Source organism: Pleurodeles waltl, chromosome 12, assembly GCF_031143425.1.
Source record: "Pleurodeles waltl isolate 20211129_DDA chromosome 12, aPleWal1.hap1.20221129, whole genome shotgun sequence".
Classification (NCBI taxonomy): domain Eukaryota; kingdom Metazoa; phylum Chordata; class Amphibia; order Caudata; family Salamandridae; genus Pleurodeles; species Pleurodeles waltl.
The window spans coordinates 374,334,053-374,406,141 of NC_090451.1; positions in this window are offsets into that span (position 1 = coordinate 374,334,053).

Genomic DNA, 72,089 nt, shown 5'->3' on the forward strand with positions numbered 1-72,089 from the left:
AACGTGGACACATCAAATGTTTCCACAGAAAACAGAGGTGTTTTTCACAAATTGCCTACCTGTGGAGTTTGGCCTCTAGCTCAGCCGGCACCAAAGTAAACCTAGCAAACCAGCGCATTTTTGAAAACTAGACACCTAGGGGAATCCAAAATGGGGTGACTTATGGGGCTCTGTCCAGGTTCTGTTACCCAGAATCCTTTGCAAACCTCAAAATTTGGCCAAAAAAATACCTTTTCCTCTCATTGCGGTGACAGAAAGTTCTGGAATCTGAGAGGAGCCACAAATTTCCTCCCACCCAGCATTCCCCCAAGTCTCCTGATAAAAATGGTACCTCACTTGTGGGGGTAGGCCTGGCGCCCGCGAAATGAAATGCCCCAAAACACAACGTGGACACATCAAATTTTTCCACAGAAAACAGAGGTGTTTTTCACAAATTGCCTGCCTGGGGATTTTGGCCTCTAGCTCAGCCGGCACCTAAGTAAAGCTAGCAAACCAGCACATTTCTGAAAACTAAACACCTAGGGGAATCCAAGATGGGGTGACTTGTAGGGCTCTGACCAGGTTCTGTTACCCAGAATCCTTTGCAAACCTCCAAATTTGGCTAAAAAAACACTTTTTCCTCTCATTTCGGTGACAGAAAGTTCTCGAATCTGAGAGAAGCCACAAATTTTCTTCCACCCAGCATTCCCCCAAGTCTCCCGATAAAAATGTTACCTCACTTTTGTGGGTAGGCCTAGCGCCCGCGAAAGGAAATGGCCCAAAACACACCGTGGACACATAAAAATTTTCCACAGAAAAGAGGTGTTTTTCACAAAGTGCCTACCTGTGGATTTGGGCCTCTAGCTCAGCCGTCACCTGGTGAAACCTAGCAAACCAGCGCATTTGTGAAAACTAGACACTTAGGGGAATCCAAAATGGGGTGACTTATGGGGCTCTGTCCAGGTTCTGTTACCCAGAATCCTTTGCAAACCTCAAAATTTGGCCAAAAAAATACCTTTTCCTCTCATTTCGGTGACAGAAAGTTCTGGAATCTGAGAGGAGCCACAAATTTCCTCCCACCCAGCATTCCCCCAAGTCTCCCAATAAAAATGGTATGTCACTTGTGTGGGTAAGCCTAGCGCCCACGAAAGGTAATGGCCCAAAACACAACATGGACAAATCACATTTTTCCACAGAAAACAGAGGTGTTTTTTACAAAGTGCCAGCCTATGGATTGTGGCCTGTAGGTCAGCCGGCACCTAGGGAAACCTAGCAAACCAGCACATTTTTGAAAACCAGACACTTAGGGAAATCCAACCTGGGGTGACTTGTGGGGCTCTGACCAGGTTCTGTTACTCAGAATCCTTTGCAAACTTCATAATTTGGCTAAAAAAACAGTTTGTCCTTTCATTGCGGTGACAGAAAGTTCTGGAACCTGAGAGGAGAAACAAATTTCCTTCCACCCAGCGTTCCCCCTCGTCTCCCCATAAAAATGGTACCTACCTTGTAGGGGTAGGCCTAGCGCCTGTGAAAGGAAATGCCCCAAAACACAACGTGGACACATCACATTTTTCCACAGAAAACAGAGGTGTTTTTTTACAAACTGCCTACCTGTGGATTTTGGCCTCTAGCTCAGCCAGCACCTGGGGGAACCTAGCAAACTAGAACATTTTTGAGAACTAGACACCTAGGGAAATCCAGGATAGGGTGACTTGTGGGGCTCTGACCAGGTTCTGTTACCCAGAATCCTTTGCAAACCTCAAAATGTGGCCAAAAAAACACTTTTTCCTCTCATGTCGGTGACAGAAAGTTCTGGAATCTGAGAGGAGCCACAAATTTCATTCCACCCAGCGTTCCCCCGTGTCTTCTGATACAAAGGGTGCCTCACTTGTGGGGGTAGGCCTGGCGCCCGCGAAAGGAAATGCCCCAAAACACAACGTGGACACATCAAATTTTTCCACAGAAAACAGAGGTGTTTTTCACAAATTGCCTACTTGCGGATTTTGGCCTCTAGCTCAGCCGGCACCTAAGTAAAGCTAGCAAACCAGCACATTTCTGAAAACTAAACACCTAGGGGAATCCAATATGGGGTGACTTGTGGGGCTCTGACCAGGTTCTGTTACCCAGAATCCTTTGCAATGCTCCAAATTTGGCTAAAAAAACACTTTTTCCTCTCATTTCGGTGTCAGAAAGTTCTCGAATCTGAGAGAAGCCACAAATTTTCTTCCACCCAGCATTCCCCCAAGTCTCCCGATAAAAATGTTACCTCACTTTTGTGGGTAGGCCTAGCGCCCGCGAAAGGAAATGGCCCAAAACACAACGTGGACACATAAAATTTTTCCACAGAAAAGAGGTGTTTTTCAGAAAGTGCCTACCTGTGGATTTGGGCCTCTAGCTCAGCCGTCACCTGGTGAAACCTAGCAAACCAGCGCATTTTTGAAAACTAGACACCTAGGGGAATCCAAAATGGGGTGACTTATGGGGCTCTGTCCAGGTTCTGTTACCCAGAATCCTTTGCAAACCTCAAAATTTGGCCAAAAAAATACCTTTTCCTCTCATTTCGGTGACAGAAAGTTCTGGAATCTGAGAGGAGCCACAAATTTCCTCCCACCCAGCATTCCCCCAAGTCTCCCAATAAAAATGGTATGTCACTTGTGTGGGTAAGCCTAGCGCCCACGAAAGGTAATGGCCCAAAACACAACATGGACAAATCACATTTTTTCACAGAAAACAGAGGTGTTTTTTACAAAGTGCCAGCCTATGGATTGTGGCCTGTAGGTCAGCCGGCACCTAGGGAAACCTAGCAAACCAGCACATTTTTGAAAACCAGACACTTAGGGAAATCCAACCTGGGGTGACTTGTGGGGCTCTGACCAGGTTCTGTTACTCAGAATCCTTTGCAAACTTCATAATTTGGCTAAAAAAACAGTTTGTCCTCTCATTGCGGTGACAGAAAGTTCTGGAACCTGAGAGGAGAAACAAATTTCCTTCCACCCAGCGTTCCCCCTCGTCTCCCGATAAAAATGGTACCTACCTTGTAGGGGTAGGCCTAGCGCCTGTGAAAGGAAATGCCCCAAAACACAACGTGGACACATCACATTTTTCCACAGAAAACAGAGGTGTTTTTTTACAAACTGCCTACCTGTGGATTTTGGCCTCTAGCTCAGCCGGCACCTAGGGGAACCTAGCAAACTAGAACATTTTTGAGAACTAGACACCTAGGGGAATCCAGGATAGGGTGACTTGTGGGGCTCTGACCAGGTTCTGTTACCCAGAATCCTTTGCAAACCTCAAAATGTGGCCAAAAAAACACTTTTTCCTCTCATTGCGGTGACAGAAAGTTCTGGAACCTGAGACGAGCACAAATTTCCTTCCACCCAGCGTTCCCCCAAGTCTCCCGATAAAAATGGTACCTCACTTGTGTGGGTAGGCCTAGCGCCCACGAAAGGAAATGGGCCAAAACACAACGTGGACACATCACATTTTTCCACAGAAAACAGAGCTGTTTTTCACAAATTGCCTACCTGTGGATTTTGGCCTCTAGCTCAGCTGGCACCTAAGGAAACCTAGCAAACCAGCACATTTTTGAAAACTAGACACCTAGGGGAATCCAAGATGGGGTGACTTGTGGGGCTCTGACCAGGTTCTGTTACCTAGAATCCTTTGCAAACCTCAAAATTTGGCTAAAAAAACACTTTTTCCTCTCATTTCGGTGACAGAAAGTTCTCGAATCTGAGAGAAGCCACACATTTTCTTCCACCAAGCATTCCCCCAAGTCTCCCGATAAAAATGGTACCTCACTTGTGGGGGTAGGACTCGCGCCTGCGAAAGGAAATGCCCCAAAACACAACGTGGACACATCACATTTTTCCACAGAAAACAGGGGTGTTTTTATACAAACTGCCTACCTGTGGATTTTGGCCTGTAGGTCAGCCGGCACCTAGGGAAACCTAGCAAACCAGCATATTTTTGAAAACTAGACACTTAGGGAAATCCAACCTGGGGTGACTTGTGGGGCTCTGACCAGGTTCTGTTACTCAGAATCCTTTGCAAACCTCAAAATTTGGTTAAAAAAACTGTTTTTCCTCTCATTTCGGTGACAGAAAGTTCTGGAACCTGAGAGGAGCCACAAATTTCCTTCCACCCAGCGTTCCCCCTCGTCTCCCGATAAAAATGGTACCTCACTTGTGCGGGTAGGCCTAGCGCCTGCGAAAGGAAATGCCCCAAAACACAAAGTGGACACATCACATTTTTCCACAGAAAACAGAGGTGTTTTTTTGCAAACTGCCTAACTGTGGATTTTGGCCTCTAGCTCAGCCGGCACCTGGGGGAACCTAGCAAACCAGCACATTTTTGAAAACTAGACACCTAGGGGAATCCAAGATGGGGTGACTTGTGGGGCTCTGACCAGGTTCTGTTACCCAGAATCCTTTGCAAACCTCAAAGTTTGGCTAAAAAAACACTTTTTCCTCTCATTTCGGTGACAGAAAGTTCTCGAATCTGAGAGGAGCCACAAATTTCCTTCCACCCAGCATTCCCCCAAGTCTCCCGATAAAAATGGTACCTCACTTGTGGGGGTAGGCCTAGCGCCTGCGAAAGGAAATGCCCCAAAACACAACGTGGACACATCACATTTTTCCACAGAAAACAGAGGTGTTTTTTTGCAAACTGCCTACCTGTGGATTTTGGCCTCTAGCTCAGCCGGCACCTGGGGGAACCTAGCAATCTAGAACATTTTTGAGAACTAGACACCTAGGGCAATCCAGGATAGGGTGACTTGTGGGGCTCTGACCAGGTTCTGTTACCCAGAATCCTTTGCAAACCTCAAAATTTGGCCAAAAAAACACTTTTTCCTCTCATTGCGGTGACAGAAAGTTCTGGAACCTGAGAGGAGCCACAAATTTCCTTCCACCCAGCATTCCCCCAAGTCTCCCGATAAAAATGGTACCTCACTTGTGTGGGTAGGCCTAGCGTCCACGAAAGGAAATGGCCCAAAACACAACGTGGACACATCACATTTTTCCACAGAAAACAGAGGTGTTTTTTAACAAACTGCCTACCCGTGGATTTTGGCCTCTAGCTCAGCCGGCACCTGGGGGAACCTAGCAAACTAGAACATTTTTGAGAACTAGACACCTAGGGGAATCCAGGATAGGGTGACTTGTGGGGCTCTGACCAGGTTCTGTTACCCAGAATCCTTTGCAAACCTCAAAATGTGGCCAAAAAAACACTTTTTCCTCTCATGTCGTTGACAGAAAGTTCTGGAATCTGAGAGGAGCCACAAATTTCCTTCAACCCAGCGTTCCCCCGTGTCTTCTGATACAAAGGGTGCCTCACTTTTGGGGGTAGACCTAGCGCCCGCGAAAGGAAATGCCCCAAAACACAACGTGGACACATCAAATGTTTCCACAGAAAACAGAGGTGTTTTTCACAAATTGCCTACCTGTGGAGTTTGGCCTCTAGCTCAGCCGGCACCAAAGTAAACCTAGCAAACCAGCGCATTTTTGAAAACTAGACACCTAGGGGAATCCAAAATGGGGTGACTTATGGGGCTCTGTCCAGGTTCTGTTACCCAGAATCCTTTGCAAACCTCAAAATTTGGCCAAAAAAATACCTTTTCCTCTCATTTCGGTGACAGAAAGTTCTGGAATCTGAGAGGAGCCACAAATTTCCTCCCACCCAGCATTCCCCCAAGTCTCCCGATAAAAATGGTACCTCACTTGTGTGGGTAGGCCTAGCGCCCATGAAAGGAAATGGCCCAAAACACAACGTGGACACATCACATTTTTTCACAGAAAAAAGAGGTGTTTTTTACAAAGTGCCTGCCTGTGGATTGTGGCCTCTATGTCAGCCGGCATCTAGGGAAACCTAGCAAACCAGCACATTTTTGAACACTAGACACTTAGGGAAATCCAACCTTGGGTGACTTGTGGGGCTCTGTCCAGGTTCTGTTACCCAGAATCCTTTGCAAACCTCAAAATTTGGCTAAAAAAATACCTTTTCCTCTCATTTCGGTGACAGAAAGTTCTCGAATCTGAGAGAAGCCACAAATTTTCTTCCACCCAGCATTCCCCCAAGTCTCCTGATAAAAATGGTACCTCACTTGTGGGGGTAGGCCTGGCGCCCGCGAAATGAAATGCCCCAAAACACAACGTGGACACATCAAATTTTTCCACAGAAAACAGAGGTGTTTTTCACAAATTGCCTACCTGCGGATTTTGGCCTCTAGCTCAGCCGGCACCTAAGTAAAGCTAGCAAACCAGCACATTTCTGAAAACTAAACACCTAGGGGAATCCAAGATGGGGTGACTTGTGGGGCTCTGACCAGGTTCTGTTACCCAGAATCCTTTGCAAACCTCCAAATTTGGCTAAAAAAACACGTTTTCCTCTCATTTCGGTGACAGAAAGTTCTCGAATCTGAGAGAAGCCACAAATTTTCTTCCACCCAGCATTCCCCCAAGTCTCCCGATAAAAATGTTACCTCACTTTTGTGGGTAGGCCTAGCGCCCGCGAAAGGAAATGGCCCAAAACACACCGTGGACACATAAAATTTTTCCACAGAAAAGAGGTGTTTTTCACAAAGTGCCTACCTGTGGATTTGGGCCTCTAGCTCAGCCGTCACCTGGTGAAACCTAGCAAACCAGCGCATTTTTGAAAACTAGACACTTAGGGGAATCCAAAATGGGGTGACTTATGGGGCTCTGTCCAGGTTCTGTTACCCAGAATCCTTTGCAAACCTCAAAATTTGGCCAAAAAAATACCTTTTCCTCTCATTTCGGTGACAGAAAGTTCTGGAATCTGAGAGGAGCCACAAATTTCCTCCCACCCAGCATTCCCCCAAGTCTCCCAATAAAAATGGTATGTCACTTGTGTGGGTAAGCCTAGCGCCCACGAAAGGTAATGGCCCAAAACACAACATGGACAAATCACATTTTTCCACAGAAAACAGAGGTGTTTTTTACAAAGTGCCAGCCTATGGATTGTGGCCTGTAGGTCAGCCGGCACCTAGGGAAACCTAGCAAACCAGCACATTTTTGAAAACCAGACACTTAGGGAAATCCAACCTGGGGTGACTTGTGGGGCTCTGACCAGGTTCTGTTACTCAGAATCCTTTGCAAACTTCATAATTTGGCTAAAAAAACAGTTTGTCCTCTCATTGCGGTGACAGAAAGTTCTGGAACCTGAGAGGAGAAACAAATTTCCTTCCACCCAGCGTTCCCCCTCGTCTCCCGATAAAAATGGTACCTACCTTGTAGGGGTAGGCCTAGCGCCTGTGAAAGGAAATGCCCCAAAACACAACGTGGACACATCACATTTTTCCACAGAAAACAAAGGTGTTTTTTTACAAACTGCCTACCTGTGGATTTTGGCCTCTAGCTCAGCCGGCACCTGGGGGAACCTAGCAAACTAGAACATTTTTGAGAACTAGACACCTAGGGAAATCCAGGATAGGGTGACTTGTGGGGCTCTGACCAGGTTCTGTTACCCAGAATCCTTTGCAAACCTCAAAATGTGGCCAAAAAAACACTTTTTCCTCTCATGTCGGTGACAGAAAGTTCTGGAATCTGAGAGGAGCCACAAATTTCATTCCACCCAGCGTTCCCCCGTGTCTTCTGATACAAAGGGTGCCTCACTTGTGGGGGTAGGCCTGGCGCCCGCGAAAGGAAATGCCCCAAAACACAACGTGGACACATCAAATTTTTCCACAGAAAACAGAGGTGTTTTTCACAAATTGCCTACCTGCGGATTTTGGCCTCTAGCTCAGCCGGCACCTAAGTAAAGCTAGCAAACCAGCACATTTCTGAAAACTAAACACCTAGGGGAATCCAAGATGGGGTGACTTGTGGGGCTCTGACCAGGTTCTGTTACCCAGAATCCTTTGCAAACCTCCAAATTTGGCTAAAAAAACACTTTTTCCTCTCATTTCGGTGACAGAAAGTTCTCGAATCTGAGAGAAGCCACAAATTTTCTTCCACCAAGCATTCCCCCAAGTCTCCCGATAAAAATGTTACCTCACTTTTGTGGGTAGGCCTAGCGCCCGCGAAAGGAAATGGCCCAAAACACAACGTGGACACATAAAATTTTTCCACAGAAAAGAGGTGTTTTTCAGAAAGTGCCTACCTGTGGATTTGGGCCTCTAGCTCAGCCGTCACCTGGTGAAACCTAGCAAACCAGCGCATTTTTGAAAACTAGACACCTAGGGGAATCCAAAATGGGGTGACTTATGGGGCTCTGTCCAGGTTCTGTTACCCAGAATCCTTTGCAAACCTCAAAATTTGGCCAAAAAAATACCTTTTCCTCTCATTTCGGTGACAGAAAGTTCTGGAATCTGAGAGGAGCCACAAATTTCCTCCCACCCAGCATTCCCCCAAGTCTCCCAATAAAAATGGTATGTCACTTGTGTGGGTAAGCCTAGCGCCCACGAAAGGTATTGGCCCAAAACACAACATGGACAAATCACATTTTTCCACAGAAAACAGAGGTGTTTTTTACAAAGTGCCAGCCTATGGATTGTGGCCTGTAGGTCAGCCGGCACTAGGGAAACCTAGCAAAACAGCACATTTTTGAAAACCAGACACTTAGGGAAATCCAACCTGGGGTGACTTGTGGGGCTCTGACCAGGTTCTGTTACTCAGAATCCTTTGCAAACTTCATAATTTGGCTAAAAAAACAGTTTGTCCTCTCATTGAGGTGACAGAAAGTTCTGGAACCTGAGAGGAGAAACAAATTTCCTTCCACCCAGCGTTCCCACTCGTCTCCCGATAAAAATGGTACCTACCTTGTAGGGGTAGGCCTAGTGCCTGTGAAAGGAAATGCCCCAAAACACAATGTGGACACATCACATTTTTCCACAGAAAACAGAGGTGTTTTTTTACAAACTGCCTACCTGTGGATTTTGGCCTCTAGCTCAGCCGGCACCTGGGGGAACCTAGCAAACTAGAACATTTTTGAGAACTAGACACCTAGGGGAATCCAGGATAGGGTGACTTGTGGGGCTCTGACCAGGTTCTGTTACCCAGAATCCTTTGCAAACCTCAAAATGTGGCCAAAAAAACACTTTTTCCTCTCATGTCGGTGACAGAAAGTTCTGGAAACTGAGAGGAGCCACAAATTTCCTTCCACCCAACGTTCCCCCATGTCTTCTGATACAAATGGTACCTCACTTGTGGGGGTAGGCCTGGCGCCCGCGAAAGGAAATGCCCTAAAACACAACGTGGACACATCAAATTTTTCCACAGAAAACAGAGGTGTTTTTCACAAATTGCCTACCTGCGGATTTTGGCCTCTAGCTCAGCCAGCACCTAAGTAAACCTAGCAAACCAGCACATTTCTGAAAACTAGACTCCTAGGGGAATCCAAGATGTGGTGACTTGTGGGGCTCTGACCAGGTTCTGTTACCCAGAATCCTTTGTAAACCTCAAAATGTGTCCAGAAAAACACTTTTCCTCTCATTGTGGTGACAGAAAGTTCTGGAACCCGAGAGGAGCCAGCCACAAATTTCCTTCCACACAGCATTCCCTCAAGTCTCCCAATAAAAATGGTACCTCACTTATGTGGGTAGGCCTAGCGCCCGCGAAAGGAAATGGCCCAAAACACAACGTGGACACATCACATTTTTCCACAGAAAAGAGGTGTTTTTCACAAAGTGCCTACCTGTGGATTTGGGCCTCTAGCTCAGCCGTCACCTGGTGAAACCTAGCAAACCAGCACATTTCTGAAAACTAGACACCTAGGGGAATCCAAGATGGGGTGACTTGTGGGGCTCTGACCAGGTTCTGTTACCCAAAATCCTTTGCAAACCTCAAAATTTGGCTAAAAAAACACTTTTTCCTCTCATTTCGGTGACAGAAAGTTCTCGAATCTGAGAGAAGCCACAAATTTTCTTCCACACAGCATTCCCCCACGTCTCTCGATAAAAATGGTACCTCACTTGTGGGGGTAGGACTAGCGCCTGCGAAAGGAAATGCCCCAAAACACAACGTGGACACATCACATTTTTCCACAGAAAACAGCTGTTTTTTTACAAACTGCCTACCTGTGCATTTTGGCCTCTAGCTCAGCCAGCACCTGGGGGAGCCTAGCAAACTAGAACATTTTTGAGAACTAGACACCTAGGGGAATCCAGGATAGGGTGACTTGTGGGGCTCTGACCAGGTTCTGTTACCCAGAATCCTTTGCAAACTTCATAATTTGGCTAAAAAAACAGTTTGTCCTCTCATTGCGGTGACAGAAAGTTCTGGAACCTGAGAGGAGAAACAAATTTCCTTCCACCCAGCGTTCCCCCTCGTCTCCCGATAAAAATGGTACCTACCTTGTAGGGGTAGGCCTAGCGCCTGTGAAAGGAAATGCCCCAAAACACAACGTGGACACATCACATTTTTCCACAGAAAACAAAGGTGTTTTTTTACAAACTGCCTACCTGTGGATTTTGGCCTCTAGCTCAGCCGGCACCTGGGGGAACCTAGCAAACTAGAACATTTTTGAGAACTAGACACCTAGGGAAATCCAGGATAGGGTGACTTGTGGGGCTCTGACCAGGTTCTGTTACCCAGAATCCTTTGCAAACCTCAAAATGTGGCCAAAAAAACACTTTTTCCTCTCATGTCGGTGACAGAAAGTTCTGGAATCTGAGAGGAGCCACAAATTTCATTCCACCCAGCGTTCCCCCGTGTCTTCTGATACAAAGGGTGCCTCACTTGTGGGGGTAGGCCTGGCGCCCGCGAAAGGAAATGCCCCAAAACACAACGTGGACACATCAAATTTTTCCACAGAAAACAGAGGTGTTTTTCACAAATTGCCTACCTGCGGATTTTGGCCTCTAGCTCAGCCGGCACCTAAGTAAAGCTAGCAAACCAGCACATTTCTGAAAACTAAACACCTAGGGGAATCCAAGATGGGGTGACTTGTGGGGCTTTGACCAGGTTCTGTTACCCAGAATCCTTTGCAAACCTCCAAATTTGGCTAAAAAAACACTTTTTCCTCTCATTTCGGTGACAGAAAGTTCTCGAATCTGAGAGAAGCCACAAATTTTCTTCCACCAAGCATTCCCCCAAGTCTCCCGATAAAAATGTTACCTCACTTTTGTGGGTAGGCCTAGCGCCCGCGAAAGGAAATGGCCCAAAACACAACGTGGACACATAAAATTTTTCCACAGAAAAGAGGTGTTTTTCAGAAAGTGCCTACCTGTGGATTTGGGCCTCTAGCTCAGCCGTCACCTGGTGAAACCTAGCAAACCAGCGCATTTTTGAAAACTAGACACCTAGGGGAATCCAAAATGGGGTGACTTATGGGGCTCTGTCCAGGTTCTGTTACCCAGAATCCTTTGCAAACCTCAAAATTTGGCCAAAAAAATACCTTTTCCTCTCATTTCGGTGACAGAAAGTTCTGGAATCTGAGAGGAGCCACAAATTTCCTCCCACCCAGCATTCCCCCAAGTCTCCCAATAAAAATGGTATGTCACTTGTGTGGGTAAGCCTAGCGCCCACGAAAGGTATTGGCCCAAAACACAACATGGACAAATCACATTTTTCCACAGAAAACAGAGGTGTTTTTTACAAAGTGCCAGCCTATGGATTGTGGCCTGTAGGTCAGCCGGCACTAGGGAAACCTAGCAAAACAGCACATTTTTGAAAACCAGACACTTAGGGAAATCCAACCTGGGGTGACTTGTGGGGCTCTGACCAGGTTCTGTTACTCAGAATCCTTTGCAAACTTCATAATTTGGCTAAAAAAACAGTTTGTCCTCTCATTGAGGTGACAGAAAGTTCTGGAACCTGAGAGGAGAAACAAATTTCCTTCCACCCAGCGTTCCCACTCGTCTCCCGATAAAAATGGTACCTACCTTGTAGGGGTAGGCCTAGCGCCTGTGAAAGGAAATGCCCCAAAACACAATGTGGACACATCACATTTTTCCACAGAAAACAGAGGTGTTTTTTTACAAACTGCCTACCTGTGGATTTTGGCCTCTAGCTCAGCCGGCACCTGGGGGAACCTAGCAAACTAGAACATTTTTGAGAACTAGACACCTAGGGGAATCCAGGATAGGGTGACTTGTGGGGCTCTGACCAGGTTCTGTTACCCAGAATCCTTTGCAAACCTCAAAATGTGGCCAAAAAAACACTTTTTCCTCTCATGTCGGTGACAGAAAGTTCTGGAAACTGAGAGGAGCCACAAATTTCCTTCCACCCAACGTTCCCCCATGTCTTCTGATACAAATGGTACCTCACTTGTGGGGGTAGGCCTGGCGCCCGCGAAAGGAAATGCCCTAAAACACAACGTGGACACATCAAATTTTTCCACAGAAAACAGAGGTGTTTTTCACAAATTGCCTACCTGCGGATTTTGGCCTCTAGCTCAGCCAGCACCTAAGTAAACCTAGCAAACCAGCACATTTCTGAAAACTAGACTCCTAGGGGAATCCAAGATGTGGTGACTTGTGGGGCTCTGACCAGGTTCTGTTACCCAGAATCCTTTGTAAACCTCAAAATGTGTCCAGAAAAACACTTTTCCTCTCATTGTGGTGACAGAAAGTTCTGGAACCCGAGAGGAGCCAGCCACAAATTTCCTTCCACACAGCATTCCCTCAAGTCTCCCAATAAAAATGGTACCTCACTTATGTGGGTAGGCCTAGCGCCCGCGAAAGGAAATGGCCCAAAACACAACGTGGACACATCACATTTTTCCACAGAAAAGAGGTGTTTTTCACAAAGTGCCTACCTGTGGATTTGGGCCTCTAGCTCAGCCGTCACCTGGTGAAACCTAGCAAACCAGCACATTTCTGAAAACTAGACACCTAGGGGAATCCAAGATGGGGTGACTTGTGGGGCTCTGACCAGGTTCTGTTACCCAAAATCCTTTGCAAACCTCAAAATTTGGCTAAAAAAACACTTTTTCCTCTCATTTCGGTGACAGAAAGTTCTCGAATCTGAGAGAAGCCACAAATTTTCTTCCACACAGCATTCCCCCACGTCTCTCGATAAAAATGGTACCTCACTTGTGGGGGTAGGACTAGCGCCTGCGAAAGGAAATGCCCCAAAACACAACGTGGACACATCACATTTTTCCACAGAAAACAGCGTTTTTTTTACAAACTGCCTACCTGTGCATTTTGGCCTCTAGCTCAGCCAGCACCTGGGGGAGCCTAGCAAACTAGAACATTTTTGAGAACTAGACACCTAGGGGAATCCAGGATAGGGTGACTTGTGGGGCTCTGACCAGGTTCTGTTACCCAGAATCCTTTGCAAACCTCAAAATGTGGCCAAAAAAACACTTTTTCCTCTCATTGCGGTGACAGAAAGTTCTGGAACCTGAGACGAGCCACAAATTTCCTTCCACCCAGGGTTCCCCCAAGTCTCCCGATAAAAATGGTACCTCACTTGTGTGGGTAGGCCTAGCGCCCACAAAAGGAAATGGGCCAAAACACAACGTGGACACATCACATTTTTCCACAGAAAACAGAGCTGTTTTTCACAAATTGCCTACCTGTGGATTGTGGTCTCTAGCTCAGCTGGCACCTAAGGAAACCTAGCAAACCAGCACATTTTTGAAAACTAGACACCTAGGGGAATCCAAGATGGGGTGACTTGTGGGGCTCTGACCAGGTTCTGTTAAATAGAATCCTTTGCAAACCTCAAAATTTGGCTAAAAAAACACTTTTTCCTCTCATTTCGGTGACAGAAAGTTCTCGAATCTGAGAGAAGCCACAAATTTTCTTCCACCCAGCATTCCCCCAAGTCTCCCGATAAAAATGTTACCTCACTTTTGTGGGTAGGCCTAGCGCCCGCGAAAGGAAATGGCCCAAAACACAAAGTGGACACATCAAATTTTTCCACAGAAAAGAGGTGTTTTTCACAAAGTGCCTACCTGTGGATTTGGGCCTCTAGCTCAGCCGTCACCTGGTGAAACCTAGCAAACCAGCGCATTTTTTAAAACTAGACACCTAGGGGAATCCAAAATGGGGTGACTTATGGGGCTCTGTCCAGGTTCTGTTATCCAGAATCCTTTGCAAACCTCAAAATTTGGCCAACAAAAATACCTTTTCCTCTCATTTCGGTGACAGAAAGTTCTGGAATCTGAGAGGAGCCACAAATTTCCTCCCACCCAGCATTCCCCCAAGTCTCCCGATAAAAATGGTATGTCACTTGTGTGGGTAAGCTTAGCGCCCACGAAAGGTAATGGCCCAAAACACAACATGGACAAATCACATTTTTCCACAGAAAACAGAGGTGTTTTTTACAAAGTGCCAGCCTATGGATTGTGGCCTGTAGGTCAGCCGGCACCTAGGGAAACCTAGCAAACCAGCACATTTTTGAAAACCAGACACTTAGGGAAATCCAACCTGGGGTGACTTGTGGGGCTCTGACCAGGTTCTGTTACTCAGAATCCTTTGCAAACCTCATAATTTGGCTAAAAAAACAGTTTTTCCTCTCATTGTGGTGACAGAAAGTTCTGGAACCTGAGAGGAGAAACAAATTTCCTTCCACCCAGTGTTCCCCCTCGTCTCCCGATTAAAATGGTACCTACCTTGTAGGGGTAGGCCTAGCGCCTGTGAAAGGAAATGCCCCAAAACACAACGTGGACACATCACATTTTTCCACAGAAAACAGAGGTGTTTTTTTACAAACTGCCTACCTGTGGATTTTGGCCTCTAGCTCAGCCGGCACCTGGGGGAACCTAGCAAACGAGAACATTTTTGAGAACTAGACACCTAGGGGAATCCAGGATAGGGTGACTTGTGGGGCTCTGACCAGGTTCTGTTACCCAGAATCCTTTGCAAACCTCAAAATGTGGCCAAAAAAACACTTTTTCCTCTCATGTTTGTGATAGAAAGTTCTGGAATCTGAGAGGAGCCACAAATTTCATTCCACCCAGCGTTCCCCCGTGTCTTCTGATACAAAGGGTGCCTCACTTGTGGGGGTAGGCCTGGCGCCCGCGAAAGGAAATGCCCCAAAACACAACGTGGACACATCAAATGTTTCCACAGAAAACAGAGGTGTTTTTCACAAATTGCCTACCTGCGGAGTTTGGCCTCTAGCTCAGCCGGCAGCTAAGTAAACCTAGCAAACCAGCACATTTCTGAAAACTAGACACCTAGGGGAATCCAAAATGGGGTGACTTGTGGGGATCTGTCCAGGTTCTGTTACCCAGAATTATTTGCAAACCTCAAAATTTGGCCAAAAAAATACCTTTTCCTCTCATTTCGGTGACAGAAAGTTCTGGAATCTGAGAGGAGCCACACATTTCCTCCCACCCAGCATTCCCCCAAGTCTCCCGATAAAAATGGTACCTCACTTGTGTGGGTAGGCCTAGCGCCCACAAAAGGAAATGGCCCAAAACACAACGTGGACACATCAAATTTTTTCACAGAAAACAGAGGTGTTTTTTACAAAGTGCCTGCCTGTGGATTGTGGCCTCTAGGTCAGCCGGCATCTAGGGAAACCTAGCAAACCAGCACATTTTTAAAAACTAGACACTTAGGGAAATCCAACCTGGGGTGACTTGTGGGGCTCTGACCAGGTTCTGTTACCCAGAATCCTTTGCAAACCTCAAAATGTGGCCAAAAAAATACCTTTTCCTCTCATTTCGGTGACAGAAAGTTCTGGAATCTGAGAGGAGCCACACATTTCCTCCCACCCAGCATTCCCCCAAGTCTCCCGATAAAAATGGTACCTCACTTGTGTGGGTAGGCCTAGCGCCCACAAAAGGAAATGGCCCAAAACACAACGTGGACACATCACATTTTTTCACAGAAAACAGAGGTGTTTTTTACAATCTGCGTACCTGTGGATTTTGGCCTCTAGCTCAGCCGGCACCTGGGGGAACCTAACAAACTAGAACATTTTTGAGAACTAGACACCTAGGGGAATCCAGGATAGGGTGACTTGTGGGGCTCTGACCAGGTTCTGTTACCCAGAATCCTTTGCAAACCTCAAAATGTGGCCAAAAACACACTTTTTCCTCTCATGTTGATGACAGAAAGTTCTGGAATCTGAGAGGAGCCACAAGTTTCCTTCCTCCCAGCGTTCCCCCATGTATTCTGATACAAATGGTACCTCACTGGTGGGGGTATGCCTGGCGCCAGCGAAAGGAAATGCCCCAAAACACAACGTGGACACATTAAATTTTTCCACAGAAAACAGAGGTGTTTTTCACAAATTGCCTACCTGCGGATTTTGGCCTCTAGCTCAGCCCCCACCTAAGTAAAGCTAGCAAACCAGCACATTTCTGAAAACTAAACACCTAGGGGAATCCAAGATGGGGTGACTTGTGGGGCTCTGACCAGGTTCTGTTACCCAGAATCCTTTGCAAACCTCAAAATGTGTCCAGAAAAACACTTTTCCTCTCATTGTGGTGACAGAAAGTTCTGGAAGCTGAGAGGAGCCACAAATTTCCTTCCACCCAGCATTCCCCCAAGTCTCCCAATAAAAATGTTACCTCACTTGTGTGGGTAGGCCGAGCGCCCGCGAAAGGAAATGGCCCAAAACACAACGTGGACACATCACATTTTTCCACAGAAAAGAGGTGTTTTTCACAAAGTGCCTACCTGTGGATTTGGGCCTCTAGCTCAGCCGTCACCTGATGAAACCTAGCAAACCAGCGCATTTTTTAAAACTAGACACCTAGGGGAATCCAAAATGGGGTGACTTATGGGGCTCTGTCCAGGTTCTGTTACCCAGAATCCTTTGCAAACCTCAAAATTTGGCCAACAAAAATACCTTTTCCTCTCATTTCGGTGACAGAAAGTTCTGGAATCTGAGAGGAGCCACAAATTTCCTCCCACCCAGCATTCCCCCAAGTCTCCCGATAAAAATGGTATGTCACTTGTGTGGGTAAGTCTAGCGCCCACGAAAAGTAATGGCCCAAAACACAACATGGACAAATCACATTTTTCCACAGAAAACAGAGGTGTTTTTTACAAAGTGCCAGCCTATGGATTGTGGCCTGTAGGTCAGCCGGCACCTAGGGAAACCTAGCAAACCAGCACATTTTTGAAAACCAGACACTTAGGGAAATCCAACCTGGGGTGACTTGTGGGGCTCTGAACAGGTTCTGTTACTCAGAATCCTTTGCAAACCTCATAATTTGGCTAAAAAAACAGTTTGTCCTCTCATTGTGGTGACAGAAAGTTCTGGAACCTGAGAGGAGAAACAAATTTCCTTCCACCCAGCGTTCCCCCTCGTCTCCCGATTAAAATGGTACCTACCTTGTAGGGGCAGGCCTAGCGCCTGTGAAAGGAAATGCCCCAAAACACAACGTGGACACATCACATTTTTCCACAGAAAACAGAGGTGTTTTTTTACAAACTGCCTACCTGTGGATTTTGGCCTCTAGCTCAGCCGGGACCTGGGGGAACCTAGCAAACTAGAACATTTTTGAGAACTAGACACCTAGGGGAATCCAGGATAGGGTGACTTGTGGGGCTCTGACCAGGTTCTGTTACCCAGAATCCTTTGCAAACCTCAAAATGTGGCCAAAAAAACACTTTTTCCTCTCATGTCGGTGATAGAAAGTTCTGGAATCTGAGAGGAGCCACAAATTTCATTCCACCCAGCGTTCCCCCGTGTCTTCTGATACAAAGGGTGCCTCACTTGTGGGGGTAGGCCTGGCGCCCGCGAAAGGAAATGCCCCAAAACACAACGTGGACACATCAAATGTTTCCACAGAAAACAGAGGTGTTTTTCACAAATTGCCTACCTGCGGAGTTTGGCCTCTAGCTCAGCCGGCAGCTAAGTAAACCTAGCAAACCAGCACATTTCTGAAAACTAGACACCTAGGGGAATCCAAAATGGGGTGACTTGTGGGGATCTTTCCAGGTTCTGTTACCCAGAATTATTTGCAAACCTCAAAATTTGGCCAAAAAAATACCTTTTCCTCTCATTTCGGTGACAGAAAGTTCTGGAATCTGAGAGGAGCCACACATTTCCTCCCACCCAGCATTCCCCCAAGTCTCCCGATAAAAATGGTACCTCACTTGTGTGGGTAGGCCTAGCGCCCACAAAAGGAAATGGCCCAAAACACAACGTGGACACATCACATTTTTTCACAGAAAACAGAGGTGTTTTTTACAAAGTGCCTGCCTGTGGATTGTGGCCTCTAGGTCAGCCGGCATCTAGGGAAACCTAGCAAACCAGCACATTTTTAAAAACTAGACACTTAGGGAAATCCAACCTGGGGTGACTTGTGGGGCTCTGACCAGGTTCTGTTACCCAGAATCCTTTGCAAACCTCAAAATGTGGCCAAAAAAATACCTTTTCCTCTCATTTCGGTGACAGAAAGTTCTGGAATCTGAGAGGAGCCACACATTTCCTCCCACCCAGCATTCCCCCAAGTCTCCCGATAAAAATGGTACCTCACTTGTGTTGGTAGGCCTAGCGCCCACGAAAGGAAATGGCCCAAAACACAACGTGGACACATCACATTTTTTCACAGAAAACAGAGGTGTTTTTTACAATCTGCCTACCTGTGGATTTGGGCCTCTAGCTCAGCCGTCACCTGGTGAAACCTAGCAAACCAGCGCATTTCTGAAAACTAGACACCTAGGGGAATCCAAAATGGGGTGACTTATGAGGCTCAGTCCAGGTTCTGTTACCCAGAATCCTTTGCAAACCTCAAAATTTGGCCTAAAAAATACCTTTTCCTCTCATTTCGGTGATAGAAAGTTCTGGAATCTGAGAGGAGCCACAAATTTCCTCCCACCCAGCATTCCCTCAAGTCTCCCAATAAAAATGGTATGTCACTTGTGTGGGTAGGCCTAGCGCCCACGAAAGAAAATGGCCCAAAACACAACGTGGACACATCACATTTTTTCACAGAAAACAGAGGTGTTTTTTACAAAGTGTCTGCCTGTGGATTGTGTCCTCTAGGTCAGCAGGGACCTAAGGAAACCTAGCAAACCAGCCCATTTGTGAAAACTAGACACATAGGGAAATCCAACCTGGGGTGACTTGTGGGGCTCTGACCAGGTTCTGTTACCCAGAATCCTTTGCAAACCTCAAAATTTGGCTAAAAAAACACTTTTTCCTCACATTTCGGTGACAGAAAGTTCTCGAATCTGAGAGAAACCACACATTTTCTTCCACCCACATTCCCTCAAGTCTCCCGATAAAAATGGTACCTCACTTGTGGGGGTAGGCCTAGCGCCTGCGAGAGGAAATGCCCCAAAACACAACGTGGACACATCACATTTTTCCACAGAAAACAGAGGTGTTTTTTTACAAACTGCCTACCTGTGGATTTTGGCCTCTAGCTCGGCCGGCACCTGGGGGAACCTAGCAAACTAGAACATTTTTGAGAACTAGACTCCTAGGGGAATCCAGGATAGGGTGACTTGTGGGGTTCTGACCAGGTTCTGTTACCCAGAATCCTTTGCAAACCTCAAAATGTGGCCAAAAAGACACTTTTTCCTCTCATGTTGATGACAGAAAGTTCTGGAATCTGAGAGGAGCCACAAGTTTCCTTCCACCCAGCGTTCCCCCATGTATTCTGATACAAATGGTACCTCACTTGTGGGGGTAGGCCTGGCGCCAGCGAAAGGAAATGCCCCAAAACACAACGTGGACACATCACATTTTTCCACAGAAAACAGAGGTGTTTTTTTACAAACTGCCTACCTGTGGATTTTGGCCTCTAGCTCAGCCGGCACCTGGGGGAACCTAACAAACTAGAACATTTTTGAGAACTAGACACCTAGGGGAATCCAGGATAGGGTGACTTGTGGGGCTCTGACCAGGTTCTGTTACCCAGAATCCTTTGCAAACCTCAAAATGTGGCCAAAAACACACTTTTTCCTCTCATGTTGATGACAGAAAGTTCTGGAATCTGAGAGGAGCCACAAGTTTCCTTCCACCCAGCGTTCCCCCATGTATTCTGATACAAATGGTACCTCACTGGTGGGGGTAGGCCTGGCGCCAGCGAAAGGAAATGCCCCAAAACACAACATGGACACATCAAATTTTTCCACAGAAAACAGAGGTGTTTTTCACAAATTGCCTACCTGCGGATTTTGGCCTCTAGCTCAGCCCCCACCTAAGTAAAGCTAGCAAACCAGCACATTTCTGAAAACTAAACACCTAGGGGAATCCAAGATGGGGTGACTTGTGGGGCTCTGACCAGGTTCTGTTACCCAGAATCCTTTGCAAACCTCAAAATGTGTCCAGAAAAACACTTTTCCTTTCATTGTGGTGACAGAAAGTTCTGGAACCTGAGAGGAGCCACAAATTTCCTTCCACCCAGCATTCCCCCAAGTCTCCCAATAAAAATGTTACCTCACTTGTGTGGGTAGGCCTAGCGCCCGCGAAAGGAAATGGCCCAAAACACAACGTGGACACATCACATTTTTCCACAGAAAAGAGGTGTTTTTCACAAAGTGCCTACCTGTGGATTTGGGCCTCTAGCTCAGCCGTCACCTGGTGAAACCTAGCAAACCAGCGCATTTTTGAAAACTAGACACCTAGGGGAATCCAAAATGGGGTGACTTATAAGGCTCAGTCCAGGTTCTGTTACCCAGAATCCTTTGCAAACCTCAAAATTTGGCCTAAAAAATACCTTTTCCTCTCATTTCGGTGATAGAAAGTTCTGGAATCTGAGAGGAGCCACAAATTTCCTCCCACCCAGCATTCCCTCAAGTCTCCCAATAAAAATGGTATGTCACTTGTGTGGGTAGGCCTAGCGCCCACGAAAGAAAATGGCCCAAAACACAACGTGGACACATCACATTTTTTCACAGAAAACAGAGGTGTTTTTTACAAAGTGTCTGCCTGTGGATTGTGTCCTCTAGGTCAGCAGGGACCTAAGGAAACCTAGCAAACCAGCCCATTTGTGAAAACTAGACACATAGGGAAATCCAACCTGGGGTGACTTGTGGGGCTCTGACCAGGTTCTGTTACCCAGAATCCTTTGCAAACCTCAAAATTTGGCTAAAAAAAACACTTTTTCCTCTCATTTCGGTGACAGAAAGTTCTCGAATCTGAGAGAAACCACACATTTTCTTCCACCCACATTCCCTCAAGTCTCCCGATAAAAATGGTACCTCACTTGTGGGGGTAGGCCTAGCGCCTGCGAGAGGAAATGCCCCAAAACACAACGTGGACACATCACATTTTTCCACAGAAAACAGAGGTGTTTTTTTACAAACTGCCTAATTGTGGATTTTGGCCTCTAGCTCGGCCGGCACCTGGGGGAACCTAGCAAACTAGAACATTTTTGAGAACTAGACTCCTAGGGGAATCCAGGATAGGGTGACTTGTGGGGTTCTGACCAGGTTCTGTTACCCAGAATCCTTTGCAAACCTCAAAATGTGGCCAAAAAGACACTTTTTCCTCTCATGTTGATGACAGAAAGTTCTGGAATCTGAGAGGAGCCACAAGTTTCCTTCCACCCAGCGTTCCCCCATGTATTCTGATACAAATGGTACCTCACTTGTGGGGGTAGGCCTGGCGCCAGCGAAAGGAAATGCCCCAAAACACAACGTGGACACATCACATTTTTCCACAGAAAACAGAGGTGTTTTTTTACAAACTGCCTACCTGTGGATTTTGGCCTCTAGCTCAGCCGGCACCTGGGGGAACCTAACAAACTAGAACATTTTTGAGAACTAGACACCTAGGGGAATCCAGGATAGGGTGACTTGTGGGGCTCTGACCAGGTTCTGTTACCCAGAATCCTTTGCAAACCTCAAAATGTGGCCAAAAACACACTTTTTCCTCTCATGTTGATGACAGAAAGTTCTGGAATCTGAGAGGAGCCACAAGTTTCCTTCCACCCAGCGTTCCCCCATGTATTCTGATACAAATGGTACCTCACTGGTGGGGGTAGGCCTGGCGCCAGCGAAAGGAAATGCCCCAAAACACAACATGGACACATCAAATTTTTCCACAGAAAACAGAGGTGTTTTTCACAAATTGCCTACCTGCGGATTTTGGCCTCTAGCTCAGCCCCCACCTAAGTAAAGCTAGCAAACCAGCACATTTCTGAAAACTAAACACCTAGGGGAATCCAAGATGGGGTGACTTGTGGGGCTCTGACCAGGTTCTGTTACCCAGAATCCTTTGCAAACCTCAAAATGTGTCCAGAAAAACACTTTTCCTCTCATTGTGGTGACAGAAAGTTCTGGAACCTGAGAGGAGCCACAAATTTCCTTCCACCCAGCATTCCCCCAAGTCTCCCAATAAAAATGTTACCTCACTTGTGTGGGTAGGCCTAGCGCCCGCGAAAGGAAATGGCCCAAAACACAACGTGGACACATCACATTTTTCCACAGAAAAGAGGTGTTTTTCACAAAGTGCCTACCTGTGGATTTGGGCCTCTAGCTCAGCCGTCACCTGGTGAAACCTAGCAAACCAGCGCATTTTTGAAAACTAGACACCTAGGGGAATCCAAAATGGGGTGACTTATGAGGCTCAGTCCAGGTTCTGTTACCCAGAATCCTTTGCAAACCTCAAAATTTGGCCTAAAAAATACCTTTTCCTCTCATTTCGGTGATAGAAAGTTCTGGAATCTGAGAGGAGCCACAAATTTCCTCCCACCCAGCATTCCCTCAAGTCTCCCAATAAAAATGGTATGTCACTTGTGTGGGTAGGCCTAGCGCCCACGAAAGAAAATGGCCCAAAACACAACGTGGACACATCACATTTTTTCACAGAAAACAGAGGTGTTTTTTACAAAGTGTCTGCCTGTGGATTGTGTCCTCTAGGTCAGCAGGGACCTAGGGAAACCTAGCAAACCAGCCCATTTGTGAAAACTAGACACATAGGGAAATCCAACCTGGGGTGACTTGTGGGGCTCTGACCAGGTTCTGTTACCCAGAATCCTTTGCAAACCTCAAAATTTGGCTAAAAAAACACTTTTTCCTCTCATTTCGGTGACAGAAAGTTCTCGAATCTGAGAGAAACCACACATTTTCTTCCACCCAGCATTCCCCCAAGTCTCCCGATAAAAATGGTACCTCACTTGTGGGGGTAGGCCTAGCGCCTGCGAGAGGAAATGCCCCAAAACACAACGTGGACACATCACATTTTTCCACAGAAAACAGAGGTGTTTTTTTACAAACTGCCTACCTGTGGATTTTGGCCTCTAGCTCGGCCGGCACCTGGGGGAACCTAGCAAACTAGAAAATTTTTGAGAACTAGACTCCTAGGGGAATCCAGGATAGGGTGACTTGTGGGGTTCTGACCAGGTTCTGTTACCCAGAATCCTTTGCAAACCTCAAAATGTGGCCAAAAAGACACTTTTTCCTCTCATGTTGATGACAGAAAGTTCTGGAATCTGAGAGGAGCCACAAGTTTCCTTCCACCCAGCGTTCCCCCATGTATTCTGATACAAATGGTACCTCACTTATGGGGGTAGGCCTGGCGCCAGCGAAAGGAAATGCCCCAAAACACAACGTGGACACATCACATTTTTCCACAGAAAACAGGTGTTTTTTTACAAACTGCCTACCTGTGCATTTTGGCCTCCAGCTCAGCCAGCACCTGGGGGAACCTAGCAAACTAGAACATTTTTGAGAACTAGACACCTAGGGGAATCCAGGATAGGGTGACTTGTGGGGCTCTGAAACAGGTTCTGTTACCCAGAATCCTTTGCAAACCTCAAAATGTGGCCAAAAAAACACTTTTTCCTCTCATTGCGGTGACAGAAAGTTCTGGAACCTGAGACGAGCCACAAATTTCCTTCCACCCAGCGTTCCCCCAAGTCTCCCGATAAAAATGGTACCTCACTTGTGTGGGTAGGCCTAGCGCCCACGAAAGGAAATGGGCCAAAACACAACGTGGACACATCAAATTTTTCCACAGAAAACAGAGCTGTTTTTCACAAATTGCCTACCTGTGGATTTTGGCCTCTAGCTCAGCTGGCACCTAAGGAAACCTAGCAAACCAGCACATTTTTTAAAACTAGACACCTAGGGGAATCCAAGATGGGGTGACTTGTGGGCTCTGACCAGGTTCTGTTACCTAGAATCCTTTGCAAACCTCAAAATTTGGCTAAAAAAACACTTTTTCCTCTCATTTCGGTGACAGAAAGTTCTCGAATCTGAGAGAAGCCACACATTTTCTTCCACCCAGCATTCCCCCAAGTCTCCTGATAAAAATGGTACCTCACTTGTGAGGGTAGGACTAGCGCCTGCGAAAGGAAATGCCCCAAAACACAACGTGGACAGATCACATTTTTCCACAGAAAACAGGGGTGTTTTTATACAAACTGCCTACCTGTGGATTTTGGCCTGTAGGTCAGCCGGCACCTAGGGAAACCTAGCAAACCAGCATATTTTTGAAAACTAGACACTTAGGGAAATCCAACCTGGGGTGACTTGTGGGGCTCTGACCAGGTTATGTTACTCAGAATCCTTTGCAAACCTCAAAATTTGGCTAAAAAAACACTTTTTCCTCTCATTTCGGTGACAGAAAGTTCTTGAATCTGAGAGAAACCACACATTTTCTTCCACCCAGCATTCCCCCAAGTCTCCCGATAAAAATGGTACCTTACTTGTGGGGGTAGGCCTGGCGCCTGCGAAAGGAAATGCCCCAAAACACAACGTGGACACATCACATTTTTCCACAGAAAACAGAGGTGTTTTTTTACAAACTGCCTACCTGTGGATTTTGGCCTCTAGCTCAGCCGGCACCTGGGGGAACCTAGCAAACTAGAACATTTTTGAGAACTAGTCTCCTAGGGGAATCCAGGATAGGGTGACTTGTGGGGTTCTGACCAGGTTCTGTTACCCAGAATCCTTTGCAAACCTCAAAATGTGGCCAAAAAAACACTTTTTCCTCTCATGTTGATGACAGAAAGTTCTGGAATCTGAGAGGAGCCACAAGTTTCCTTCCACCCAGTGTTCCCCCATGTATTCTGATACAAATGGTACCTCACTTGTGGGGGTAGGCCTGGCGCCAGCGAAAGGAAATGCCCCAAAACACAACATGGACACATCACATTTTTCCACAGAAAACAGAGGTGTTTTTTTACAAACTGCCTACCTGTGCATTTTGGCCTCCAGCTCAGCCAGCACCTGGGGGAACCTAGCAAACTAGAACATTTTTGAGAACTAGACACCTAGGGGAATCCAGGATAGGGTGACTTGTGGGGCTCTGACCAGGTTCTGTTACCCAAAATCCTTTGCAAACCTCAAAATGTGGCCAAAAAAACACTTTTTCCTCTCATTGTGGTGACAGAAAGTTCTGGAACCTGAGACGAGCCAGAAATTTCCTTCCACCCAGCGTTCCCCCAAGTCTCCCGATAAAAATGGTACCTCACTTGTGTGGGTAGGCCTAGCGCCCACAAAAGGAAATGGGCCAAAACACAACGTGGACACATAACATTTTTCCACAGAAAACAGAGCTGTTTTTCACAAATTGCCTACCTGTGGATTTTGGCCTCTAGCTCAGCTGGCACCTAAGGAAACCTAGCAAACCAGCACATTTTTGAAAACTAGACACCTAGGGGAATCCAAGATGGGGTGACTTGTGGGGCTCTGACCAGGTTCTGTTACCTAGAATCCTTTGCAAACCTCAAAATTTGGCTAAAAAAACACTTTTTCCTCTCATTTCGGTGACAGAAAGTTCTCGAATCTGAGAGAAGCCACACATTTTCTTCCACCCAGCATTCCCCCAAGTCTCCCGATAAAAATGGTACCTCACTTGTGGGGGTAGGACTAGCGCCTGCGAAAGGAAATGCCCCAAAACACAACGTGGACAGATCACATTTTTCCACAGAAAACAGGGGTGTTTTTATACAAACTGCCTACCTGTGGATTTTGGCCTGTAGGTCAGCCGGCACCTAGGGAAATCTAGCAAACCAGCATATTTTTGAAAACTAGACACTTAGGGAAATCCAACCTGGGGTGACTTGTGGGGCTCTGACCAGGTTATGTTATTCAGAATCCTTTGCAAACCTCAAAATTTGGCTAAAAAAACACTTTTTCCTCTCATTTCGGTGACAGAAAGTTCTCGAATCTGAGAGAAACCACACATTTTCTTCCACCCAGCATTCCCCCAAGTCTCCCGATAAAAATGGTACCTCACTTGTGGGGGTAGGCCTAGCGCCTGCGAAAGGAAATGCCCCAAAACACAACGTGGATACATCACATTTTTCCACAGAAAACAGAGGTGTTTTTTTACAAACTGCCTACCTGTGGATTTTGGCCTCTAGCTCAGCCGGCACCTGGGGGAACCTAGCAAACTAGAACATTTTTGAGAACTAGACTCCTAGGGGAATCCAGGATAGGGTGACTTGTGGGGTTCTGACCAGGTTCTGTTACCCAGAATCCTTTGCAAACCTCAAAATGTGGCCAAAAAAACACTTTTTCCTCTCATGTTGATAACAGAAAGTTCTGGAATCTGAGAGGAGCCACAAGTTTCCTTCCACCCAGCGTTCCCCCATGTATTCTGATACAAATGGTACCTCACTTGTGGGGGTAGGCCTGGCGCCAGCGAAAGGAAATGCCCCAAAACACAACGTGGACACATCACATTTTTCCACAGAAAACAGAGGTGTTTTTTTACAAACTGCCTACCTGTGCATTTTGGCCTCCAGCTCAGCCAGCACCTGGGGGAACCTAGCAAACTAGAACATTTTTGAGAACTAGACACCTAGGGGAATCCAGGATAGGGTGACTTGTGGGGCTCTGACCAGGTTCTGTTACCCAAAATCCTTTGCAAACCTCAAAATGTGGCCAAAAAAACACTTTTTCCTCTCATTGTGGTGACAGAAAGTTCTGGAACCTGAGACGAGCCAGAAATTTCCTTCCACCCAGCGTTCCCCCAAGTCTCCCGATAAAAATGGTACCTCACTTGTGTGGGTAGGCCTAGCGCCCACAAAAGGAAATGGGCCAAAACACAACGTGGACACATAACATTTTTCCACAGAAAACAGAGCTGTTTTTCACAAATTGCCTACCTGTGGATTTTGGCCTCTAGCTCAGCTGGCACCTAAGGAAACCTAGCAAACCAGCACATTTTTGAAAACTAGACACCTAGGGGAATCCAAGATGGGGTGACTTGTGGGGCTCTGACCAGGTTCTGTTACCTAGAATCCTTTGCAAACCTCAAAATTTGGCTAAAAAAACACTTTTTCCTCTCATTTCGGTGACAGAAAGTTCTCGAATCTGAGAGAAGCCACACATTTTCTTCCACCCAGCATTCCCCCAAGTCTCCCGATAAAAATGGTACCTCACTTGTGGGGGTAGGACTAGCGCCTGCGAAAGGAAATGCCCCAAAACACAACGTGGACAGATCACATTTTTCCACAGAAAACAGGGGTGTTTTTATACAAACTGCCTACCTGTGGATTTTGGCCTGTAGGTCAGCCGGCACCTAGGGAAATCTAGCAAACCAGCATATTTTTGAAAACTAGACACTTAGGGAAATCCAACCTGGGGTGACTTGTGGGGCTCTGACCAGGTTATGTTACTCAGAATCCTTTGCAAACCTCAAAATTTGGCTAAAAAAACACTTTTTCCTCTCATTTCGGTGACAGAAAGTTCTCGAATCTGAGAGAAACCACACATTTTCTTCCACCCACATTCCCTCAAGTCTCCCGATAAAAATGGTACCTCACTTGTGGGGGTAGGCCTAGCGCCTGCGTGAGGAAATGCCCCAAAACACAACGTGGACACATCACATTTTTCCACAGAAAACAGAGGTGTTTTTTTACAAACTGCCTAATTGTGGATTTTGGCCTCTAGCTCGGCCGGCACCTGGGGGAACCTAGCAAACTAGAACATTTTTGAGAACTAGACTCCTAGGGGAATCCAGGATAGGGTGACTTGTGGGGTTCTGACCAGGTTCTGTTACCCAGAATCCTTTGCAAACCTCAAAATGTGGCCAAAAAGACACTTTTTCCTCTCATGTTGATGACAGAAAGTTCTGGAATCTGAGAGGAGCCACAAGTTTCCTTCCACCCAGCGTTCCCCCATGTATTCTGATACAAATGGTACCTCACTTGTGGGGGTAGGCCTGGCGCCAGCGAAAGGAAATGCCCCAAAACACAACGTGGACACATCACATTTTTCCACAGAAAACAGAGGTGTTTTTTTACAAACTGCCTACCTGTGGATTTTGGCCTCTAGCTCAGCCGGCACCTGGGGGAACCTAACAAACTAGAACATTTTTGAGAACTAGACACCTAGGGGAATCCAGGATAGGGTGACTTGTGGGGCTCTGACCAGGTTCTGTTACCCAGAATCCTTTGCAAACCTCAAAATGTGGCCAAAAACACACTTTTTCCTCTCATGTTGATGACAGAAAGTTCTGGAATCTGAGAGGAGCCACAAGTTTCCTTCCACCCAGCGTTCCCCCATGTATTCTGATACAAATGGTACCTCACTGGTGGGGGTAGGCCTGGCGCCAGCGAAAGGAAATGCCCCAAAACACAACATGGACACATCAAATTTTTCCACAGAAAACAGAGGTGTTTTTCACAAATTGCCTACCTGCGGATTTTGGCCTCTAGCTCAGCCCCCACCTAAGTAAAGCTAGCAAACCAGCACATTTCTGAAAACTAAACACCTAGGGGAATCCAAGATGGGGTGACTTGTGGGGCTCTGACCAGGTTCTGTTACCCAGAATCCTTTGCAAACCTCAAAATGTGTCCAGAAAAACACTTTTCCTCTCATTGTGGTGACAGAAAGTTCTGGAACCTGAGAGGAGCCACAAATTTCCTTCCACCCAGCATTCCCCCAAGTCTCCCAATAAAAATGTTACCTCACTTGTGTGGGTAGGCCTAGCGCCCGCGAAAGGAAATGGCCCAAAACACAACTTGGACACATCACATTTTTCCACAGAAAAGAGGTGTTTTTCACAAAGTGCCTACCTGTGGATTTGGGCCTCTAGCTCAGCCGTCACCTGGTGAAACCTAGCAAACCAGCGCATTTTTGAAAACTAGACACCTAGGGGAATCCAAAATGGGGTGACTTATGAGGCTCAGTCCAGGTTCTGTTACCCAGAATCCTTTGCAAACCTCAAAATTTGGCCTAAAAAATACCTTTTCCTCTCATTTCGGTGATAGAAAGTTCTGGAATCTGAGAGGAGCCACAAATTTCCTCCCACCCAGCATTCCCTCAAGTCTCCCAATAAAAATGGTATGTCACTTGTGTGGGTAGGCCTAGCGCCCACGAAAGAAAATGGCCCAAAACACAACGTGGACACATCACATTTTTTCACAGAAAACAGAGGTGTTTTTTACAAAGTGTCTGCCTGTGGATTGTGTCCTCTAGGTCAGCAGGGACCTAGGGAAACCTAGCAAACCAGCCCATTTGTGAAAACTAGACACATAGGGAAATCCAACCTGGGGTGACTTGTGGGGCTCTGACCAGGTTCTGTTACCCAGAATCCTTTGCAAACCTCAAAATTTGGCTAAAAAAACACTTTTTCCTCTCATTTCGGTGACAGAAAGTTCTCGAATCTGAGAGAAACCACACATTTTCTTCCACCCAGCATTCCCCCAAGTCTCCCGATAAAAATGGTACCTCACTTGTGGGGGTAGGCCTAGCGCCTGCGAGAGGAAATGCCCCAAAACACAACGTGGACACATCACATTTTTCCACAGAAAACAGAGGTGTTTTTTTACAAACTGCCTACCTGTGGATTTTGGCCTCTAGCTCGGCCGGCACCTGGGGGAACCTAGCAAACTAGAAAATTTTTGAGAACTAGACTCCTAGGGGAATCCAGGATAGGGTGACTTGTGGGGTTCTGACCAGGTTCTGTTACCCAGAATCCTTTGCAAACCTCAAAATGTGGCCAAAAAGACACTTTTTCCTCTCATGTTGATGACAGAAAGTTCTGGAATCTGAGAGGAGCCACAAGTTTCCTTCCACCCAGCGTTCCCCCATGTATTCTGATACAAATGGTACCTCACTTATGGGGGTAGGCCTGGCGCCAGCGAAAGGAAATGCCCCAAAACACAACGTGGACACATCACATTTTTCCACAGAAAACAGGTGTTTTTTTACAAACTGCCTACCTGTGCATTTTGGCCTCCAGCTCAGCCAGCACCTGGGGGAACCTAGCAAACTAGAACATTTTTGAGAACTAGACACCTAGGGGAATCCAGGATAGGGTGACTTGTGGGGCTCTGAAACAGGTTCTGTTACCCAGAATCCTTTGCAAACCTCAAAATGTGGCCAAAAAAACACTTTTTCCTCTCATTGCGGTGACAGAAAGTTCTGGAACCTGAGACGAGCCACAAATTTCCTTCCACCCAGCGTTCCCCCAAGTCTCCCGATAAAAATGGTACCTCACTTGTGTGGGTAGGCCTAGCGCCCACGAAAGGAAATGGGCCAAAACACAACGTGGACACATCAAATTTTTCCACAGAAAACAGAGCTGTTTTTCACAAATTGCCTACCTGTGGATTTTGGCCTCTAGCTCAGCTGGCACCTAAGGAAACCTAGCAAACCAGCACATTTTTTAAAACTAGACACCTAGGGGAATCCAAGATGGGGTGACTTGTGGGCTCTGACCAGGTTCTGTTACCTAGAATCCTTTGCAAACCTCAAAATTTGGCTAAAAAAACACTTTTTCCTCTCATTTCGGTGACAGAAAGTTCTCGAATCTGAGAGAAGCCACACATTTTCTTCCACCCAGCATTCCCCCAAGTCTCCCGATAAAAATGGTACCTCACTTGTGAGGGTAGGACTAGCGCCTGCGAAAGGAAATGCCCCAAAACACAACGTGGACAGATCACATTTTTCCACAGAAAACAGGGGTGTTTTTATACAAACTGCCTACCTGTGGATTTTGGCCTGTAGGTCAGCCGGCACCTAGGGAAACCTAGCAAACCAGCATATTTTTGAAAACTAGACACTTAGGGAAATCCAACCTGGGGTGACTTGTGGGGCTCTGACCAGGTTATGTTACTCAGAATCCTTTGCAAACCTCAAAATTTGGCTAAAAAAACACTTTTTCCTCTCATTTCGGTGACAGAAAGTTCTCGAATCTGAGAGAAACCACACATTTTCTTCCACCCAGCATTCCCCCAAGTCTCCCGATAAAAATGGTACCTTACTTGTGGGGGTAGGCCTGGCGCCTGCGAAAGGAAATGCCCCAAAACACAACGTGGACACATCACATTTTTCCACAGAAAACAGAGGTGTTTTTTTACAAACTGCCTACCTGTGGATTTTGGCCTCTAGCTCAGCCGGCACCTGGGGGAACCTAGCAAACTAGAACATTTTTGAGAACTAGTCTCCTAGGGGAATCCAGGATAGGGTGACTTGTGGGGTTCTGACCAGGTTCTGTTACCCAGAATCCTTTGCAAACCTCAAAATGTGGCCAAAAAAGCACTTTTTCCTCTCATGTTGATGACAGAAAGTTCTGGAATCTGAGAGGAGCCACAAGTTTCCTTCCACCCAGTGTTCCCCCATGTATTCTGATACAAATGGTACCTCACTTGTGGGGGTAGGCCTGGCGCCAGCGAAAGGAAATGCCCCAAAACACAACATGGACACATCACATTTTTCCACAGAAAACAGAGGTGTTTTTTTACAAACTGCCTACCTGTGCATTTTGGCCTCCAGCTCAGCCAGCACCTGGGGGAACCTAGCAAACTAGAACATTTTTGAGAACTAGACACCTAGGGGAATCCAGGATAGGGTGACTTGTGGGCTCTGACCAGGTTCTGTTACCCAAAATCCTTTGCAAACCTCAAAATGTGGCCAAAAAAACACTTTTTCCTCTCATTGTGGTGACAGAAAGTTCTGGAACCTGAGACGAGCCAGAAATTTCCTTCCACCCAGCGTTCCCCCAAGTCTCCCGATAAAAATGGTACCTCACTTGTGTGGGTAGGCCTAGCGCCCACAAAAGGAAATGGGCCAAAACACAACGTGGACACATAACATTTTTCCACAGAAAACAGAGCTGTTTTTCACAAATTGCCTACCTGTGGATTTTGGCCTCTAGCTCAGCTGGCACCTAAGGAAACCTAGCAAACCAGCACATTTTTGAAAACTAGACACCTAGGGGAATCCAAGATGGGGTGACTTGTGGGGCTCTGACCAGGTTCTGTTACCTAGAATCCTTTGCAAACCTCAAAATTTGGCTAAAAAAACACTTTTTCCTCTCATTTCGGTGACAGAAAGTTCTCGAATCTGAGAGAAGCCACACATTTTCTTCCACCCAGCATTCCCCCAAGTCTCCCGATAAAAATGGTACCTCACTTGTGGGGGTAGGACTAGCGCCTGCGAAAGGAAATGCCCCAAAACACAACGTGGACAGATCACATTTTTCCACAGAAAACAGGGGTGTTTTTATACAAACTGCCTACCTGTGGATTTTGGCCTGTAGGTCAGCCGGCACCTAGGGAAATCTAGCAAACCAGCATATTTTTGAAAACTAGACACTTAGGGAAATCCAACCTGGGGTGACTTGTGGGGCTCTGACCAGGTTATGTTACTCAGAATCCTTTGCAAACCTCAAAATTTGGCTAAAAAAACACTTTTTCCTCTCATTTCGGTGACAGAAAGTTCTCGAATCTGAGAGAAACCACACATTTTCTTCCACCCAGCATTCCCCCAAGTCTCCCGATAAAAATGGTACCTCACTTGTGGGGGTAGGCCTAGCGCCTGCGAAAGGAAATGCCCCAAAACACAACGTGGATACATCACATTTTTCCACAGAAAACAGAGGTGTTTTTTTACAAACTGCCTACCTGTGGATTTTGGCCTCTAGCTCAGCCGGCACCTGGGGGAACCTAGCAAACTAGAACATTTTTGAGAACTAGACTCCTAGGGGAATCCAGGATAGGGTGACTTGTGGGGTTCTGACCAGGTTCTGTTACCCAGAATCCTTTGCAAACCTCAAAATGTGGCCAAAAAAACACTTTTTCCTCTCATGTTGATAACAGAAAGTTCTGGAATCTGAGAGGAGCCACAAGTTTCCTTCCACCCAGCGTTCCCCCATGTATTCTGATACAAATGGTACCTCACTTGTGGGGGTAGGCCTGGCGCCAGCGAAAGGAAATGCCCCAAAACACAACGTGGACACATCACATTTTTCCACAGAAAACAGAGGTGTTTTTTTACAAACTGCCTACCTGTGCATTTTGGCCTCCAGCTCAGCCAGCACCTGGGGGAACCTAGCAAACTAGAACATTTTTGAGAACTAGACACCTAGGGGAATCCAGGATAGGGTGACTTGTGGGGCTCTGACCAGGTTCTGTTACCCAAAATCCTTTGCAAACCTCAAAATGTGGCCAAAAAAACACTTTTTCCTCTCATTGTGGTGACAGAAAGTTCTGGAACCTGAGACGAGCCAGAAATTTCCTTCCACCCAGCGTTCCCCCAAGTCTCCCGATAAAAATGGTACCTCACTTGTGTGGGTAGGCCTAGCGCCCACAAAAGGAAATGGGCCAAAACACAACGTGGACACATAACATTTTTCCACAGAAAACAGAGCTGTTTTTCACAAATTGCCTACCTGTGGATTTTGGCCTCTAGCTCAGCTGGCACCTAAGGAAACCTAGCAAACCAGCACATTTTTGAAAACTAGACACCTAGGGGAATCCAAGATGGGGTGACTTGTGGGGCTCTGACCAGGTTCTGTTACCTAGAATCCTTTGCAAACCTCAAAATTTGGCTAAAAAAACACTTTTTCCTCTCATTTCGGTGACAGAAAGTTCTCGAATCTGAGAGAAGCCACACATTTTCTTCCACCCAGCATTCCCCCAAGTCTCCCGATAAAAATGGTACCTCACTTGTGGGGGTAGGACTAGCGCCTGCGAAAGGAAATGCCCCAAAACACAACGTGGATACATCACATTTTTCCACAGAAAACAGAGGTGTTTTTTTACAAACTGCCTACCTGTGGATTTTGGCCTCTAGCTCAGCCGGCACCTGGGGGAACCTAGCAAACTAGAACATTTTTGAGAACTAGACTCCTAGGGGAATCCAGGATAGGGTGACTTGTGGGGTTCTGACCAGGTTCTGTTACCCAGAATCCTTTGCAAACCTCAAAATGTGGCCAAAAAAACACTTTTTCCTCTCATGTTGATAACAGAAAGTTCTGGAATCTGAGAGGAGCCACAAGTTTCCTTCCACCCAGCGTTCCCCCATGTATTCTGATACAAATGGTACCTCACTTGTGGGGGTAGGCCTGGCGCCAGCGAAAGGAAATGCCCCAAAACACAACGTGGACACATCACATTTTTCCACAGAAAACAGAGGTGTTTTTTTACAAACTGCCTACCTGTGCATTTTGGCCTCCAGCTCAGCCAGCACCTGGGGGAACCTAGCAAACTAGAACATTTTTGAGAACTAGACACCTAGGGGAATCCAGGATAGGGTGACTTGTGGGGCTCTGACCAGGTTCTGTTACCCAGAATCCTTTGCAAACCTCAAAATGTGGCCAAGAAAACACTTTTTCCTCTCATTGCGGTGACAGAAAGTTCTGGAACCTGAGACGAGCCAGAAATTTCCTTCCACCCAGCGTTCCCCCAAGTCTCCCGATAAAAATGGTACCTCACTTGTGTGGGTAGGCCTAGCGCCCGCGAAAGGAAATGGCCCAAAACACAACGTGGACACATCACATTTTTCCACAGAAAAGAGGTGTTTTTCACAAAGTGCCTACCTGTGGATTTGGGCCTCTAGCTCAGCCGTCACCTGGTGAAACCTAGCAAACCAGCGCATTTTTGAAAACTAGACACCTAGGGGAATCCAAAATGGGGTGACTTATGAGGCTCAGTCCAGGTTCTGTTACCCAGAATCCTTTGCAAACCTCAAAATTTGGCCTAAAAAATACCTTTTCCTCTCATTTCGGTGATAGAAAGTTCTGGAATCTGAGAGGAGCCACACATTTCCTCCCACCCAGCATTCCCTCAAGTCTCCCAATAAAAATGGTATGTCACTTGTGTGGGTAGGCCTAGCGCCCACGAAAGAAAATGGCCCAAAACACAACGTGGACACATCACATTTTTTCACAGAAAACAGAGGTGTTTTTTACAAAGTGTCTGCCTGTGGATTGTGTCCTCTAGGTCAGCCGGCACCTAGGGAAACCTAGCAAACCAGCCCATTTGTGAAAACTAGACACATAGGGAAATCCAACCTGGGGTGACTTGTGGGGCTCTGACCAGGTTCTGTTACCCAGAATCCTTTGCAAACCTCAAAATTTGGCTAAAAAAACACTTTTTCCTCTCATTTCGGTGACAGAAAGTTCTCGAATCTGAGAGAAACCACACATTTTCTTCCACCCAGCATTCCCCCAAGTCTCCCGATAAAAATGGTACCTCACTTGTGGGGGTAGGCCTAGCGCCTGCGAGAGGAAATGCCCCAAAACACAACGTGGACACATCACATTTTTCCACAGAAAACAGAGGTGTTTTTTTACAAACTGCCTACCTGTGGATTTTGGCCTCTATCTCGGCCGGCACCTGGGGGAACCTAGCAAACTAGAACATTTTTGAGAACTAGACTCCTAGGGGAATCCAGGATAGGGTGACTTGTGGGGTTCTGACCAGGTTCTGTTACCCAGAATCCTTTGCAAACCTCAAAATGTGGCCAAAAAGACACTTTTTCCTCTCATGTTGATGACAGAAAGTTCTGGAATCTGAGAGGAGCCACAAGTTTCCTTCCACCCAGCGTTCCCCCATGTATTCTGATACAAATGGTACCTCACTTGTGGGGGTAGGCCTGGCGCCAGCGAAAGGAAATGCCCCAAAACACAACGTGGACACATCACATTTTTCCACAGAAAACAGAGGTGTTTTTTTACAAACTGCCTACCTGTGCATTTTGGCCTCCAGCTCAGCCAGCACCTAGGGGAACTTAGCAAACTAGAACATTTTTGAGAACTAGACACCTAGGGAAATCCAGGATAGGGTGACTTGTGGGGCTCTGACCAGGTTCTGTTACCCAGAATCCTTTGCAAACCTCAAAATGTGGCCAAAAAAATACTTTTTCCTCTCATTGCAGTGACAGAAAGTTCTGGAACCTGAGACGAGCCACAAATTTCCTTCCACCCAGCGTTCCCCCAAGTCTCCCGATAAAAATGGTACCTCACTTGTGTGGGTAGGCCTAGTGCCCGCGAAAGGAAATGGCCCAAAACACAACGTGGACACATCACATTTTTCCACAGAAAAGAGGTGTTTTTCACAAAGTGCCTACCTGTGGATTTGGGCCTCTAGCTCAGCCGTCACCTGGTGAAACCTAGCAAACCAGCGCATTTTTGAAAACTAGACACCTAGGGGAATCCAAAATGGGGTGACTTATGAGGCTCAGTCCAGGTTCTGTTACCCAGAATCCTTTGCAAACCTCAAAATTTGGCCTAAAAAATACCTTTTCCTCTCATTTCGGTGATAGAAAGTTCTGGAATCTGAGAGGAGCCACACATTTCCTCCCACCCAGCATTCCCTCAAGTCTCCCAATAAAAATGGTATGTCACTTGTGTGGGTAGGCCTAGCGCCCACGAAAGAAAATGGCCCAAAACACAACGTGGACACATCACATTTTTTCACAGAAAACAGAGGTGTTTTTTACAAAGTGTCTGCCTGTGGATTGTGTCCTCTAGGTCAGCCGGCACCTAGGGAAACCTAGCAAACCAGCCCATTTGTGAAAACTAGACACATAGGGAAATCCAACCTGGGGTGACTTGTGGGGCTCTGACCAGGTTCTGTTACCCAGAATCCTTTGCAAACCTCAAAATTTGGCTAAAAAAACACTTTTTCCTCTCATTTCGGTGACAGAAAGTTCTCGAATCTGAGAGAAACCACACATTTTCTTCCACCCAGCATTCCCCCAAGTCTCCCGATAAAAATGGTACCTCACTTGTGGGGGTAGGCCTAGCGCCTGCGAGAGGAAATGCCCCAAAACACAACGTGGACACATCACATTTTTCCACAGAAAACAGAGGTGTTTTTTTACAAACTGCCTACCTGTGGATTTTGGCCTCTATCTCGGCCGGCACCTGGGGGAACCTAGCAAACTAGAACATTTTTGAGAACTAGACTCCTAGGGGAATCCAGGATAGGGTGACTTGTGGGGTTCTGACCAGGTTCTGTTACCCAGAATCCTTTGCAAACCTCAAAATGTGGCCAAAAAGACACTTTTTCCTCTCATGTTGATGACAGAAAGTTCTGGAATCTGAGAGGAGCCACAAGTTTCCTTCCACCCAGCGTTCCCCCATGTATTCTGATACAAATGGTACCTCACTTGTGGGGGTAGGCCTGGCGCCAGCGAAAGGAAATGCCCCAAAACACAACGTGGACACATCACATTTTTCCACAGAAAACAGAGGTGTTTTTTTACAAACTGCCTACCTGTGCATTTTGGCCTCCAGCTCAGCCAGCACCTAGGGGAACCTAGCAAACTAGAACATTTTTGAGAACTAGACACCTAGGGGAATCCAGGATAGGGTGACTTGTGGGGCTCTGACCAGGTTCTGTTACCCAGAATCCTTTGCAAACCTCAAAATGTGGCCAAAAAAATACTTTTTCCTCTCATTGCAGTGACAGAAAGTTCTGGAACCTGAGACGAGCCACAAATTTCCTTCCACCCAGCGTTCCCCCAAGTCTCCTGATAAAAATGGTACCTCACTTGTGTGGGTAGGCCTAGCGCCCACAAAAGGAAATGGGCCAAAACACAACGTGGACACATCAAATTTTTCCACAGAAAACAGAGCTGTTTTTCACAAATTGCCTACCTGTGGATTTTGGCCTCTAGCTCAGCTGGCACCTAAGGAAACCTAGCCAACCAGCACATTTTTGAAAACTAGACACCTAGGGGAATCCAAGATGGGGTGACTTGTGGGGCTCTGTCCAGGTTCTGTTATCTAGAATCCTTTGCAAACCTCAAAATTTGTCTAAAAAAACACTTTTTCCTCTCATTTCGGTGACAGAAAGTTCTCGAATCTGAGAGAAGCCACACATTTTCTTCCACCCAGCATTCCCCCAAGTCTCCCGATAAAAATGGTACCTCACTTGTGAGGGTAGGACTAGCGCCTGCGAAAGGAAATGCCCCAAAACACAACGTGGACAGATCACATTTTTCCACAGAAAACAGGGGTGTTTTTATACAAACTGCCTACCTGTGGATTTTGGCCTGTAGGTCAGCCGGCACCTAGGGAAACCTAGCAAACCAGCATATTTTTGAAAACTAGACACTTAGGGAAATCCAACCTGGGGTGACTTGTGGGGCTCTGACCAGGTTCTGTTACTCAGAATCCTTTGCAAACCTCAAAATTTGGCTAAAAAAACACTTTTTCCTCTCATTTCGGTGACAGAAAGTTCTCGAATCTGAGAGAAACCACACATTTTCTTCCACCCAGCATTCCCCCAAGTCTCCCGATAAAAATGGTACCTCACTTGTGGGGGTATGCCTAGCGCCTGCTAAAGGAAATGCCCCAAAACACAACGTGGACACATCACATTTTTCCACAGAAAACAGAGGTGTTTTTTTACAAACTGCCTACCTGTGGATTTTGGCCTCCAGCTCAGCCAGCACCTGGGGGAACCTAGCAAACTAGAACATTTTTGAGACCTAGACACCTAGGGGAATCCAGGATAGGGTGACTTGTGGGGATCTGTCCAGGTTCTGTTACCCAGAATTATTTGCAAACCTCAAAATTTGGCCAAAAAAATACCTTTTCCTCTCATTTCGGTGACAGAAAGTTCTGGAATCTGAGAGGAGCCACACATTTCCTCCCACCCAGCATTCCCCCAAGTCTCCCGATAAAAATGGTACCTCACTTGTGTGGGTAGGCCTAGCGCCCACGAAAGGAAATGGCCCAAAACACAACGTGGACACATCACATTTTTTCACAGAAAACAGAGGTGTTTTTTACAAAGTGCCTGCCTGTGGATTGTGGCCTCTAGGTCAGCCGGCATCTAGGGAAACCTAGCAAACCAGCACATTTTTAAAAACTAGACACTTAGGGAAATCCAACCTGGGGTGACTTGTGGGGCTCTGACCAGGTTCTGTTACCCAGAATCCTTTGCAAACCTCAAAATGTGGCCAAAAAAATACCTTTTCCTCTCATTTCGGTGACAGAAAGTTCTGGAATCTGAGAGGAGCCACACATTTCCTCCCACCCAGCATTCCCCCAAGTCTCCCGATACAAATGGTACCTCACTTGTGTGGGTAGGCCTAGCGCCCACGAAAGGAAATGGCCCAAAACACAACGTGGACACATCACATTTTTCACAGAAAACAGAGGTGTTTTTTACAATCTGCCTACCTGTGGATTTTGGCCTCTAGCTCAGCCGGCACCTGGGGGAACCTAACAAACTAGAACATTTTTGAGAACTAGACACCTAGGGGAATCCAGGATAGGGTGACTTGTGGGGCTCTGACCAGGTTCTGTTACCCAGAATCCTTTGCAAACCTCAAAATGTGGCCAAAAACACACTTTTTCCTCTCATGTTGATGACAGAAAGTTCTGGAATCTGAGAGGAGCCACAAGTTTCCTTCCACCCAGCGTTCCCCCATGTATTCTGATACAAATGGTACCTCACTGGTGGGGGTAGGCCTGGCGCCAGCGAAAGGAAATGCCCCAAAACACAACGTGGACACATCAAATTTTTCCACAGAAAACAGAGGTGTTTTTCACAAATTGCCTACCTGCGGATTTTGGCCTCTAGCTCAGCCCCACCTAAGTAAAGCTAGCAAACCAGCACATTTCTGAAAACTAAACACCTAGGGGAATCCAAGATGGGGTGACTTGTGGGGCTCTGACCAGGTTCTGTTACCCAGAATCCTTTGCAAACCTCAAAATGTGTCCAGAAAAACACTTTTCCTCTCATTGTGGTGACAGAAAGTTCTGGAACCTGAGAGGAGCCACAAATTTCCTTCCACCCAGCATTCCCCCAAGTCTCCCAATAAAAATGTTACCTCACTTGTGTGGGTAGGCCTAGCGCCCGCGAAAGGAAATGGCCCAAAACACAACGTGGACACATCACATTTTTCCACAGAAAAGAGGTGTTTTTCACAAAGTGCCTACCTGTGGATTTGGGCCTCTAGCTCAGCCGTCACCTGGTGAAACCTAGCAAACCAGCGCATTTTTGAAAACTAGACACCTAGGGGAATCCAAAATGGGGTGACTTATGAGGCTCAGTCCAGGTTCTGTTACCCAGAATCCTTTGCAAACCTCAAAATTTGGCCTAAAAAATACCTTTTCCTCTCATTTCGGTGATAGAAAGTTCTGGAATCTGAGAGGAGCCACACATTTCCTCCCACCCAGCATTCCCTCAAGTCTCCCAATAAAAATGGTATGTCACTTGTGTGGGTAGGCCTAGCGCCCACGAAAGAAAATGGCCCAAAACACAACGTGGACACATCACATTTTTTCACAGAAAACAGAGGTGTTTTTTACAAAGTGTCTGCCTGTGGATTGTGTCCTCTAGGTCAGCCGGCACCTAGGGAAACCTAGCAAACCAGCCCATTTGTGAAAACTAGACACATAGGGAAATCCAACCTGGGGTGACTTGTGGGGCTCTGACCAGGTTCTGTTACCCAGAATCCTTTGCAAACCTCAAAATTTGGCTAAAAAAACACTTTTTCCTCTCATTTCGGTGACAGAAAGTTCTCGAATCTGAGAGAAACCACACATTTTCTTCCACCCAGCATTCCCCCAAGTCTCCCGATAAAAATGGTACCTCACTTGTGGGGGTAGGCCTAGCGCCTGCGAGAGGAAATGCCCCAAAACACAACGTGGACACATCACATTTTTCCACAGAAAACAGAGGTGTTTTTTTACAAACTGCCTACCTGTGGATTTTGGCCTCTATCTCGGCCGGCACCTGGGGGAACCTAGCAAACTAGAACATTTTTGAGAACTAGACTCCTAGGGGAATCCAGGATAGGGTGACTTGTGGGGTTCTGACCAGGTTCTGTTACCCAGAATCCTTTGCAAACCTCAAAATGTGGCCAAAAAGACACTTTTTCCTCTCATGTTGATGACAGAAAGTTCTGGAATCTGAGAGGAGCCACAAGTTTCCTTCCACCCAGCGTTCCCCCATGTATTCTGATACAAATGGTACCTCACTTGTGGGGGTAGGCCTGGCGCCAGCGAAAGGAAATGCCCCAAAACACAACGTGGACACATCACATTTTTCCACAGAAAACAGAGGTGTTTTTTTACAAACTGCCTACCTGTGCATTTTGGCCTCCAGCTCAGCCAGCACCTAGGGGAACCTAGCAAACTAGAACATTTTTGAGAACTAGACACCTAGGGGAATCCAGGATAGGGTGACTTGTGGGGCTCTGACCAGGTTCTGTTACCCAGAATCCTTTGCAAACCTCAAAATGTGGCCAAAAAAATACTTTTTCCTCTCATTGCAGTGACAGAAAGTTCTGGAACCTGAGACGAGCCACAAATTTCCTTCCACCCAGCGTTCCCCCAAGTCTCCTGATAAAAATGGTACCTCACTTGTGTGGGTAGGCCTAGCGCCCACAAAAGGAAATGGGCCAAAACACAACGTGGACACATCAAATTTTTCCACAGAAAACAGAGCTGTTTTTCACAAATTGCCTACCTGTGGATTTTGGCCTCTAGCTCAGCTGGCACCTAAGGAAACCTAGCCAACCAGCACATTTTTGAAAACTAGACACCTAGGGGAATCCAAGATGGGGTGACTTGTGGGGCTCTGTCCAGGTTCTGTTATCTAGAATCCTTTGCAAACCTCAAAATTTGTCTAAAAAAACACTTTTTCCTCTCATTTCGGTGACAGAAAGTTCTCGAATCTGAGAGAAGCCACACATTTTCTTCCACCCAGCATTCCCCCAAGTCTCCCGATAAAAATGGTACCTCACTTGTGAGGGTAGGACTAGCGCCTGCGAAAGGAAATGCCCCAAAACACAACGTGGACAGATCACATTTTTCCACAGAAAACAGGGGTGTTTTTATACAAACTGCCTACCTGTGGATTTTGGCCTGTAGGTCAGCCGGCACCTAGGGAAACCTAGCAAACCAGCATATTTTTGAAAACTAGACACTTAGGGAAATCCAACCTGGGGTGACTTGTGGGGCTCTGACCAGGTTCTGTTACTCAGAATCCTTTGCAAACCTCAAAATTTGGCTAAAAAAACACTTTTTCCTCTCATTTCGGTGACAGAAAGTTCTCGAATCTGAGAGAAACCACACATTTTCTTCCACCCAGCATTCCCCCAAGTCTCCCGATAAAAATGGTACCTCACTTGTGGGGGTATGCCTAGCGCCTGCTAAAGGAAATGCCCCAAAACACAACGTGGACACATCACATTTTTCCACAGAAAACAGAGGTGTTTTTTTACAAACTGCCTACCTGTGGATTTTGGCCTCCAGCTCAGCCAGCACCTGGGGGAACCTAGCAAACTAGAACATTTTTGAGACCTAGACACCTAGGGGAATCCAGGATAGGGTGACTTGTGGGGATCTGTCCAGGTTCTGTTACCCAGAATTATTTGCAAACCTCAAAATTTGGCCAAAAAAATACCTTTTCCTCTCATTTCGGTGACAGAAAGTTCTGGAATCTGAGAGGAGCCACACATTTCCTCCCACCCAGCATTCCCCCAAGTCTCCCGATAAAAATGGTACCTCACTTGTGTGGGTAGGCCTAGCGCCCACGAAAGGAAATGGCCCAAAACACAACGTGGACACATCACATTTTTTCACAGAAAACAGAGGTGTTTTTTACAAAGTGCCTGCCTGTGGATTGTGGCCTCTAGGTCAGCCGGCATCTAGGGAAACCTAGCAAACCAGCACATTTTTAAAAACTAGACACTTAGGGAAATCCAACCTGGGGTGACTTGTGGGGCTCTGACCAGGTTCTGTTACCCAGAATCCTTTGCAAACCTCAAAATGTGGCCAAAAAAATACCTTTTCCTCTCATTTCGGTGACAGAAAGTTCTGGAATCTGAGAGGAGCCACACATTTCCTCCCACCCAGCATTCCCCCAAGTCTCCCGATACAAATGGTACCTCACTTGTGTGGGTAGGCCTAGCGCCCACGAAAGGAAATGGCCCAAAACACAACGTGGACACATCACATTTTTCACAGAAAACAGAGGTGTTTTTTACAATCTGCCTACCTGTGGATTTTGGCCTCTAGCTCAGCCGGCACCTGGGGGAACCTAACAAACTAGAACATTTTTGAGAACTAGACACCTAGGGGAATCCAGGATAGGGTGACTTGTGGGGCTCTGACCAGGTTCTGTTACCCAGAATCCTTTGCAAACCTCAAAATGTGGCCAAAAACACACTTTTTCCTCTCATGTTGATGACAGAAAGTTCTGGAATCTGAGAGGAGCCACAAGTTTCCTTCCACCCAGCGTTCCCCCATGTATTCTGATACAAATGGTACCTCACTGGTGGGGGTAGGCCTGGCGCCAGCGAAAGGAAATGCCCCAAAACACAACGTGAACACATCAAATTTTTCCACAGAAAACAGAGGTGTTTTTCACAAATTGCCTACCTGCGGATTTTGGCCTCTAGCTCAGCCCCACCTAAGTAAAGCTAGCAAACCAGCACATTTCTGAAAACTAAACACCTAGGGGAATCCAAGATGGGGTGACTTGTGGGGCTCTGACCAGGTTCTGTTACCCAGAATCCTTTGCAAACCTCAAAATGTGTCCAGAAAAACACTTTTCCTCTCATTGTGGTGACAGAAAGTTCTGGAACCTGAGAGGAGCCACAAATTTCCTTCCACCCAGCATTCCCCCAAGTCTCCCAATAAAAATGTTACCTCACTTGTGTGGGTAGGCCTAGCGCCCGCGAAAGGAAATGGCCCAAAACACAACGTGGACACATCACATTTTTCCACAGAAAAGAGGTGTTTTTCACAAAGTGCCTACCTGTGGATTTGGGCCTCTAGCTCAGCCGTCACCTGGTGAAACCTAGCAAACCAGCGCATTTTTGAAAACTAGACACCTAGGGGAATCCAAAATGGGGTGACTTATGAGGCTCAGTCCAGGTTCTGTTACCCAGAATCCTTTGCAAACCTCAAAATTTGGCCTAAAAAATACATTTTCCTCTCATTTCGGTGATAGAAAGTTCTGGAATCTGAGAGGAGCCACAAATTTCCTCCCACCCAGCATTCCCTCAAGTCTCCCAATAAAAATGGTATGTCACTTGTGTGGGTAGGCCTAGCGCCCACGAAAGAAAATGGCCCAAAACACAACGTGGACACATCACATTTTTTCACAGAAAACAGGTGTTTTTTACAAAGTGTCTGCCTGTGGATTGTGTCCTCTAGGTCAGCCGGCACCTAGGGAAACCTAGCAAACCAGCCCATTTGTGAAAACTAGACACATAGGGAAATCCAACCTGGGGTGACTTGTGGGGCTCTGACCAGGTTCTGTTACCCAGAATCCTTTGCAAACCTCAAAATTTGGCTAAAAAAACACTTTTTCCTCTCATTTCGGTGACAGAAAGTTCTCGAATCTGAGAGAAACCACACATTTTCTTCCACCCAGCATTCCCCCAAGTCTCCCGATAAAAATAGTACCTCACTTGTGGGGGTAGGCCTAGCGCGTGCGAGAGGAAATGCCCCAAAACACAACGTGGACACATCACATTTTTCCACAGAAAACAGAGGTGTTTTTTTACAAACTGCCTACCTGTGGATTTTGGCCTCTAGCTCGGCCGGCACCTGGGGGAACCTAGCAAACTGGAACATTTTTGAGAACTAGACTCCTAGGGGAATCCAGGATAGGGTGACTTGTGGGTTTCTGACCAGGTTCTGTTACCCAGAATCCTTTGCAAACCTCAAAATGTGGCCAAAAAGACACTTTTTCCTCTCATGTTGATGACAGAAAGTTCTGGAATCTGAGAGGAGCCACAAGTTTCCTTCCACCCAGCGTTCCCCCATGTATTCTGATACAAATGGTACCTCACTTGTGGGGGTAGGCCTGGCGCCAGCGAAAGGAAATGCCCCAAAACACAACGTGGACACATCACATTTTTCCACAGAAAACAGAGGTGTTTTTTTACAAACTGCCTACCTGTGCATTTTGGCCTCCAGCTCAGCCAGCACCTGGGGGAACCTAGCAAACTAGAACATTTTTGAGAACTAGACACCTAGGGGAATCCAGGATAGGGTGACTTGTGGGGCTCTGACCAGGTTCTGTTACCCAGAATCCTTTGCAAACCTCAAAATGTGGCCAAAAAAACACTTTTTCCTCTCATTGCGGTGACAGAAAGTTCTGGAACCTGAGACGAGCCACAAATTTCCTTCCACCCAGCGTTCCCCCAAGTCTCCCGATAAAAATGGTACCTCACTTGTGTGGGTAGGCCTAGCGCCCACGAAAGGAAATGGGCCAAAACACAACGTGGACACATCAAATTTTTCCACAGAAAACAGAGCTGTTTTTCACAAATTGCCTACCTGTGGATTTTGGCCTCTAGCTCAGCTGGCACCTAAGGAAACCTAGCAAACCAGCACATTTTTGAAAACTAGACACCTAGGGGAATCCAAGATGGGGTGACTTGTGGGGCTCTGACCAGGTTCTGTTACCTAGAATCCTTTGCAAACCTCAAAATTTGGCTAAAAAAACACTTTTTCCTCTCATTTCGGTGACAGAAAGTTCTCGAATCTGAGAGAAGCCACACATTTTCTTCCACCCAGCATTCCCCCAAGTCTCCCGATAAAAATGGTACCTCACTTGTGAGGGTAGGACTAGCGCCTGCGAAAGGAAATGCCCCAAAACACAACGTGGACAGATCACATTTTTCCACAGAAAACAGGGGTGTTTTTATACAAACTGCCTACCTGTGGATTTTGGCCTGTAGGTCAGCCGGCACCTAGGGAAACCTAGCAAACCAGCATATTTTTGAAAACTAGACACTTAGGGAAATCCAACCTGGGGTGACTTGTGGGGCTCTGACCAGGTTCTGTTACTCAGAATCCTTTGCAAACCTCAAAATTTGGCTAAAAAAACACTTTTTCCTCTAATTTCGGTGAGAGAAAGTTCTCGAATCTGAGAGAAACCACACATTTTCTTCCACCCAGCATTCCCCCAAGTCTCCCGATAAAAATGGTACCTCACTTGTGGGGGTAGGCCTAGCGCCTGCGAAAGGAAATGCCCCAAAACACAACGTGGACACATCACATTTTTCCACAGAAAACAGAGGTGTTTTTTTACAAACTGCCTACCTGTGGATTTTGGCCTCTAGCTCAGCCGGCACCTGGGGGAACCTAGCAAACTAGAACATTTTTGAGAACTAGACTCCTAGGGGAATCCAGGATAGGGTGACTTGTGGGGTTCTGACCAGGTTCTGTTACCCAGAATCCTTTGCAAACCTCAAAATGTGGCCAAAAAAACACTTTTTCCTCTCATGTTGATGACAGAAAGTTCTGGAATCTGAGAGGAGCCACAAGTTTCCTTCCACCCAGCGTTCCCCCATGTATTCTGATACAAATGGTACCTCACTTGTGGGGGTAGGCCTGGCGCCAGCGAAAGGAAATGCCCCAAAACACAACGTGGACACATCACATTTTTCCACAGAAAACAGAGGTGTTTTTTTACAAACTGCCTACCTGTGCATTTTGGCCTCCAGCTCAGCCAGCACCTGGGGGAACCTAGCAAACTAGAACATTTTTGAGAACTAGACACCTAGGGGAATCCAGGATAGGGTGACTTGTGGGGCTCTGACCAGGTTCTGTTACCCAGAATCCTTTGCAAACCTCAAAATGTGGCCAAAAAAACACGTTTTCCTCTCATTGCGGTGACAGAAAGTTCTGGAACCTGAGACGAGCCAGAAATTTCCTTCCACCCAGCGTTACCCCAAGTCTCCCGATAAAAATGGTACCTCACTTGTGTGGGTAGGCCTAGCGCCCACAAAAGGAAATGGGCCAAAACACAACGTGGACACATGAAATTTTTCCACAGAAAACAGAGCTGTTTTTCACAAATTGCCTACCTGTGGATTTTGGCCTCTAGCTCAGCTGGCACCTAAGGAAACCTAGCAAACCAGCACATTTTTGAAAACTAGACACCTAGGGGAATCCAAGATGGGGTGACTTGTGGGGCTCTGACCAGGTTCTGTTACCTAGAATCCTTTGCAAACCTCAAAATTTGGCTAAAAAAACACTTTTTCCTCTCATTTCGGTGACAGAAAGTTCTCGAATCTGAGAGAAGCCACACATTTTCTTCCACCCAGCATTCCCCCAAGTCTCCCGATAAAAATGGTACCTCACTTGTGGGGGTAGGACTAGCGCCTGCGAAAGGAAATGCCCCAAAACACAACGTGGACAGATCACATTTTTCCACAGAAAACAGGGGTGTTTTTATACAAACTGCCTACCTGTGGATTTTGGCCTGTAGGTCAGCCGGCACCTAGGGAAACCTAGCAAACCAGCATATTTTTGAAAACTAGACACTTAGGGAAATCCAACCTGGGGTGACTTGTGGGGCTCTGACCAGGTTCTGTTACTCAGAATCCTTTGCAAACCTCAAAATTTGGCTAAAAAAACACTTTTTCCTCTCATTTCGGTGACAGAAAGTTCTCGAATCTGAGAGAAACCACACATTTTCTTCCACCCAGCATTCCCCCAAGTCTCCCGATAAAAATGGTACCTCACTTGTGGGGTAGGCCTAGCGCCTGCGAAAGGAAATGCCCCAAAACACAACGTGGACACATCACATTTTTCCACAGAAAACAGAGGTGTTTTTTTACAAACTGCCTACCTGTGGATTTTGGCCTCTAGCTCAGCCGGCACCTGGGGGAACCTAGCAAACTAGAACATTTTTGAGAACTAGACTCCTAGGGGAATCCAGGATAGGGTGACTTGTGGGGTTCTGACCAGGTTCTGTTACCCAGAATCCTTTGCAAACCTCAAAATGTGGCCAAAAAACACTTTTTCCTCTCATGTTGATGACAGAAAGTTCTGGAATCTGAGAGGAGCCACAAGTTTCCTTCCACCCAGCGTTCCCCCATGTATTCTGATACAAATGGTACCTCACTTGTGGGGGTAGGCCTGGCGCCAGTGAAAGGAAATGCCCCAAAACACAACGTGGACACATCACATTTTTCCACAGAAAACAGAGGTGTTTTTTTACAAACTGCCTACCTGTGCATTTTGGCCTCCAGCTCAGCCAGCACCTGGGGGAACCTAGCAAACTAGAACATTTTTGAGAACTAGACACCTAGGGGAATCCAGGATAGGGTGACTTGTGGGGCTCTGACCAGGTTCTGTTACCCAGAATCCTTTGCAAACCTCAAAATGTGGCCAAAAAAATACTTTTTCCTCTCATTGTGGTGACAGAAAGTTCTGGAACCTGAGACGAGCCACAAATTTCCTTCCACCCAGCGTTCCCCCAAGTCTCCCTATAAAAATGGTACCTCACTTGTGTGGGTAGGCCTAGCGCCCACAAAAGGAAATGGGCCAAAACACAACGTGGACACATGAAATTTTTCCACAGAAAACAGAGCTGTTTTTCACAAATTGCCTACCTGTGGATTTTGGCCTCTAGCTCAGCTGGCACCTAAGGAAACCTAGCAAACCAGCACATTTTTGAAAACTAGACACCTAGGGGAATCCAAGATGGGGTGACTTGTGGGGCTCTGACCAGGTTCTGTTACCCAGAATCCTTTGCAAACCTCAAAATTTGGCTAAAAAAACACTTTTTCCTCTCATTTCGGTGACAGAAAGTTCTCGAATCTGAGAGAAGCCACACATTTTCTTCCACCCAGCATTCCCCCAAGTCTCCCGATAAAAATGGTACCTCACTTGTGGGGGTAGGACTAGCGCCTGCGAAAGGAAATGCCCCAAAACACAACGTGGACAGATCACATTTTTCCACAGAAAACAGGGGTGTTTTTATACAAACTGCCTACCTGTGGATTTTGGCCTGTAGGTCAGCCGGCACCTAGGGAAACCTAGCAAACCAGCATATTTTTGAAAACTAGACACTTAGGGAAATCCAACCTGGGGTGACTTGTGGGGCTCTGACCAGGTTCTGTTACTCAGAATCCTTTGCAAACCTCAAAATTTGGCTAAAAAAACTGTTTTTCCTCTCATTGCGGTGATAGAAAGTTCTGGAACCTCAGAGGAGCCACAAATTTCCTTCCACCCAGCGTTCCCCCTTGTCTCCCGATAAAAATGGTACCTCACTTGTGGGGGTAGGCCTAGCGCCTGCGAAAGGAAATGCCCCAAAACACAACGTGGACACATCACATTTTTCCACAGAAAACAGAGGTGTTTTTTTGCAAACTGCCTACCTGTGGATTTTGGCCTCTAGCTCAGCCGGCACCTGGGGGAACCTAGCAAACCAGCACATTTTTGAAAACTAGACACCTAGGGGAATCCAAGATGGGGTGACTTGTGGGGCTCTGACCAGGTTCTGTTACCCAGAATCCTTTGCAAACCTCAAAATTTGGCTAAAAAAACACTTTTTCCTCTCATTTCAGTGACAGAAAGTTCTCGAATCTGAGAGGAGCCACAAATTTCCTTCCACCCAGCATTCCCCCAAGTCTCCCGATAAAAATGGTACCTCACTTGTGGGGGTAGGCCTAGCGCCTGCGAAAGGAAATGCCCCAAAACACAACGTGGACACATCACATTTTTCCACAGAAAACAGAGGTGTTTTTTTGCAAACTGCCTACCTGTGGATTTTGGCCTCTAGCTCAGCCGGCACCTGGGGGAACCTAGCAATCTAGAACATTTTTGAGAACTAGACACCTAGGGCAATCCAGGATAGGGTGACTTGTGGGGCTCTGACCAGGTTCTGTTACCCAGAATCCTTTGCAAACCTCAGAATTTGGCCAAAAAAACACTTTTTCCTCTCATTGCGGTGACAGAAAGTTCTGAAACCTGAGAGGAGCCACAAATTTCCTTCCACCCAGCATTCCCCCAAGTCTCCCGATAAAAATGGTACCTCACTTGTGTGGGTAGGCCTAGCGTCCACGAAAGGAAATGGCCCAAAACACAACGTGGACACATCACATTTTTCCACAGAAAACAGAGGTGTTTTTTTACAAACTGCCTACCTGTGGATTTTGGCCTCTAGCTCAGCCGGCACCTGGGGGAACCTAGCAAACTAGAACATTTTTGAGAACTAGACACCTAGGGGAATCCAGGATAGGGTGACTTGTGGGGCTCTGACCAGGTTCTGTTACCCAGAATCCTTTGCAAACCTCAAAATGTGGCCAAAAAAACACTTTTTCCTCTCATGTCGTTGACAGAAAGTTCTGGAATCTGAGAGGAGCCACAAATTTCCTTCCACCCAGCGTTCCCCGTGTCTTCTGATACAAAGGGTGCCTCACTTGTGGGGGTAGGCCTGGCGCACGCGAAAGGAAATGCCCGAAAACACAACGTGGACACATCAAATGTTTCCACAGAAAACAGAGGTGTTTTTCACAAATTGCCTACCTGCGGAGTTTGGCCTCTAGCTCAGCCGGCACCAAAGTAAACCTAGCAAACCAGCGCATTTTTGAAAACTAGACACCTAGGGGAATCCAAAATGGGGTGACTTATGGGGCTCTGTCCAGGTTCTGTTACCCAGAATCCTTTGCAAACCTCAAAATTTGGCCAAAAAAATACCTTTTCCTCTCATTTCGGTGACAGAAAGTTCTGGAATCTGAGAGGAGCCACGAATTTCCTCCCACCCAGCATTCCCCCAAGTCTCCCGATAAAAATGATATGTCACTTGTGTGGGTAGGCCTAGCGCCCACGAAAGGAAATGGCCCAAAACACAACGTGGACACATCACATTTTTTCACAGAAAACAGAGGTGTTTTTTTCAAAGTGCCTGCCTGTGGATTGTGGCCTCTATGTCAGCCGGCAGCTAGGGAAACCTAGCAAACCAGCACATTTTTGAACACTAGACACTTAGGGAAATCCAACCTGGGGTGACTTGTGGGGCTCTGTCCAGGTTCTGTTACCCAGAATCCTTTGCAAACCTCAAAATTTGGCTAAAAAAATACCTTTTCCTCTCATTTCGGTGACAGAAAGTTCTCGAATCTGAGAGAAGCCACAAATTTTCTTCCCCCAGCATTCCCCCAAGTCTCCTGATAAAAATGGTACCTCACTTGTGGGGGTAGGCCTGGCGCCCGCGAAAGGAAATGCCCCAAAACACAACGTGGACACATCACATTTTTCCACAGAAAACAGAGGTGTTTTTCACAAATTGCCTACCTGCGGATTTTGGCCTCTAGCTCAGCCGGCAACTAAGTAAAGCTAGCAAACCAGCACATTTCTGAAAACTAAACACCTAGGGGAATCCAAGATGGGGTGACTTGTGGGGCTCTGACCAGGTTCTGTTACCCAGAATCCTTTGCAAACCTCCAAATTTGGCTAAAAAAACACTTTTTCCTCTAATTTCGGTGACAGAAAGTTCTCGAATCTGAGAGAAGCCACAAATTTTCTTCCACCCAGCATTCCCCCAAGTCTCCCGATAAAAATGTTACCTCACTTTTGTGGGTAGGCCTAGCGCCCGCGAAAGGAAATGGCCCAAATTACAACGTGGACACATCAAATTTTTACACAGAAAAGAGGTGTTTTTCACAAAGTGCCTACCTGTGGATTTGGGCCTCTAGCTCAGCCGTCACCTGGTGAAACCTAGCAAACCAGCGCATTTTTGAAAACTAGACACCTAGGGGAATCCCAAATGGGGTGACTTATGGGGCTCTGTCCAGGTTCTGTTACCCAGAATCCTTTGCAAACCTCAAAGTTTGGCCAAAAAAATACCTTTTCCTCTCATTTCGGTGACAGAAAGTTCTGGAATCTGAGAGGAGCCACAAATTTCCTCCCACCCAGCATTCCCCCAAGTCTCCCGATAAAAATGGTATGTCACTTGTGTGGGTAAGCCTAGCGCCCACGAAAGGTAATGGCCCAAAACACAACATGGACAAATCACATTTTTCCACAGAAAACAGAGGTGTTTTATACAAAGTGCCAGCCTATGGATTGTGGCCTGTAGGTCAGCCGGCACCTAGGGAAACCTAGCAAACCAGCACATTTTTGAAAACCAGACACTTAGGGAAATCCAACCTGGGGTGACTTGTGGGGCTCTGACCAGGTTCTGTTACTCAGAATCCTTTGCAAACCTCAAAATGTGGCCAAAAAAACACTTTTTCCTCTCATGTCGTTGACAGAAAGTTCTGGAATCTGAGAGGAGCCACAAATTTCCTTCCACCCAGCGTTCCCCGTGTCTTCTGATACAAAGGGTGCCTCACTTGTGGGGGTAGGCCTGGCGCACGCGAAAGGAAATGCCCCAAAACACAACGTGGACACATCAAATGTTTCCACAGAAAACAGAGGTGTTTTTCACAAATTGCCTACCTGCGGAGTTTGGCCTCTAGCTCAGCCGGCACCAAAGTAAACCTAGCAAACCAGCGCATTTTTGAAAACTAGACACCTAGGGGAATCCAAAATGGGGTGACTTATGGGGCTCTGTCCAGGTTCTGTTACCCAGAATCCTTTGCAAACCTCAAAATTTGGCCAAAAAAATACCTTTTCCTCTCATTTCGGTGACAGAAAGTTCTGGAATCTGAGAGGAGCCACGAATTTCCTCCCACCCAGCATTCCCCCAAGTCTCCCGATAAGAATGATATGTCACTTGTGTGGGTAGGCCTAGCGCCCACGAAAGGAAATGGCCCAAAACACAACGTGGACACATCACATTTTTTCACAGAAAACAGAGGTGTTTTTTACAAAGTGCCTGCCTGTGGATTGTGGCCTCTATGTCAGCCGGCAGCTAGGGAAACCTAGCAAACCAGCACATTTTTGAACACTAGACACTTAGGGAAATCCAACCTGGGGTGACTTGTGGGGCTCTGTCCAGGTTCTGTTACCCAGAATCCTTTGCAAACCTCAAAATTTGGCTAAAAAAATACCTTTTCCTCTCATTTCGGTGACAGAAAGTTCTCGAATCTGAGAGAAGCCACAAATTTTCTTCCACCCAGCATTCCCCCAAGTCTCCTGATAAAAATGGTACCTCACTTGTGGGGGTAGGCCTGGCGACCGCGAAAGGAAATGCCCCAAAACACAACGTGGACACATCACATTTTTCCACAGAAAACAGAGGTGTTTTTCACAAATTGCCTACCTGCGGATTTTGGCCTCTAGCTCAGCCGGCAACTAAGTAAAGCTAGCAAACCAGCACATTTCTGAAAACTAAACACCTAGGGGAATCCAAGATGGGATGACTTGTGGGGCTCTGACCAGGTTCTGTTACCCAGAATCCTTTGCAAACCTCCAAATTTGGCTAAAAAAACACTTTTTCCTCTCATTTCGGTGACAGAAAGTTCTCGAATCTGAGAGAAGCCACAAATTTTCTTCCACCCAGCATTCCCCCAAGTCTCCCGATAAAAATGTTACCTCACTTTTGTGGGTAGGCCTAGCGCCCGCGAAAGGAAATGGCCCAAATTACAACGTGGACACATCAAATTTTTACACAGAAAAGAGGTGTTTTTCACAAAGTGCCTACCTGTGGATTTGGGCCTCTAGCTCAGCCGTCACCTGGTGAAACCTAGCAAACCAGCGCATTTTTGAAAACTAGACACATAGGGGAATCCCAAATGGGGTGACTTATGGGGCTCTGTCCAGGTTCTGTTACCCAGAATCCTTTGCAAACCTCAAAGTTTGGCCAAAAAAATACCTTTTCCTCTCATTTCGGTGACAGAAAGTTCTGGAATCTGAGAGGAGCCACAAATTTCCTCCCACTCAGCATTCCCCCAAGTCTCCCGATAAAAATGGTATGTCACTTGTGTGGGTAAGCCTAGCGCCCACGAAAGGTAATGGCCCAAAACACAACATGGACAAATCACATTTTTCCACAGAAAACAGAGGTGTTTTATACAAAGTGCCAGCCTATGGATTGTGGCCTGTAGGTCAGCCGGCACCTAGGGAAACCTAGCAAACCAGCACATTTTTGAAAACCAGACACTTAGGGAAATCCAACCTGGGGTGACTTGTGGGGCTCTGACCAGGTTCTGTTACTCAGAATCCTTTGCAAACCTCATAATTTGGCTAAAAAAACAGTTTGTCCTCTCATTGCGGTGACAGAGAGTTCTGGAACCTGAGAGGAGAAACAAATTTCCTTCCACCCAGCGTTCCCCCTCATCTCCCGATTAAAATGGTACCTACCTTGTAGGGGTAGGCCTAGCGCCTGTGAAAGGAAATGCCCCAAAACACAACGTGGACACATCACATTTTTCCACAGAAAACAGAGGTGTTTTTTTACAAACTGACTACCTGTGGATTTTGGCCTCTAGCTCAGCCGGCACCTGGGGGAACCTAGCAAACTAGAACATTTTTGAGAACTAGACACCTAGGGGAATCCAGGATAGGGTGACTTGTGGGGCTCTGACCAGGTTCTGTTACCCAGAATCCTTTGCAAACCTCAAAATTTGGCTAAAAAAACACTTTTTCCTCTCATTTCGGTGACAGAAAGTTATCGAATCTGAGAGGAGCCACAAATTTCCTTCCACCCAGCATTCCCCCAAGTCTCCCGATAAAAATGGTACCTCACTTGTGGGGGTAGGCCTAGCGCCTGCGAAAGGAAATGCCCCAAAACACAACGTGGACACATCACATTTTTCCACAGAAAACAGAGGTGTTTTTTTGCAAACTGCCTACCTGTGGATTTTGGCCTCTAGCTCAGCCGGCACCTGGGGGAACCTAGCAATCTAGAACATTTTTGAGAACTAGACACCTAGGGCAATCCAGGATAGGGTGACTTGTGGGGCTCTGACCAGGTTCTGTTACCCAGAATCCTTTGCAAACCTCAAAATTTGGCCAAAAAAACACTTTTTCCTCTCATTGCGGTGACAGAAAGTTCTGGAACCTGAGAGGAGCCACAAATTTCCTTCCACCCAGCATTCCCCCAAGTCTCCCGATAAAAATGGTACCTCACTTGTGTGGGTAGGCCTAGCGTCCACGAAAGGAAATGGCCCAAAACACAACGTAGACACATCACATTTTTCCACAGAAAACAGAGGTGTTTTTTTACAAACTGACTACCTGTGGATTTTGGCCTCTAGCTCAGCCGGCACCTGGGGGAACCTAGCAAACTAGAACATTTTTGAGAACTAGACACCTAGGGGAATCCAGGATAGGGTGACTTGTGGGGCTCTGACCAGGTTCTGTTACCCAGAATCCTTTGCAAACCTCAAAATGTGGCCAAAAAAACACTTTTTCCTCTCATGTCGTTGACAGAAAGTTCTGGAATCTGAGAGGAGCCACAAATTTCTTTCCACCCAGCGTTCCCCTGTGTCTTCTGATACAAAGGGTGCCTCACTTGTGGGGGTAGGCCTGGCGCCCGCAAAAGGAAATGCCCCAAAACACAACGTGGACACATCAAATGTTTCCACAGAAAACAGAGGTGTTTTTCACAAATTGCCTACCTGCGGAGTTTGGCCTCTAGCTCAGCCGGCACCAAAGTAAACCTAGCAAACCAGCGCATTTTTGAAAACTAGACACCTAGCGGAATCCAAAATGGGGTGACTTATGGGGCTCTGTCCAGGTTCTGTTACCCAGAATCCTTTGCAAACCTCAAAATTTGGCCTAAAAAATACCTTTTCCTCTCATTTCGGTGACAAAAAGTTCTGGAATCTGAGAGGAGCCACAAATTTCCTCCCACCCAGCATTCCCCCAAGTCTCCCGATAAAAATGATATGTCACTTGTGTGGGTAGGCCTAGCGCCCACGAAAGGAAATGGCCCAAAACACAACTTGGACACATCACATTTTTTCACAGAAAACAGAGGTGTTTTTTACAAAGTGCCTGCCTGTGGATTGTGGCCTCTATGTCAGCCGGCATATAGGGAAACCTAGCAAACCAGCACATTTTTGAACACTAGACACTTAGGGAAATCCAACCTGGGGTGACTTGTGGGGCTCTGTCCAGGTTCTGTTACCCAGAATCCTTTGCAAACCTCAAAATTTGGCTAAAAAAATACCTTTTCCTCTCATTTCGGTGACAGAAACTTCTCGAATCTGAGAGAAGCCACAAATTTTCTTCCACCCAGCATTCCCCCAAGTCTCCTGATAAAAATGGTACCTCACTTGTGGGGGTAGGCCTGGCGCCCGCGAAAGGAAGTGCCCCAAAACACAACGTGGACACATCACATTTTTCCACAGAAAACAGAGGTGTTTTTCACAAATTGCCTACCTGCGGATTTTGGCCTCTAGCTCAGCCGGCACCTAAGTAAAGCTAGCAAACCAGCACATTTCTGAAAACTAAACACCTAGGGGAATCCAAGATGGGGTGACTTGTGGGGCTCTGTCCAGGTTCTGTTACCCAGAATCCTTTGCAAACCTCAAAATTTGGCCAAAAAAATACCTTTTTCTCTCATTTCGGTGACAGAAAGTTCTGGAATCTGAGAGGAGCCACAAATTTCCTCCCACCCAGCATTCCCCCAAGTCTCCCGATAAAAATGGTATGTCACTTGTGTGGGTAAGCCTAGCGCCCACGAAAGGTAATGGCCCAAAACACAACATGGACAAATCACATTTTTCCACAGAAAACAGAGGTGTTTTTTTACAAAGTGCCAGCCTATGGATTGGGGCCTGTAGGTCAGCCGGCACCTAGGGAAACCTAGCAAACCAGCACATTTTTGAAAACCAGACACTTAGGGAAATCCAACCTGGGGTGACTTGTGGGGCTCTGACCAGGTTCTGTTACTCAGAATCCTTTGCAAACCTCATAATTTGGCTAAAAAAACAGTTTGTCCTCTCATTGCGGTGACAGAAAGTTCTGGAACCTGAGAGGAGAAACAAATTTCCTTCCACCCAGCGTTCCCCCTCGTCTCCCGATTAAAATGGTACCTACCTTGTAGGGGTAGGCCTAGCACCTGTGAAAGGAAATGCCCCAAAACACAACGTGGACACATCACATTTTTCCACAGAAAACAGAGGTGTTTTTTTACAAACTGACTACCTGTGGATTTTGGCCTCTAGCTCAGCCGGCACCTGGGGGAACCTAGCAAACTAGAACATTTTTGAGAACTAGACACCTAGGGGAATCCAGAATAGGGTGACTTGTGGGGCTCTGACCAGGTTCTGTTACCCAGAATCCTTTGCAAACCTCAAAATGTGGCCAAAAAAACACTTTTTCCTCTCATGTCGGTGATAGAAAGTTCTGGAATCTGAGAGGAGCCACAAATTTCATTCCACCCACCGTTCCCCCGTGTCTTCTGATACAAAGGGTGCCTCACTTGTGGGGGTAGGCCTGGCGCCCGCGAAAGGAAATGCCCCAAAACACAACGTGGACACATCAAATGTTTCCACAGAAAACAGAGGTGTTTTTCACAAATTGCCTACCTGCGGAGTTTGGCCTCTAGCTCAGCCGGCAGCTAAGTAAACCTAGCAAACCAGCACATTTTTGAAAACTAGACACCTAGCGGAATCCAAAATGGGGTGACTTATGGGGCTCTGTCCAGGTTCTGTTACCCAGAATCCTTTGCAAACCTCAAAATTTGGCCTAAAAAATACCTTTTCCTCTCATTTCGGTGACAAAAAGTTCTGGAATCTGAGAGGAGCCACAAATTTCCTCCCACCCAGCATTCCCCCAAGTCTCCCGATAAAAATGATATGTCACTTGTGTGGGTAGGCCTAGCGCCCACGAAAGGAAATGGCCCAAAACACAACTTGGACACATCACATTTTTTCACAGAAAACAGAGGTGTTTTTTACAAAGTGCCTGCCTGTGGATTGTGGCCTCTATGTCAGCCGGCATCTAGGGAAACCTAGCAAACCAGCACATTTTTGAACACTAGACACTTAGGGAAATCCAACCTGGGGTGACTTGTGGGGCTCTGTCCAGGTTCTGTTACCCAGAATCCTTTGCAAACCTCAAAATTTGGCTAAAAAAATACCTTTTCCTCTCATTTCGGTGACAGAAACTTCTCGAATCTGAGAGAAGCCACAAATTTTCTTCCACCCAGCATTCCCCCAAGTCTCCTGATAAAAATGGTACCTCACTTGTGGGGGTAGGCCTGGCGCCCGCGAAAGGAAGTGCCCCAAAACACAACGTGGACACATCACATTTTTCCACAGAAAACAGAGGTGTTTTTCACAAATTGCCTACCTGCGGATTTTGGCCTCTAGCTCAGCCGGCACCTAAGTAAAGCTAGCAAACCAGCACATTTCTGAAAACTAAACACCTAGGGGAATCCAAGATGGGGTGACTTGTGGGGCTCTGTCCAGGTTCTGTTACCCAGAATCCTTTGCAAACCTCAAAATTTGGCCAAAAAAATACCTTTTCCTCTCATTTCAGTGACAGAAAGTTCTGGAATCTGAGAGGAGCCACAAATTTCCTCCCACCCAGCATTCCCCCAAGTCTCCCGATAAAAATGGTATGTCACTTGTGTGGGTAAGCCTAGCGCCCACGAAAGGTAATGGCCCAAAACACAACATGGACAAATCACATTTTTCCACAGAAAACAGAGGTGTTTTTTTACAAAGTGCCAGCCTATGGATTGTGGCCTGTAGGTCAGCCGGCACCTAGGGAAACCTAGCAAACCAGCACATTTTTGAAAACCAGACACTTAGGGAAATCCAACCTGGGGTGACTTGTGGGGCTCTGACCAGGTTCTGTTACTCAGAATCCTTTGCAAACCTCATAATTTGGCTAAAAAAACAGTTTGTCCTCTCATTGCGGTGACAGAAAGTTCTGGAACCTGAGAGGAGAAACAAATTTCCTTCCACCCAGCGTTCCCCCTCGTCTCCCGATTAAAATGGTACCTACCTTGTAGGGGTAGGCCTACCACCTGTGAAAGGAAATGCCCCAAAACACAACGTGGACACATCACATTTTTCCACAGAAAACAGAGGAGTTTTTTTACAAACTGACTACCTGTGGATTTTGGCCTCTAGCTCAGCCGGCACCTGGGGGAACCTAGCAAACTAGAACATTTTTGAGAACTAGACACCTAGGGGAATCCAGGATAGGGTGACTTGTGGGGCTCTGACCAGGTTCTGTTACCCAGAATCCTTTGCAAACCTCAAAATGTGGCCAAAAAAACACTTTTTCCTCTCATGTCGGTGATAGAAAGTTCTGGAATCTGAGAGGAGCCACAAATTTCATTCCACCCACCGTTCCCCGTGTCTTCTGATACAAAGGGTGCCTCACTTGTGGGGGTAGGCCTGGCGCCCGCGAAAGGAAATGCCCCAAAACACAACGTGGACACATCAAATGTTTCCACTGAACAGAGGTGTTTTTCACAAATTGCCTACCTGCGGAGTTTGGCCTCTAGCTCAGCCGGCAGCTAAGTAAACCTAGCAAACCAGCACATTTCTGAAAACTAGACACCTAGGGGAATCCAAAATGGGGTGACTTGTGGGGATCTGTCCAGGTTCTGTTACCCAGAATTATTTGCAAACCTCAAAATTTGGCCAAAAAAATACCTTTTCCTCTCATTTCGGTGACAGAAAGTTCTGGAATCTGAGAGGAGCCACACATTTCCTCCCACCCAGCATTCCCCCAAGTCTCCCGATAAAAATGGTACCTCACTTGTGTGGGTAGGCATAGCGCCCACGAAAGGAAATGGCCCAAAACACAACGTGGACACATCACATTTTTTCACAGAAAACAGAGGTGTTTTTTACAAAGTGCCTGCCTGTGGATTGTGGCCTCTAGGTCAGCCGGCATCTAGGGAAACCTAGCAAACCAGCACATTTTTAAAAACTAGACACTTAGGGAAATCCAACCTGGGGTGACTTGTGGGGCTCTGACCAGGTTCTGTTACCCAGAATCCTTTGCAAACCTCAAAATGTGGCCAAAAAATACCTTTTCCTCTCATTTCGGTGACAGAAAGTTCTGGAATCTGAGAGGAGCCACACATTTCCTCCCACCCAGCATTCCCCCAAGTCTCCCGATAAAAATGGTACCTCACTTGTGTGGGTAGGCCTAGCGCCCACGAAAGGAAATGGCCCAAAACACAACGTGGACACATCACATTTTTTCACAGAAAACAGAGGTGTTTTTTACAATCTGCCTACCTGTGGATTTTGACCTCTAGCTCAGCCGGCACCTGGGGGAACCTAACAAACTAGAACATTTTTGAGAACTAGACACCTAGGGGAATCCAGGATAGGGTGACTTGTGGGGCTCTGACCAGGTTCTGTTACCCAGAATCCTTTGCAAACCTCAAAATGTGGCCAAAAACACACTTTTTCCTCTCATGTTGATGACAGAAAGTTCTGGAATCTGAGAGGAGCCACAAGTTTCCTTCCACCCAGCGTTCCCCCATGTATTCTGATACAAATGGTACCTCACTTGTGGGGGTAGGCCTGGCGCCAGCGAAAGGAAATGCCCCAAAACACAACGTGGACACATCAAATTTTTCCACAGAAAACAGAGGTGTTTTTCACAAATTGCCTACCTGCGGATTTTGGCCTCTAGCTCAGCCCCACCTAAGTAAAGCTAGCAAACCAGCACATTTCTGAAAACTAAACATCTAGGGGAATCCAAGATGGGGTGACTTGTGGGGCTCCGACCAGGTTCTGTTACCCAGAATCCTTTGCAAACCTCAAGATGTGTCCAGAAAAACACTTTTCCTCTCATTGTGGTGACAGAAAGTTCTGGAACCTGAGAGGAGCCACAAATTTCCTTCCACCCAGCATTCCCCCAAGTCTCCCAATAAAAATGTTATCTCACTTGTGTGGGTAGGCCTAGCGCCCGCGAAAGGAAATGGCCCAAAACACAACGTGGACACATCACATTTTTCCACAGAAAAGAGGTGTTTTTCACAAAGTGCCTACCTGTGGATTTGGGCCTCTAGCTCAGCCGTCACCTGGTGAAACCTAGCAAACCAGCGCATTTTTGAAAACTAGACACCTAGGGGAATCCAAAATGGGGTGACTTATGAGGCTCAGTCCAGGTTCTGTTACCCAGAATCCTTTGCAAACCTCAAAATTTGGCCTAAAAAATAACTTTTCCTCTCATTTCGGTGATAGAAAGTTCTGGAATCTGAGAGGAGCCACAAATTTCCTCCCACCCAGCATTCCCCCAAGTCTCCCAATAAAAATGGAATGTCACTTGTGTGGGTAGGCCTAGCGCCCACGAAAGAAAATGGCCCAAAACACAACGTGGACACATCACATTTTTTCACAGAAAACAGAGGTGTTTTTTACAAAGTGTCTGCCTGTGGATTGTGGCCTCTAGGTCAGCCGGCACCTAGGGAAACCTAGCAAACCAGCACATTTGTGAAAACTACACACATAGGGAAATCCAACCTGGGGTGACTTGTGGGGCTCTGACCAGGTTCTGTTACCCAGAATCCTTTGCAAACCTCAAAACTTGGCTAAAAAAACACTTTTTCCTCTCATTTCAGTGACAGAAAGTTCTCGAATCTGAGAGAAACCACACATTTTCTTCCACCCAGCATTCCCCCAAGTCTCCCGATAAAAATGGTACCTCACTTGTGGGGGTAGGCCTAGCGCCTGCGAAAGGAAATGCCCCAAAACACAACGTGGACACATCACATTTTTCCACAGAAAACAGAGGTGTTTTTTTACAAACTGCCTACCTGTGTATTTTGGCCTCTAGCTCAGCCGGCACCTGGGGGAACCTAGCAAACTAGAACATTTTTGAGAACTAGACTCCTAGGGGAATCCAGGATAGGGTGACTTGTGGGGTTCTGACCAGGTTCTGTTACCCAGAATCCTTTGCAAACCTCAAAATGTGGCCAAAAAAACACTTTTTCCTCTCATGTTGATGACAGAAAGTTCTGGAATCTGAGAGGAGCCACAAGTTTCATTCCACCCAGCGTTCCCCCATGTATTCTGATACAAATGGTACCTCACTTGTGGGGGTAGGCCTGGAGCCAGCGAAAGGAAATGCCCCAAAACACAACGTGGACACATCACATTTTTCCACAGAAAACAGAGGTGTTTTTTTACAAACTGCCTACCTGTGCATTTTGGCCTCCAGCTCAGCCAGCACCTGGGGGAACCTAGCAAACTAGAACATTTTTGAGAACTAGACACCTAGGGGAATCCAGGATAGGGTGACTTGTGGGGCTCTGACCAGGTTCTGTTACCCAGAATCCTTTGCAAACCTCAAAATTTGGCCCAAAAATTCCTTTTCCTCTCATTTTGTTGACAGAAAGTTCTGGAATCTGAGAGGAGCCACAAATTTCCTTCCACCCAGTGTTCCCCCAAGTCTCCCGATAAAAATGGTACCTCACTTGTGTGGGTAGGCCTAGCGCCCACGAAAGGAAATGGGCCAAAACACAACGTGGACACATCAAATTTTTCCACAGAAAACAGAGCTGTTTTTCACAAATTGCCTACCTGTGGATTTTGGCCTCTAGCTCAGCTGGCACCTAAGGAAACCTAGCAAACCAGCACATTTTTGAAAACTAGACACCTAGGGGAATCCAAGATGGGGTGACTTGTGGGGCTCTGACCAGGTTCTGTTACCTAGAATCCTTTGCAAATATCAAAATTTGGCTAAAAAAACACTTTTTCCTCTCATTTCGGTGATAGAAAGTTCTCGAATCTGAGAGAAGGCACACATTTTCTTCCACCCAGCATTCCCCCAAGTCTCCCGATAAAAATGGTACCTCACTTGTGGGGGTAGGACTAGCGCCTGCGAAAGGAAATGCCCCAAAACACAACGTGGACACATCACATTTTTCCACAGAAAACAGAGGTGTTTTTTTACAAACTGCCTACCTGTGGATTTTGGCATCTAGCTCAGCCGGCACCTGGGGGAACCTAGCAAACCAGCACATTTTTGAAAACTAGACACCTAGGGGAATCCAAGATGGGGGGACTTGTGGGGCTCTGACCAGGTTCTGTTACCCAGAATCCTTTGCAAACCTCAAAATTTGGCTAAAAAAACACTTTTTCCTCTCATTTCGGTGACAGAAAGTTCTCGAATCTGAGAGGAGCCACAAATTTCCTTCCACCCAGCATTCCCCCAAGTCTCCCGATAAAAATGGTACCTCACTTGTGGGGGTAGGCCTAGCGCCTGCGAAAGGAAATGCCCCAAAACACAACGTGGACACATCACATTTTTCCACAGAAAACAGAGGTGTTTTTTTGCAAACTGCCTACCTGTGGATTTTGGCCTCTAGCTCAGCCGGCACCTGGGGGAACCTAGCAATCTAGAACATTTTTGAGAACTAGACACCTAGGGCAATCCAGGATAGGGTGACTTGTGGGGCTCTGACCAGGTTCTGTTACCCAGAATCCTTTGCAAACCTCAAAATTTGGCTAAAAAAACACTTTTTCCTCTCATTTCGGTGACAGAAAGTTCTCGAATCTGAGAGGAGCCACAAATTTCCTTCCACCCAGCATTCCCCCAAGTCTCCCGATAAAAATGGTACCTCACTTGTGGGGGTAGGCCTAGCGCCTGCGAAAGGAAATGCCCCAAAACTCAACGTGGACACATCACATTTTTCCACAGAAAACAGAGGTGTTTTTTTGCAAACTGCCTACCTGTGGATTTTGGCCTCTAGCTCAGCCGGCACCTGGGGGAACCTAGCAATCTAGAACATTTTTGAGAACTAGACACCTAGGGCAATCCAGGATAGGGTGACTTGTGGGGCTCTGACCAGGTTCTGTTACCCAGAATCCTTTGCAAACCTCAAAATTTGGCCAAAAAAAACACTTTTTCCTCTCATTGAAGTGACAGAAAGTTCTGGAACCTGAGAGGAGCCACAAATTTCCTTCCACCCAGCATTCCCCCAAGTCTCCCGATAAAAATGGTACCTCACTTGTGTGGGTAGGCCTAGCGTCCACGAAAGGAAATGGCCCAAAACACAACGTAGACACATCACATTTTTCCACAGAAAACAGAGGTGTTTTTTTACAAACTGCCTACCTGTGGATTTTGGCCTCTAGCTCAGCCGGCACCTGGGGGAACCTAGCAAACTAGAACATTTTTGAGAACTAGACACCTAGGGGAATCCAGGATAGGGTGACTTGTGGGGCTCTGACCAGGTTCTGTTACCCAGAATCCTTTGCAAACCTCAAAATGTGGCCAAAAAAACACTTTTTCCTCTCATGTCGTTGACAGAAAGTTCTGGAATCTGAGAGGAGCCACAAATTTCTTTCCACCCAGCGTTCCCCCGTGTCTTCTGATACAAAGGGTGCCTCACTTGTGGGGGTAGGCCTGGCGCCCGCAAAAGGAAATGCCCCAAAACACAACGTGGACACATCAAATGTTTCCACAGAAAACAGAGGTGTTTTTCACAAATTGCCTACCTGCGGAGTTTGGCCTCTAGCTCAGCCGGCACCAATGTAAACCGAGCAAACCAGCGCATTTTTGAAAACTAGACACCTAGGGGAATCCAAAATGGGGTGACTTATGGGGCTCTGTCCAGGTTCTGTTACCCAGAATCCTTTGCAAACCTCAAAATTTGGCCAAAAAAATACCTTTTCCTCTCATTTCGGTGACAGAAAGTTCTGGAATCTGAGAGGAGCCACAAATTTCCTCCCACCCAGCATTCCCCCAAGTCTCCCAATAAAAATGATATGTCACTTGTGTGGGTAGGCCTAGCGCCCACGAAAGGAAATGGCCCAAAACACAACGTGAACACATCACATTTTTTCACAGAAAACAGAGGTGTTTTTTACAAAGTGCCTGCCTGTGGATTGTGGCCTCTATGTCAGCCGGCATCTAGGGAAACCTAGCAAACCAGCAAATTTTTGAAAACTAGACACTTAGGGAAATCCAACCTGGGGTGACTTGTGGGGCTCTGACCAGGTTCTGTTACCCAGAATCCTTTGCAAACCTCAAAATTTGGCTAAAAAAATGCCTTTTCCTCTCATTTCGGTGACAGAAAGTTCTCGAATCTGAGAGAAGCCACAAATTGTCTTCCACCCAGCATTCCCCCAAGTCTCCTGATAAAAATGGTACCTCACTTGTGGGGGTAGGCCTGGCGCCCACGAAAGGAAATGCCCCAAAACACAACGTGGACACATCAAATTTTTCCACAGAAAACAGAGGCGTTTTTCACAAATTGCCTACCTGCGGATTTTGGCCTCTAGCTCAGCCGGCACCTAAGTAAAGCTAGCAAACCAGCACATTTCTGAAAACTAAACACCTAGGGGAATCCAAGATGGGGTGACTTGTGGGGCTCTGACCAGGTTCTGTTACCCAGAATCCTTTGCAAACCTCCAAATTTGGCTAAAAAAACACTTTTTCCTCTCATTTCGGTGGCAGAAATGTTTGTCCTCTCATTGCGGTGACAGAAAGTTCTGGAACCTGAGAGGAGAAACAAATTTCCTTCCACCCAGCGTTCCCCCTCGTCTCCCGATAAAAATGGTACCTCACTTGTGGGGGTAGGCCTAGCGCCTGTGAAAGGAAATGCCCCAAAACACAACATGGACACATCACATTTTTCCACAGAAAACAGAGGTGTTTTTTTACAAACTGCCTACCTTTGGATTTTGACCTCTAGCTCAGCCGGCACCTGGGGGAACCTAGCAAACTAGAACATTTTTGAGAACTAGACACCTAGGGGAATCCAAGATAGGGTGACTTGTGGGGCTCTGACCAGGTTCTGTTACCCAGAATCCTTTGCAAACCTCAAAATGTGGCCAAAAAAACACTTTTTCCTCTCATGTCGGTGACAGAAAGTTCTGGAATCTGAGAGGAGCCACAAATTTCATTCCACCCAGCGTTCCCCCGTGTCTTCTGATACAAAGGGTGACTCACTTGTGGGGTAGGCCTGGCGCCCGCGAAAGGAAATGCCCCAAAACACAACGTGGACACATCAAATGTTTCCACAGAAAACAGAGGTGTTTTTCACAAATTGCCTACCTGCGGAGTTTGGCCTCTAGCTCAGCCGGCAGCTAAGTAAACCTAGCAAACCAGCATATTTCTGAAAACTAGACACCTAGGAGAATCCAAAATGGGGTGACTTGTGGGGATCTGTCCAGGTTCTGTTACCCAGAATTATTTGCAAACCTCAAAATTTGGCCAAAAAAATACCTTTTCCTCTCATTTCGGTGACAGAAAGTTCTGGAATCTGAGAGGAGCCACACATTTCCTCCCACCCAGCATTCCCCCAAGTCTCCCGATAAAAATGGTACCTCACTTGTGTGGGTAGGCCTAGCGCCCACGAAAGGAAATGGCCCAAAACACAACGTGGACACATCACATTTTTTCACAGAAAACAGAGGTGTTTTTTACAAAGTGCCTGCCTGTGGATTGTGGCCTCTAGGTCAGCCGGCATCTATGGAAACCTAGCAAACCAGCACATTTTTAAAAACTAGACACTTAGGGAAATCCAACCTGGGGTGACTTGTGGGGCTCTGACCAGGTTCTGTTAGCCAGAATCCTTTGCAAACCTCAAAATTTGGCTAAAAAAACACTTTTTCGTCTCATTTCGGTGACAGAAAGTTCTCGAATCTGAGAGAAGCCACAATTTTTCTTCCACCCAGAATTCCCCCGAATCTCCCAATAAAAATGGTACCTCACTTGTGGGGGTAGAACTAGCGCCAGCGAAAGTAAATGCCCCAAAACACAACGTGGACACATCACATTTTTCCACAGAAAACAGAGGTGTTTTTTTACAATCTGTCTACCTGTGGATTTTGGCCTCTAGCTCAGCCGGCACCGGTGGGAACCTAACAAACTAGAACATTTTTGAGAACTAGACACCTAGGGGAATCCAAGATAGGGTGACTTGTGGGGTTCTGACCAGGTTCTGTTACCCAGAATCCTTTGCAAACCTCAAAATGTGGCCAAAAAAACACTTTTTCCTCTCATGTTGATGACAGAAAGTTCTGGAATCTGAGAGGAGCCACTAGTTTCCTTCCACCCAGCGTTCCCCCATGTATTCTGATACAAATGGTACCTCACTTGTGGGGGTAGGCCTAGCGCCTGCGAAAGGAAATGCCCCAAAACACAACGTGGACACATCACATTTTTCCACAGAAAACAGAGGTGTTTTTTTACAAACTGCCTACCTGTGGATTTTGGCCTCTACCTCAGCCGGCACCTGGGGGAACCTAGCAAACTAGAACATTTTTGAGAACTAGACTCCTAGGGGAATCCAGGATAGGGTGACTTGTGGGGTTCTGACCAGGTTCTGTTACCCAGAATCCTTTGCAAACCTCAAAATGTGGCCAAAAAAACACTTTTTCCTCTCATGTTGATGACAGAAAGTTCTGGAATCTGAGAGGAGCCACAAGTTTCCTTCCACCCAGCGTTCCCCCATGTATTCTGATACAAATGGTACCTCACTTGTGGGGGTAGGCCTGGCGCCAGCGAAAGGAAATGCCCCAAAACACAACGTGGACACATCAAATTTTTCTACAGAAAACAGAGGTGTTTTTCACAAATTGCCTACCTGCGGATTTTGGCCTCTAGATCAGCCGCCACCTAAGTAAAGCTAGCAAACCAGCACATTTCTGAAAACAAAACACCTAGGGGCATCCAAGATGGGGTGACTTGTGGGGCTCTGACCAGGTTCTGTTACCCAGAATCCTTTGCAAACCTCAAAATGTGTCCAGAAAAACACTTTTCCTCTCATTGTGGTGACAGAAAGTTCTGGAACCTGAGAGGAGCCACAAATTTCCTTCCACCCAGCATTCCCCCAAGTCTCCTAATAAAAATGTTACCTCACTTGTGTGGGTAGGCCTAGTGCCCGCGAAAGGAAATGGCCCAAAACACAACGTGGAAACATCACATTTTTCCACAGAACAGAGGTGTTTTTCACAAAGTGCCTACCTGTGGATTTGGGCCTCTAGCTCAGCCGTCACCTGGTGAAACCTAGCAAACCAGCGCATTTTTGAAAACTAGACACCTAGGGGAATCCAAAATGGGGTGACTTATGGGGCTCTGACCAGGTTCTGTTACCCAGAATCCTTTGCAAACCTCAAAATTTGGCCAAAAAAATACCTTTTCCTCTCATTTCGGTGACAGAAAGTTCTGTAATCTGAGAGGAGCCACAAATTTCCTCCCACCCAGCATTCCCCCAAGTCTCCTGGTAACAATGGTATGTCACTTGTGTGGGTAGGCCTTGCGCCCACGAAATAAAAATGGCCCAAAACACAACGTGGACACATCACATTTTTCCACAGAAAACAGAGGTGTTTTTTTACAAACTGCCTACCTGTGGATTTTGGCCTCTAGCTCAGCCGGCACCTGGGGGAACCTAGCAAACTAGAACATTTTTGAGATCTAGACTCCTAGGGGAATCCAGGATAGGGTGACTTGTGGGGTTCTGACCAGGTTCTGTTACCCAAAATCCTTTGCAAACCTCAAAATTTGGCCAAAAAAACACTTTTTCCTCTCATTGCGGTGACAGAAAGTTCTGGAACCTGAGAGGAGCCACAAATTTCCTTCCACCCAGCGTTCCCCCAAGTCTCCGGATAAAAATGGTACCTCACTTGTGTGGGTAGGCCTAGCGCCCACGAAAGGAAATGGCCCAAAACCCAACATGGACACCTCAAATTTTTCCACAGAAAACAGAGCTGTTTTTCACAAATTGCCTACCTGTTGATTTTGGCCTTTGGCTCAGCTGGCACCTAAGGAAACCTAGCAAACCAGCACATTTTTGAAAACTAGACACCTAGGGGAATCCAAGATGGGGTGACTTGTGGGGCACTGTCCAGGTTCTGTTACCCAGAATAATTTGCAAACCTCAAAATTTGGCCAAACAAAATACCTTTTCCTCTCATTTTGGTGACAGAAAGTTCTGGAATCTGAGAGGAGCCACAAATTTCTTCCCACCCAGCGTTCCCCCAAGTCTCCCGATAAAAGTAGTATCTCACTTGTGTGGGTAGGCCTAGCGCCCGCGAAAGGAAATGGCCCAAAACACAACGTGGACACATCACATTTTTTCACAGAAATCAGAGGTGTTTTTTACAAAGTGCCTACCAGTGGATTGTGGCCTCTAGCTCAGCCGGCACCTAGGGAAACCTAGCAAACCAGTGCATTGTTGAAAACTAGACACCTAGGGGAATCCAAAATGGTGTGACTTGTGGGGCTCTGACCAGGTTCTGTTACCCAGAATCCTTTGCAAACCTCAAAATTTGGCCAAAAAACACCTTTTCCTCTAATTTTGGTGACAGAAAGTTCTGGAATCTGAGAGGAGCCACAAATTTCCTTCCACCCAGCGTTCCCCCAAGTCTCCCGATAGAAATGGTATGTCACTTGTGTGGGTAGGCCTAGCGCCCACGAAAGGAAATGGCCCAAAACACAATGTGGACACATCACATTTTTCCACAGAAAACAGAGGTGTTTTTGACAAAGTTCCTACCTGTGGATTTGGGCCTCTAGCTCAGCCGACACCTGGGGAAACCTAGCAAACCAGCACATTTTTAAAAACTAGACACCTGGGGGAATCCAAAATGGGGTGATTTGTGGGGCTCTGTCCAGGTTCTGTTACCCAGAATCCTTTGCAAATTTGGCCAAAAAAATATCTTTTCATCTCATTTCGGTGACAGAAAGTTCTGGTATCTGAGAGGAGCCACAAATTTCCTCCTACCCAGCATTCCCCCAAGCCTCTCGATAAAAATGGTACCTCACCTGTGTGGGTAGACCTAGCGCCCACAAAAGGAAATGGCCCAAACACAACATGGACACATCAAATTTTTTCACAGAAAACAGAAGTGTTTTTTACAAAGTGCCTACCTGTGGATTGTGGCCTCTAGCTCAGCCGACACCCGGGGAATCCTAGCAAACCAGTACATTTTTTAAAACTAGACACCTAGGGGAATCCAAGATGGGGCGATTTGTGGGGCACTGTCCAGGTTCTGTTACCCAGAATCCTTTGCAAACCTCAACATTTGGCCAAAAAAATGCATTTTCCTCTCATTTTGGTGACAGAAAGTTCTGGAATCTGAGAGGAGCCACAAATGTCCTCCCTCCCAGCATTCCCCCAAGTCTCCCGATAAAAATGGTACCTCACTTTTGGGTAGGCCTAGTTCCCACAAAAGAAAATGGCCCAAAACACAACATGGACATATCAAATTTTTTCACAGAAAACAGAGGTGTTTTTTACAAAGTGCCTACCAGTCGGTTGTGGCCTCTAGCTCAGCCGGCATCTGTGGAAAACTAGCAAACCAGTGCATTTTTGAAAACTAGACACCTAGGGGAATCCAAGATGGGGCGACTTGTGGGGCTCTGTCCAGATTCTCTTACCCAGAATCCTTTGCAAACCTCAAAATCTGGCCAAAGAATTACCTTTTTCCTCTCATTATGGTGACAGAAAGTTCTGGAATCTGAGAGGAGCCCCAAATTTCCTCCACGCAGCGTTCCCCCAAGTCTCCCGATATAAATGGTATGTCACTTGTGTGGGTAGGCCTAGCGCCCACGAAAGGAAATGGCCCAAAACACAATGTGGACACATGACATTTTTCCACAGAAAACCAAGGTGTTTTTCACAAAGTGCCTGCCTGTGGATTTGGGCCTCTAGCTCAGCCAGCACCTGGGGAAACCTCGCAAACCAGCACATTTTTGAAAACTAGACACCTAGGGGAATGCAAAATGGGGTGACTTGTGGGGCTCTGACCAGGTTCTGTTACCCAGAATCCTTTGCAAACCTCAAAATATGGCCAAAAAAAACACTTTTTCCTCTCATTTTGGTGACAGAAAGTTCTGGAATCTGACAGGAGCCACAAATTTCCTTCCACCCAGAGTTTCCCCAAGTCTCCCGATATAAATGGTACCTCACTTGTGTGGGTAGGCCTAGCGCGCACGAAAGGAAATGGCCCAAAACACAACATGGACACATCACATTTTTTCACACAAAACAGAGGTGTTTTTTACAAAGTGCCTACCTGTGGATTGTGGCCTCTAGCTCAGCCGGCACCTGGGGAAACCTAGCAAACCAGCAGATTTATCTAGGGGAATCTAAGATGGGGTGACTTGTGGTGCTCTGACCAGGTTCTGTTAGCCAGAATCCTTTGCAAACCTCAACATTTGACCAAAAAAACACTTTTTCCTCTCATTTCGGTGACAGAAAGTTCTGGAATCAGAGAGGAGCCACAAATTTCCTTTCACCCACCGTTCCCCCAAGTCTCCCGATAAAAATGGTAGCTCACTTTTGTGGGTAGGCCTGGCGCCCACGAAAGGAAATGCCCCAAAACACAACGTTTCCCCAAGTCTCCCGATAAAAATGGTACCTCACTTGTGTGGGTAGGCCTAGCGCTCACGAAAGGAAATGGCCCAAAACACTACATGGACACATCACATTTTTTCACAGAAAACAGAGGTGTTTTTTACAAAGTGCCTACCTATGGATTGTGGCCTCTAGCTCAGCCGGCACCTGGGGAAACCTAGCAAACCAGCAGATTTATCTAGGGAAATCCAAGATGGGGTGACTTGTGGTGCTCTGACCAGGTTCTGTTACCCAGAATCCTTTGCAAACCACAAAATGTGGCCAAAAAACCCACTTTTTCCTCTCATTTCGGTGACAGAAAGTTCTGGAATCTGACAGGAGCCACAAATTTCCTTCCACCCAGCGTTTCCCCAAGTCTCCCGATAAAAATGGTACCTCACTTGTATGGGTAGGCCTAGCGCCCACGAAAGGAAATGGCCCAAAACACAACATGGACACATCACATTTTTTCACAGAAAACAGAGGTGTTTTTTACAAAGTGCCTACATGTGGATTGTGGCCTCTAGCTCAGCCGGCACCTGGGGAAACCTAGCAAACCAGCAGATTTATCTAGGGGAATCCAAGATGGGGTGACTTGTGGTGCTCTGACCAGGTTCTGTTACCCAGAATCCTTTGCAAACCTCAAAATGTGGCCAAAAACACACTTTTTCCTCTCATTTCGGTGACAGAAAGTTCTGGAATCATAGAGGAGCCACAAATTTCCTTCCACCCACCGTTCCCCCAAGTCTCCCGATAAAAATGGTAGCTCACTTTTGTGGGTGGGCCTACTGCCCGCTAAAGGAAATGTCCCAAAACACTATCTGGACACATCAAAATGATCAAATACAAAACTACCTGTTTTTGCAGGGGGGCACCTGCGTTTTTTGGTCCTGGGCTCTGCAGCCTTCTATGGAAACCTACCAAACCAAGACATTTCTGAAAAGTAGACACCAGAGGAAGTCCAGTGAGGTGTGACTTGTGTGGATCCCCCAATGTTTTCTTTCCCAGAATCCTCAGCAAACCTCAAATTTAGCTAAAAAAAATCAATTTTTTCCCACTTTTCTGTGTGGGATCACCGCGCTGGGACACATTTCATACCACCCAATGTTCCCCTCAGTCTCCCAGTAAAAATTATACCTCATTTGTGTAGGTGGGCCAAGTGCTTGTGAAAGGGAAGAGCCAAAAACACGTCTATATTGAGGGGGAACAAA